The sequence below is a fragment of the Pseudophryne corroboree genome, chromosome 3 (genome assembly GCF_028390025.1).
Source record: "Pseudophryne corroboree isolate aPseCor3 chromosome 3, aPseCor3.hap2, whole genome shotgun sequence".
Classification (NCBI taxonomy): Eukaryota; Metazoa; Chordata; class Amphibia; order Anura; family Myobatrachidae; genus Pseudophryne; species Pseudophryne corroboree.
The window spans coordinates 214234560-214306648 of NC_086446.1; positions in this window are offsets into that span (position 1 = coordinate 214234560).

Below are 72089 nucleotides of genomic sequence, written 5' to 3' on the forward strand. Positions count from 1 at the left end.
TTCAGATTTCAGCAGCAACTAAGAGGCGGAGCCACACGGCTGCATGCTGTGAGTCAGCACAGCCACAGCTCTCCTCTGCCTCCGCTCCATTCGGAAAGCTGCTTATCAGGGAATCCAAAGTAGCCTATTCTGTCACTGATCCAGCTTTCATCAGTGGCAGTCCATGAATCGGGTTGTGGGCGGCTAGGGTAAATATTTACACTGTTCCCCCTGCCCAAGTAACCATTGTCAGAGGTGGCCCAGGGTGATGGTGACATCACCCGCAGCCCACCAGGATGTCACGTGGCGGGGAGTCACTGTGTGTATGTGGCATAGTGAGGAGAGGACTAGGGAGCCTTCCATTGCGCCACCAACTTAAGTAGATGGTATACAGCGCTGGTATTTGATCTCCCAGTACCACGGCTGGGGGAAGGGGTGTTTGTGGTTTTGTTTTTGATGGGGGGGTGGGGTCTTGGCCGGTCACTGGCAAGGTGCTGTAACAGGAAATAAATATCCTGTCTACAGCAGCACAGCAGTATTTAGTTGCCGGGGGCCTATTTTGCTGGTGGGCCTGGAGCTGCAGCTCCATCAGCCCCATTGTTAATCTGGCCCTGGTCCTCGCCCCTGATAACCCCACTATCTTAACTCTTTTTATCACTGGTATAGTGTCGAACTCAAGTAGTTTAATAAAGGTACCTGTATTTTCTTTGCAGTATCTTAGTAGAAAACTTAATATCTATAGTCAAAAAGATTATAGTAAAAGGTACACTATCATTTTTGTAGTGCATGCATTATAATACCATTATAAAATAGGATAGGTTGTGTAGAATTGCTACTAAATGTACTATGTGTTAAATGTATTGTGACACACCTTGGTGATAAAAGTCGATGTGAGGTGATACTCTAACTCTTTCTTGATAAGTCCTGATTCACCACCTGTATTGCTATCTGGTCATTTTTTGAGCAACTAACATGAATAAAATTTGAAATAGGTATTGTGGTGTTAATACAGAGTAGAGAACCAGGTAAGCAAATCCATAGACAGGGAATACCTATCAAAAAATCACATTACATGAGGAAAGTTAGGCTAAATTGCAATTACTTATAACTAGAGATGAGCGCCGGAAATTTTTCGGGTTTTGTGTTTTGGTTTTGGGTTCGGTTCCGCGGCCTTGTTTTGGGTTCGACCGCGTTTTGGCAAAACCTCACCGAATTTTTTTTGTCGGATTCGGGTGTGTTTTGGATTCGGGTGTTTTTTTCAAAAAACCCTAAAAAACAGCTTAAATCATAGAATTTGGGGGTCATTTTGATCCCAAAGTATTATTAACCTCAAAAACCATAATTTACACTCATTTTCAGTCTATTCTGAATACCTCACACCTCACAATATTATTTTTAGTCCTAAAATTTGCACCGAGGTCGCTGTGTGAGTAAGATAAGCGACCCTAGTGGCCGACACAAACACCGGGCCCATCTAGGAGTGGCACTGCAGTGTCACGCAGGATGTCCCTTCCAAAAAACCCTCCCCAAACAGCACATGACGCAAAGAAAAAAAGAGGCGCAATGAGGTAGCTGACTGTGTGAGTAAGATAAGCGACCCTAGTGGCCGACACAAACACCGGGCCCATCTAGGAGTGGCACTGCAGTGTCACGCAGGATGTCCCTTCCAAAAAACCCTCCCCAAACAGCACATGACGCAAAGAAAAAAAGAGGCGCAATGAGGTAGCTGACTGTGTGAGTAAGATAAGCGACCCTAGTGGCCGACACAAACACCGGGCCCATCTAGGAGTGGCACTGCAGTGTCACGCAGGATGGCCCTTCCAAAAAACCCTCCCCAAACAGCACATGACGCAAAGAAAAAAAGAGGCGCAATGAGGTAGCTGACTGTGTGAGTAAGATAAGCGACCCTAGTGGCCGACACAAACACCGGGCCCATCTAGGAGTGGCACTGCAGTGTCACGCAGGATGGCCCTTCCAAAAAACCCTCCCCAAACAGCACATGACGCAAAGAAAAATAAAAGAAAAAAGAGGTGCAAGATGGAATTGTCCTTGGGCCCTCCCACCCACCCTTATGTTGTATAAACAGGACATGCACACTTTAACCAACCTATCATTTCAGTGACATGGTCTGCCACACGACTGTGACTGATATGACGGGTTGGTTTGGACCCCCCCCAAAAAAGAAGCAATTAATCTCTCCTTGCACAAACTGGCTCTACAGAGGCAAGATGTCCACCTCATCATCATCCTCCGATATATCACCGTGTACATCCCCCTCCTCACAGATTATCAATTCGTCCCCACTGGAATCCACCATCTCAGCTCCCTGTGTACTTTGTGGAGGCAATTGCTGCTGGTCAATGTCTCCGCGGAGGAATTGATTATAATTCATTTTAATGAACATCATCTTCTCCACATTTTCTGGATGTAACCTCGTACGCCGATTGCTGACAAGGTGAGCGGCGGCACTAAACACTCTTTCGGAGTACACACTTGTGGGAGGGCAATTTAGGTAGAATAAAGCCAGTTTGTGCAAGGGCCTCCAAATTGCCTCTTTTTCCTGCCAGTATAAGTACGGACTGTGTGACGTGCCTACTTGGATGCGGTCACTCATATAATCCTCCACCATTCTTTCAATGTTGAGAGAATCATATGCAGTGACAGTAGACGACATGTCCGTAATCGTTGTCAGTTCCTTCAGTCCGGACCAGATGTCAGCATCAGCAGTCGCTCCAGACTGCCCTGCATCACCGCCAGCGGGTGGGCTCGGAATTCTGAGCCTTTTCCTCGCACCCCCAGTTGCGGGAGAATGTGAAGGAGGAGATGTTGACAGGTCGCGTTCCGCTTGACTTGACAATTTTCTCACCAGCAGGTCTTTCAACCCCAGCAGACTTGTGTCTGCCGGAAAGAGAGATCCAAGGTAGGTTTTAAATCTAGGATCGAGCACGGTGGCCAAAATGTAGTGCTCTGATTTCAACAGATTGACCACCCGTGAATCCTTGTTAAGCGAATTAAGGGCTCCATCCACAAGTCCCACATGCCTAGCGGAATCGCTCCGTGTTAGCTCCTCCTTCAATGTCTCCAGCTTCTTCTGCAAAAGCCTGATGAGGGGAATGACCTGACTCAGGCTGGCAGTGTCTGAACTGACTTCACGTGTGGCAAGTTCAAAGGGCATCAGAACCTTGCACAACGTTGAAATCATTCTCCACTGCACTTGAGACAGGTGCATTCCACCTCCTATATCGTGCTCAATTGTATAGGCTTGAATGGCCTTTTGCTGCTCCTCCAACCTCTGAAGCATATAGAGGGTTGAATTCCACCTCGTTACCACTTCTTGCTTCAGATGATGGCAGGGCAGGTTCAGTAGTTTTTGGTGGTGCTCCAGTCTTCTGTACGTGGTGCCTGTACGCCGAAAGTGTCCCGCAAATCTTCTGGCAACCGACAGCATCTCTTGCACGCCCCTGTCGTTTTTTAAAAAATTCTGCACCACCAAATTCAAGGTATGTGCAAAACATGGGACGTGCTGGAATTTGCCCATATTTAATGCACACACAATATTGCTGGCGTTGTCCGATGCCACAAATCCACAGGAGAGTCCAATTGGGGTAAGCCATTCTGCGATGATCTTCCTCAGTTGCCGTAAGAGGTTTTTAGCTGTGTGCGTATTCTGGAAAGCGGTGATACAAAGCGTAGCCTGCCTAGGAAAGAGTTGGCGTTTGCGAGATGCTGCTACTGGTGCCGCCGCTGCTGTTCTTGCGGCGGGAGTCCATACATCTACCCAGTGGGCTGTCACAGTCATATAGTCCTGACCCTGCCCTGCTCCACTTGTCCACATGTCCGTGGTTAAGTGGACATTGGGTACAACTGCATTTTTTAGGACACTGGTGAGTCTTTTTCTGACGTCCGTGTACATTCTCGGTATCGCCTGCCTACAGAAGTGGAACCTAGATGGTATTTGGTAACGGGGGCACACTGCCTCAATAAATTGTCTAGTTCCCTGTGAACTAACGGCGGATACCGGACGCACGTATAACTCCAACATAGTTGTCAAGGCCTCGGTTATCCGCTTTGCAGCAGGATGACTGCTGTGATATTTCATCTTCCTCGCAAAGGACTGTTGGACAGTCAATTGCTTACTGGAAGTAGTACAAGTGGGCTTACGACTTCCCCTCTGGGATGACCATCGACTCCCAGCAGCAACAACAGCAGCGCCAGCAGCAGTAGGCGTTACACGCAAGGATGCATCGGAGGAATCCCAGGCAGGAGAGGACTCGTCAGAATTGCCAGTGACATGGCCTGCAGGACTATTGGCATTCCTGGGGAAGGAGGAAATTGACACTGAGGGAGTTGGTGGGGTGGTTTGCGTGAGCTTGGTTACAAGAGGAAGGGATTTACTGGTCAGTGGACTGCTTCCGCTGTCGCCCAAAGTTTTTGAACTTGTCACTGACTTATTATGAATGCGCTGCAGGTGACGTATAAGGGAGGATGTTCCGAGGTGGTTAACGTCCTTACCCCTACTTATTACAGCTTGACAAAGGGAACACACGGCTTGACAAATGTTGTCCGCATTTCTGGTGAAATACTTCCACACCGAAGAGCTGATTTTTTTGGTATTTTCACCAGGCATGTCAACGGCCATATTCCTCCCACGGACAACAGGTGTCTCCCCGGGTGCCTGACTTAAACAAACCACCTCACCATCAGAATCCTCCTGGTCAATTTCCTCCCCAGCGCCAGCAACACCCATATCCTCCTCATCCTGGTGTACTTCAACACTGACATCTTCAATCTGACTATCAGGAACTGGACTGCGGGTGCTCCTTCCAGCACTTGCAGGGGGCGTGCAAATGGTGGAAGGCGCATGCTCTTCACGTCCAGTGTTGGGAAGGTCAGGCATCGCAACCGACACAATTGGACTCTCCTTGTGGATTTGGGATTTCGAAGAACGCACAGTTCTTTGCGGTGCTTTTGCCAGCTTGAGTCTTTTCAGTTTTCTAGCGAGAGGCTGAGTGCTTCCATCCTCATGTGAAGCTGAACCACTAGCCATGAACATAGGCCAGGGCCTCAGCCGTTCCTTGCCACTCCGTGTGGTAAATGGCATATTGGCAAGTTTACGCTTCTCCTCCGACAATTTTATTTTAGGTTTTGGAGTCCTTTTTTTACTGATATTTGGTGTTTTGGATTTGACATGCTCTGTACTATGACATTGGGCATCGGCCTTGGCAGACGACGTTGCTGGCATTTCATCGTCTCGGCCATGACTAGTGGCAGCAGCTTCAGCACGAGGTGGAAGTGGATCTTGATCTTTCCCTAATTTTGGAACCTCAACATTTTTGTTCTCCATATTTTAATAGGCACAACTAAAAGGCACCTCAGGTAAACAATGGAGATGGATGGATACTAGTATACAATTATGGATGGACTGCCGAGTGCCGACACAGAGGTAGCTACAGCCGTGGACTATTGTACTGTACTGTGTCTGCTGCTAATATAGACTGGTTGATAATGAGATGTAGTATGTATAAAGAAGAAAGAAAAAAAAAACCACGGGTAGGTGGTATACAATTATGGACGGACTGCCGAGTGCCGACACAGAGGTAGCTACAGCCGTGGACTACCGTACTGTACTGTGTCTGCGGCTAATATAGACTGGATGATAATGAGATGTAGTATGTATAAAGAAGAAAGAAAAAAAAACCACGGGTAGGTGGTATACAATTATGGACGGACTGCCGAGTGCCGACACAGAGGTAGCTACAGCCGTGGACTACCGTACTGTACTGTGTCTGCTGCTAATATAGACTGGTTGATAAAGAGATGTAGTATGTATGTATAAAGAAGAAAGAAAAAAAAACCACGGGTAGGTGGTATACAATTATGGATGGACTGCCGAGTGCCGACACAGAGGTAGCTACAGCCGTGGACTACTGTACTGTGTCTGCTGCTAATATAGACTGGTTGATAAAGAGATGTAGTATGTATGTATAAAGAAGAAAGAAAAAAAAACTACGGGTAGGTGGTATACAATTATGGACGGACTGCCGAGTGCCGACACAGAGGTAGCTACAGCCGTGGACTACCGTACTGTACTGTGTCTGCTGCTAATATAGATTGGTTGATAAAGAGATGTAGTATGTATGTATAAAGAAGAAAGAAAAAAAAACACGGGTAGGTGGTATACAATTATGGATGGACTGCCGAGTGCCGACACAGAGGTAGCTACAGCCGTGGACTACTGTACTGTGTCTTCTGCTAATATAGACTGGTTGATAAAGAGATGTAGTATGTATGTATAAAGAAGAAAGAAAAAAAAACCACGGGTAGGTGGTATACAATTATGGACGGACTGCCGAGTGCCGACACAGAGGTAGCTACAGCCGTGGACTACCGTACTGTACTGTGTCTGCTGCTAATATAGACTGGTTGATAAAGAGATGTAGTATGTATGTATAAAGAAGAAAGAAAAAAAAAACACGGGTAGGTGGTATACAATTATGGATGGACTGCCGAGTGCCGACACAGAGGTAGCTACAGCCGTGGACTACTGTACTGTGTCTGCTGCTAATATAGACTGTTGATAAAGAGATGTAGTATGTATGTATAAAGAAGAAAGAAAAAAAAACCACGGGTAGGTGGTATACAATTATGGACGGACTGCCGAGTGCCGACACAGAGGTAGCTACAGCCGTGGACTACCGTACTGTACTGTGTCTGCTGCTAATATAGACTGGTTGATAAAGAGATGTAGTATGTATGTATAAAGAAGAAAGAAAAAAAACCACGGGTAGGTGGTATACAATTATGGATGGACTGCCGAGTGCCGACACAGAGGTAGCTACAGCCGTGGACTACTGTACTGTGTCTGCTGCTAATATAGACTGGTTGATAAAGAGATGTAGTATGTATGTATAAAGAAGAAAGAAAAAAAAACCACGGGTAGGTGGTATACAATTATGGATGGACTGCCGAGTGCCGACACAGAGGTAGCTACAGCCGTGAACTACCGTACTGTGTCTGCTGCGACTGGATGATAAATAATGATATAAAAAATATATATATATCACTACTGCAGCCGGACAGGTATATATTATATAATGACGGACCTGCTGGACACTGTCTGTCAGCAGAATGAGTTTTTTATAGAATAAAAAAAAAACACCACACAAGTCACACGACGAGTGTTTAACTTTTTCAGGCAATCACAATATAGTATACTACTAACTATACTGGTGGTCAGTGTGGTCAGGTCACTGGTCAGTCACACTGGCAGTGGCACTCCTGCAGCAAAAGTGTGCACTGTTTAATTTTAATAATATGTACTCCTGGCTCCTGCTATAACCTATAACTGGCACTGCTCCCCAGTCTCCCCCACAATTATAAGCTGTGTGAGCACAGTCAGATATATACATAGATGATGCAGCACACTGGGCTGAGCAGTGCACACAGATATGGTATGTGACTGAGTCACTGTGTATCGTTTTTTTCAGGCAGAGAACGGATTATATTAAATAAAACTGCACTGTCTGGTGGTCACTGTGGTCAGTCACTACTAAACTCTGCACTCTCTACAGTACTCCTAAGCTCCAGTAAATCAAGTGTCTCTGTCTCAAATCAATCTCACTCTCTCTCTTCTAATCTAAATGGAGAGGACGCCAGCCACGTCCTCTCCCTATCAATCTCAATGCACGTGTGAAAATGGCGGCGACGCGCGGCTCCTTATATAGAATCCGAGTCTCGCGAGAATCCGACAGCGTCATGATGACGTTCGGGCGCGCTCGGGTTAACCGAGCAAGGCGGGAAGATCCGAGTCGCTCGGACCCGTGAAAAAAAACATGAAGTTCGGGCGGGTTCGGATTCCGAGGAACCGAACCCGCTCATCTCTACTTATAACCCATACTAAAGTAAGGTTTACCTAGGCAAGTCGGGAAATTAGCTTTGGTGGAGGCACTGTAATCTGACATCTTTGGTAACCTATAACAGGATGACAGGATGATATATATATATATATATATATATTTGCAGCTGTAGATGCGGCACTCCAGACTCCAAGTAATTCAGTACAGACACATGATAAAGTACAACGTTTCAATGCCTTTAATCTGGCATTTTCATCGGTCTTAAACAAGAACAATGTGCAATTTGACCTTATAAAGACATACCGCTGAATGAAAAGGCACCATTCCGGTGGCGGGACCACACACCCGACCCCGTGGCTCCAACTGATTACATCATCACACAACGTGCTCATCGCGTCGCGTCTGGTGACTCATCGTGCTGTTCCCATAACAACTGTACACAAACATAGACAAAAACACATTACGTGTAAAAAACATCAAAAAAAGTTTAAACAAAATATGAATAACCTGGATAAGGCTTTATACAAATACCACATGTGCAAAGGGGGACCATGGTATGTACATCCCACACTTAATGAACTACCTAAAAAGAATACATTAAGGCTAGATAATATACCATATGTGGGATACTAACTTATTTTACATAAAGTTATTAAGACCAACATGATTATTAAGACCTCTGGGTGTCAGAGTACCCATACGATGGATCCAACGGGATTCCGCTTGTAATAAGTTTAACCCTCGGTTGCCCCCACGTATATTTGAGGGTATGTGGTCTATCATCCTATATCGGATAGAGGCAAGGGAATGTCTAGCAGTTACAAAATGTAGGTCTACCGGCTGATCGCTCTTGCCCGTTTGCAATGCGTTTCTAATGGCAGACCAATGTGCAGTCATCCTCTCCTTAAAACTGCACTCTGTCTTCCCGATATAGGATTTCCCACATGGGCATATAATTTGATATACCGTAAATTTGTGTTACAGGTTTGTTGATACCGAATATTGTATTTCTTTCTGGACAAGGGGTGGCAAAATACATCACCTGCAAGCATATATTGGCAGGTGGTACAAGTACACTATATGCACCACTGTTTATGCTGTTCCAACCTTACAGTATCATTACCTTGCCTATTGGAAATATCTGTCTTAACCAATATAGTATGTCACGAAGACATCTACCTCTAGTGTGACAGTACACTCATTCTCTGAAAGTGAGGTGGATAATATCCTTTATGCTGCTGAACTGGCTGACCAGTTTGAACCCCCCCCCCCCCCCCAAGTTGAGGAACTATATCGGGATCTCCCTAAATACAGAAAAAAGGAGATTGACTATTTCTATCTTGGCCTAATATTAAGTGATGTTTGTGGCCACCTCCCTCACTCCCGTCAACTCACTGAGTCCTCCTGCATCACTGCTGCTCAGGTCGGTTTGGTCAAATAACTGTTAGCCATCACAGCCACTCCTGCCTCTTCCTCCAGTGTCTCAGACTGGGACACCGCATGGAGCTCACCAGAGATCTACTTTAGGTTAGTTCCCTCCATTTACTACAGTTCTTAGGGCGCAGAAGGATCGGCCATCTAAACTCAGTCTCTGGATGAGTCACTCCACTCTGCTCCATCCACTCCTCAGGCTCTGTCCTCTAACGGTTTCCATGCCCCCCTCTTTTATAAACTCATCTGTCATAGCTCTCCTTCTGGCTCTCCCCACGTGCTCCTACTCTCCAATGCAGAGCGCTGGGAACCCCCTTGTGCTGGAATAGTGGATCAGTTGCCTGGGCCACATGCCCATTTTACTGCTGGACCATTAACTGTTCTGCCCAAACCATTTACCCTCCATGAGGGTCCATAGACAAGAGTATTTTTCCTCTGTGAGTGTAACATGAATTTTAATAACATTTCCCACTAATGGAATCTCTTTATAATGTAACCCACATGAAATTAGCATTAACTACTAAAACTTTTGTATTACACAACCTATATATATCTATAGCTATATTGCATTATCTAATTAACACCAGGGTACTACAAACTACTTATGAGATCAAACTACTTTTCTGTAATATGGTAGTTAGGAGTTAATTGGTTGGTACTTTATCACGGTTCAGTGTATCACTCTCCAAAGCTTGATAAATCTGGGCCTTAGTTCTTTAATTTGACTACTACATAACATCAGAAATAACCATACATCTCTGAAAGCACTACTAAGATATTTTCACAATTAAACTCTATAATAATAACAAGTGCACCAACATATATGGCTGCCCACATAGACTACCAAGGGTTGTTTGGTATGTAAGTAAATGTGCTGAAACTTTAAAGTTTTAAAGTGAATAATTGCCTAATGCATATTGTTATTAACTAATATAATAATGAGGTCTGTTGTGTCATCCTCAATGTGGTAATCGTATTTGTTTTTGTTTTGAGTTTAGCTAGGATATAAGTTAGGGTAAGCTTCTGAGTGTGACAGCCCTTATAACTTATATATAAGTACAGTATTTACTTATGAAGCTGAACAATAAAACAAAGCTTTAACATACCATAGCTTTAGTAAATCATTGATTTTGTTAATGTCTATAACAGAGATGAGCGGGTTCGGTTCTCAGAGAACCGAACCCCCGAACTCCACGTGTCAAACACGGGTCCGAGCCAGGCTCGATTGTTCCCGCCTGACTCGGAAAACCCGAACGGGGGAAAACGTCATTATCCCGATGTCGGATTCTCGCGAGAATTGGATTCCATATAAAGAGCCGCGCGTCACCGCCATTTTCACTCGGGCATTGTAGAGGTTACAGAGAGGACGTGGCTACATTCTCTCAGTGTCAAATCTCAGTATCAGTGCTCAGTATCAGTGCTTATTGCTGCTCAGTAATACTAGTACAGTGTCTCTCTTGTGCTGCATCTTGCTGCTGTAGGGTGCTGTGGTAGTAGTGTCCTGTGACTGTGCATCGGTCATCAACATTCCAGTCACAGTGGTATCTGGGGGGTGACAATTCCAGAGTGCTTTTGTGCGGCTCAGTAATACTAGTACAGTGTCTCTCTTGTGCTGCATCATGCTTTTCAGTGTCAGTTCTCAGTAGTATCATCAGTGCTCAGTATCACTGCTCATTGTCTTGTGGTGCTCAGTAATACTACATTTCTAATACTAGTACAGTGTATTGTGCTAATTGTGATGCTCAGTGTCAGTTCTCAGTAGAAACATCAGTGTCAGTTCTTAGTAGTATCATCAGTGCTCCGCATCAGTGCTCAGTATCATCAGTGCTCAGTATCAATGCTCATTGTCTTGTGGTGCTCAGTAATACTACATTACTTGTACAGTGTTTTTTGCTAATTGTGCTGTTCAGTGTCAGTTCTCAGTAGTATCATCAGTGCTCAGTATCACTGCTCATTGTCTTGTGGTGCTCAGTAATACTACATTACTAATACTAGTACAGTGTCTTGTGCTAATCGTGCTGCTCAGTGTCAGTTCTCAGTAGTATCATCAGTGCTCAGTATCATCAGTGCTCAGTATCACTGCTCATTGTCTTATGGTGCTCAGTAATACTACATTACTAATACTAGTACAGTGTCTTGTGCTAATCGTGCTGCTCAGTGTCAGTTCTCAGTAGTATCATCAGTGCTCAGTATCATCAGTGCTTAGTATCACTGCTCATTGTCTTATGGTGCTCAGTAATACTACATTACTAATACTAGTACAGTGTCTTGTGCTAATCGTGCTGCTCAGTATCAGTGCTCAGTACCATCAGTGCTCAGTATCACTGCTCATTGTCTTGTGGTGCTCAGTAATACTACATTACTAATACTAGTACAGTGTCTTGTGCTAATCATGCTGCTAAGTGTCAGTGCTCAGTAGTATCATCAGTGCTCATTATCACTGCTCATTGTCTTGTGGTGCTCAGTAATACTACATTACTAATACTAGTACAGTGTCTTGTGCTGCATCTTGCTGCTGTAGGGTGCTGTGGTTGTGTCCTGTCACTGTGCATAGGTCATCATCATTCCAGTCACAGTGGTATCTATCTAGTGGTATCTAAATCCAGACATTACTGCCGTCTAATTCCAGATATATTAATGGCATATAATTCCACACATTAAAAAATGGAGAACAAAAATTTGGAGGGTAAAATAGGGAAAGATAAAGATCCACTTCCACCTAGTGCTGAAGCTGCTGCCACTAGTCATGACAGAAACGATTCAATGCCATCAACGTCGTCTGCCAAGGCCGATGCCCAATGTCATAGTAGAGAGCATGTAAAATTCAAAAAGCAAAAGTTCAGTAAAATGACCCAAAACTCTAAATTAAAATCGTCTGAGGAGAAGCGTAAATTTGCCAATATGCCATTTACGACACTGAGTGGCAAGGAACGGCTAAGGCCCTCTCCTATGTTCCTCATGACTAGTGGTTCAGCTTCACATGATGATGGAAGCACTCATCCTCCCGCTAGAAAAATTAAAAGAGTTAAGCTGGCAAAAGCACAGCAAAGAATTGTGCATTCTAAATCACAAATCCCCAAGGAGAGTCCAAATGTGTCGGTGGGTGCGATGCCTGACCTTCCCAACACTGGACGGGAAGAGGTGGCTCCTTCTACCATTTGCACGCCCCCTGCAAGTGCTGAAAGGAGCATCTACAGTCCAGTTCCTGAAATTCAAATTGAAGATGTCACTGTTAAGTAAACAAGTATGAGGATATGAATGTTGCTGGCGCTGAGGAGGAAGTTGATGATGAGGATTCTGATGGTGATGTGGTTTGTTTAAGTCAGGCACCCGGGGAGACAGTTGTTGTCCTTGGGATGAATAAGGCCATTGACATGCCCGGTCAAAATACAAAAAAAAATCACCTCTTCGGTGTGGAATTATCTCAACAGAAATGCGGACAACAGGTGTCAAGCCGTGTGTTGCCTTTGTCAAGCCGTAATAAGTAGGGGTAAGAACGTTATCCATCTAGGAACATACTCCCTTATACGTCACCTGGAGCGTATTCATCAGAAGTCATTGACAAGTTCAAAAACTTTGGGTAACAGTGTAAGCAAACCACTGACAACTAAATCCCTTTTTCCTCTTGTACCCAAGCTCCTGCAAACAACACCACCAACTCCCTCAATGTCAATTTCCTCCTTAGATAGGAATGCCAATAGTCCTGCAGGCCATGTCACTGGCAAGACTGACGAGTCCACTCCTAACTGGGATTCCTCAGATGGATCCTTGAGTGGAATGCCTACTTCTGCTGTTGCTGCTAACGCTGCTGTTGTTGCTGCTGGGAGTCAATCGTCATCCCAGAGGGCAAGTTGGAAGACCACTTGTGCTACTTCCATTAAGCAATTGACTGTCCAACAGTCATTTGCAAGGAAGATGAAATATCACAGCAGTCATCCTGTTGCAAAGTGGATAACTCAGGCCTTGACAACTATGTTGGTGTTAGACGTGCGTCCGGTATCCACCGTTAGTTCACAGGGACTTAGAGAATTGCTTGAGGTAGTGTGTCCTCAGTACCAAATCACACCTAGGTTCCACTTCTCTAGGCAGGCGATACCGAGAATGTACACAGATGTCAGAAAGAGTGTCCTCAGTGTCCTAAAAAATGCAGTTGTACCCAGTATCCACTTAACCACGGACATGTGGACAAGTGGAGCAGGGCAGACTAAGGACTATATGACTGTGACAGCCCACTGGGTAGATGTATTGCCTCCCACATCAACAACAGCGGCGGCAGCAGTAGCAGCAACTGGCAAACACCAACTTATTCCTAGGCAGGCTACACTTTACATCACCGCTTTCCATAAGAGACACACAACTGACAACCTCTTATGGAAACTGAGGAACATCATTGTAGAAAGGCTTACCCCAATTGGACTCTCCTGGGGATTTGAGATATCGGACAATGCCACCAATATTGTGCGTGCATTACATGTGGGCAAATTCCAGCACGTCCCATGTTTTGCACATACAATAAGTTTGGTGGTGCATATTTTTTTGAAAAACAACAGGGGCGTCCAGGAGATGCTGTCGGTGGCCCAAAAAATTGCGGGCCACTTTTGGCATTCTAGCCACCGCATGCCGAAGACTGGAGCACCAGCAAACACTCCTGAACATGCCCTGCCATCAGCTGAAGCAAGAGCTGGTTACGAGGTGGAATTCAACCCTCTATATGCTTTAGAGGATGGAGGAGCAGCAAAAGGCCATTCAAGCCTATACATCTGCCTATGATATAGGCAAAGGAGGGGGAATGCTACTTACTCAAGCGCAGTGGAGAATGATTTTCATGTTGTGCAAGGTTCTGCAACCCTTTGAACTTGCCACACGTGAAGTCAGTTCAGACACTGCCAGCTTAAGTCAGGTCATTCCCCTCATCAGGCTTTTGCAGAAGCAGCTGGAGAGATTGAAGGAGGAGCTAAAATGGAGCGATTCTGCTAGCCATGTGGGATTTGTGGATGGAGCCTTTTATTCGCTTAACCAGGATTCACGGGTGGTCAATCTGTTGAAATCAGAGCACTAAATTTTGGCCACCGTGCTCGATCCTAGGTTTAAAGCCTATGTTGTATCTCTCTTTCCGGCAGACACAAGTATGCAGATGTTCAAAGACCTGCTGTGAGACAATTGTCAAGTCAAGCGGAACGTGACCTGCCAACAGCTCCTCCTTCATTTTCTACCCCCACTGCAGGTGCCAGGAAAAGGATAAAATTTCCAAAACCACCTGCTGGCGGTGACGCAGGGCAGTCAGGAGCAAGTGCTGACATCTGGTCCGGACTGAAGGACCTGCCAACAATTACTGACATGTCTACTGTCACTGCATATGATTCTGTCACCATTGAAAGAATGGTGGAGGATTATATGAGTGACAGCATCCAAGTAGGCATGTCAGACAGTCCGTACGTATACTTGCAGGAAAAAGAGGCATTTTCGAGGCCCTTGCACAAACTGGCTTTATTGTGCCTAAGTTCCCCCCCCCCCCCCCTCCATTGTGTACTATGAAAGAGTGTTTAGTTCAGCCGGTCACCTTGTCAGCGATCGGCGTAGGAGGTTACTTCCAGAAAATGTGGAGAAGAGGATGTTCATCAAAATGAATTATAAATTCCTCCATTGAGACATTTACCAGCAATTGCCTCCAGAAAGTACACAGGGACCTGTGATGGTGGATTACAGTGGGGACGAATTAATACTCTGTGAGGAGGAGGATGTACACAGTGAAAGAGGTGAGGAATCGGAGGATGATGATGAGGTGGACATCTTGCCTCTGTAGAGTCAGTTTGTGCAAGGAGAGATTGATTGCTTCTTTTTTGGTGAGGGCCCAAACCAACCAGTCATTTCAGCCACAGTTGTGTGGCAGATCCTGTGGCTGAAATGATGGGTTTGTTAAAGTGTGCATGTCCTGTTTATACAACATAAGGGTGAGTGGGAGGGCCCAAGGACAATTCCATCTATCAACTCTTTTTTTATTTAACTTTGCATCATGTGCTGTTTGGGGACTATTTTTTAAGTGCCATCATGTCTGACACTGCAGTGCCACTCCTAGATGGGCCAGGTGTTTGTGCCGCCCACTTGGGTCACTTAGCTTAGTCATCCAGCGACCTTTGTGCAATTTTTAGGACTAAAAATAATATTGTGAGGTGTGAGGTGTTCAGAATAGACTGGAAATGAGTGGAAATTATGGATATTGAGCTTAATAATACTATAGGAACAACATTACCCCCAAATTCTATGATTTTAGCTGTTTTTTAGGTTTTTTTTAAAAAATCACCAGAATCCAAAACGCATCCGAATCCATAACCCGAAAGTCTGGTTTTGCCAAAATGCGTCCGAATCCAAAACGTGACCGTGGACCCGAATCCAAAACCAAATCACAAAACACGAAAAATGCCCGCTGCACATCTCTAGTCTATAATAGTGTAAGGATACGTTAGCAATACTGTGTATATATTGCTAAACTGGCAATACTACATCATCCTACAAAGGATGTTCCTAAGTCCACTCCATAAAGATTAAAGGCTTTTAGAGGCTTGAATGGAGTTACTAGGGAAGATGCTGAAAATAATTAAGTGTAGTCACTACAGGTACCAGGCTACATTAGAAAACAAGGAGATTCTACAGTACAGAAGTGGGGTTTACAAGGCATAGAGAAAGTTACATGAAAAATTAAATGAACTAAATGGTAATAGATAAGTGAAATAGGCTCCAACAGAGGTGATGTTGACCAAAATAATACAGCAATTTAAACATGCTTAAATAATATTGATTTAAAATAAAGGGCCTGATTCAGGTTTGTAAGCCAAGCAAAAAAGCACACACCTTGGCAAAACCATGATGCATTGCAGATGCAACTTGTGCAGAGAGATTTTGATTTAGGCGGGGTATGTTCAAACTGAAATCTAAATTTCAGTGTAAAAAAAAAAAAGTCTAACATTTGTGGGCTACATGCTAAAGGGTATGTGGTCAATAGATATACAGGGTTTAGTTAGACAGTCAGTAGGTCGACACCGTATGGTCAACATGGTCATTAGGTTGATCTATGAAAGGTCGACAATGATTATGGTCGACAGCTACAAAAAGTTGACAGGTTAAAATGGTCAACATGTGAATGGTCAACTTGAGTTTGTTTCTTTTTTCAACTTGTTCATACTCTATCATCCATGTGGACTACGAATGGGAATAGTAACCATGCTCGGAGCATGGTGAGTGAAGTGGTGCACTAATTGGGGATCCACGTGCTCAGATTGTGAAAACTACACCAAAAAATGCAAGAAAGTTGTCGACCTTTTTCTGTCAACCATTTTTTATGTCAATCTTTTGTACCTGTCGACCTTTTCCAGTGTTGACCTTTCATAGGTAGATCTAATTACCATGTCGACCTTTTGTCTGTGTCACCCTTTTCAATGTCGACTATATGGTCTCGACCTATTGATTGCAGACCCTCTCACTGTACACTTATTCATCTGTAGCCATGCAAAAGTAGCCAGCATTTACCCTGCACAGAAACAATATAACCAAACCAAATCTACATCTCTCTGCACATATGATATCTGCCGCAGCTGCATTGCAGTGGTTGGTACTTTATCTCTCACAATTTTAGCTCTCCAAGCTTTGATGAATACCCACCTAAATTAGACACAAAGATAGATATAGCACCACAGACAGGTCCCTCATATATAGATAGGAAATTGTACATGCTTAAATGCACAATACATAGATCACTAGAGGATTAAAACAGCATACAGCAAAAGTTCAGTTTAGTTATAAAAGAACTACAAATTGGTGTATGGGTAACAGCTATTCATCATCTGCTGTAAAAGCATAGAATAATGAATGAGCGATCCCAGACTCCTAGGTACAATTATAATAGTTGTAAAAGGTAGATAAAATAAAGTAAGAAAATAGGAAAATAAAGTAAGAATATAGGGAATAAGTGCCTAATTCAGCATGGATCGTTATTCTGAGAAATTGAAGTTGTCTGTGAGAAGAAAGGCGCTGCCCCAACGGGAAGAGAAAAAAAACGCCCTTTGTAAGTTTGCAAATGCAACGCAGATTCCGTTCGCAGATGCTTACGCAATTCCCAGAACAGTTAAGATTTTTTGCCGTCTGAGCAAATGTAAGCAGGTCTGAGGCTGCAACTAATCTCCAACAGAGATGGCTTGGAAGTGGTATGGGCTGACGTCAGAGACCCTCCCCAGAAACACCAAAGTGTGCCTGCGTTTTTTGAAACACACCGAAAAGCCAACAGGTTTCCACCCAGGAATGCCGGCTTCCTGTCAGTCAAACAGTGGCTACATTGCGATTATGATCTGTATGCATTTTCTGTTGCTATTACCTCTCATTCGTGCACAATGCGAATGATATGCATGCTCAATCATTTGATAATTGCTCAATTTGCAATTTCTATGAATAGCGATCCATGCTGAATTTGGCCCTAAGCCCAGAAAACAGACAGGAAATCAGTTTGACATCTACTTTTCCCCCTCTACTCCAAATATACGTGCAAGGGAGGAAGAATGAGAGTACCGATTATAACCATCTGGCTGAGTTATAACAGCTGCATCTGCTGTTGTCTGTAAGTATCTGACTCCTGCAGCATCTCGCAGATGAGAGTGCAGGAATTAAGTGAGGAAAATGATCTAGGGTCCAAAGACGCTGTCTGTAGTGTATGGTCTGGAGTTTGTGGAACCCACTGTGTGCACAGTAGGAACCAGGGTCCGACAATATTGTTTTGCCCTCAGGCTTGGCCCACAGTCTATAATACATATAATAAACTGTAAGGGTTGTGTCTGTACATAGAATTTTTTTTTAGAAGTATACTTCTAGGAACTGTTTTTGAACTAAGGAGATGGAAAAAATATATACTTAATTTTTGTCTATCTATTCATTCCAACATCATGCAAAAATTTCTGGATGAATTTGGATTTTGTTTGCACTAATGTATATCTTAGTTATCTAGAAAGAAACTGAGGTATGTATGATCTTGATGTAACATTAGGGAGAGTAGCAATAAATGAAAAACTAGATGCTTGATGCTCGGCACATGCAATGTGCAGGCTGCTCAAGTCCAAAATTACTAGGTGACTATAGGGGGGGTTATTCAGAATTGTTAGCAAACCAAAAAAGTTAGCAAAAACCATGTTGCACTGCAGGTGGGACATATGTAACATGTGAGAGAGATTTAGATTTGAGTAGGGTATGTTCAAACTGAAATCTAAATTGCAGTGCAAAAATGAAGCAGCTAATATTTACCATGCACAGAAACAATATAACACAAATCTAAATCTCTCTGCACATGTTACATATGCCCTGCCTACTACACACTGCTTAAGTGCATTATTATAATTATTACTAGTTAAAAGCCTGTCAAAATGATGGACAACAGGTCCAGATTATGGGGGGTGGTCTTCTCATACAGGATCTGCTGGGTTTCTGGTAGTCCTGCTGCTTGGAGACAAGTTTAGTACTAGCATGTCTAAACTCACCAGTCCCCACACAACTCCTGGCCAGTCTGGGATTAGAGTACACCAGTAGCCACCAACAGCTGTCTAGAGGGATGTGTGCATGGTCTGTGTGGAGTGTGGGAAGGTTGAGCACAGGACCTCACCCTGCCACTGTCGCACAGTGTATATATAGAGCAGCTGAGTTAGTCATCTGCCTCCTCATTACCCGCATCATCTGCAGCCCCAGCAGTGACCCCTCCTCATACCACACATTGCATTAGTTACTCTACACAGGGTTTCACCCCTTCCTGTCAGACTGATTCACCTTCTTCCCTGCCAGTATGTGGCCACACATGTCCCTGGTTTACTGCTTTCCCCGGCATCCATTTCCTGGTTACTGCTGCTATAGTACTTGTTGCTGCATCTTGGAATGTTAAGTAACCTGGGGTTGCAGCATAGTATATGGAGGAGGGGGTGAAGAGTATGCAGTATATGGTAGGAGCAGTATACTTAGAACAGGGGTTCCCTGTATATAGGGGGCACTATATGGAGGGGTATGGGGTACAGTGTGTATAAAGGAGGTATGCAGAATATGGAAGAGGATGGGGGTGAAGTATATACTGTATAGGGGCAACATACTGTGGAAGTTGAAGTGTATGTAGGGTGTGTGTATGTCAGTGTCCCAAACAGATCTCCATTCGGTGCCCTCTAGTGGCCACCAGCATCATCACAGAGGTGAGAAGCAGTGTTAGTAGAAATATGTAATGCTCTTGTCCCTATCTGCACCCACTCTCTCCCTAGTCCCTATATACTCCAACCTCTCCCCAAGTCCTTCTTTGTCCATACCCCTCTCTTTCCCCAGTCCCTATCTGCCTCAACCTTCCCACAGTCTCTCTTTCTCCCCCATTTCCTACCTGCCCCTACCCCTACTCTCTCTCTACCCAGTCCCCTTTCTCCATATGCATCAAGTGTATAACAATCAGATCAGTATTATTAATATTAGCAGCTGCAGATTAGGAGGTTGTAGCATCTCCCTTCAGTATCACTTTCACTTTAACCTGTGACAGCTTGCAGCACACAAAGGAGTCATTTGGTCCGCTGGGCACCCTCTAGTGGCTGCCAGTACACATAACAGACATGAGGAGCAGCATTAGCCTATTATTATTATTATTGTTATTATTATCATCATCATCATCATCATCATCATTATCATCATCATCATTATCATTATTACTATAATCATTAATAAAAAGATGAAGAAGAAGTTGTTGTAGATGAGCAGTTTGTAAAAAAAAATGTCTGTGTAGAATATATAGTATGCAATATTTGTGTGATAGACATGGAAATTCTAATCAATGATGAAGACTTACTGTATATATTATATAAACAGTATTAAGTTTTTTCCCCAAACATTCCAAAATAACAAAAGTATGTTATATTACTACACATCTCTTTAATAATATAGCAATAAAGGTTAAGTTATATTTGTTCCTAGCAAGAATACTGCATATGTAAAAAGTACAGTACTACAGATTCTGTTTTATCTTTCTTGCTTCCTTTAAAGTAACAGTTCAGCAGCTGCAATGAAAAAAAATATTTTCAAATTCTGTGAAAACCCACTAGCAAATTAATTATTTTATGGACATGGGTGGAGGCTTAAACACACGCTCGAAGTTGTAGGAGTGGAAAATGTGTTGTCAAGTGAGAAATGAATTTAATAAAAATGATCTGTAGGTGTGAAAAGAGAATGGACAGGATTTCTGGAGGGTGTATCTGTGGAGAGAAGATAACATGTGTGAAGAACTCTAAGGTTCAATCCAGTATTTTTCTCATCTCCTTTTAAAGTTTATTTAGGAAAACAAATCTTTGACAGTACAAAATATCTTGTTCTACTTCATGCTCATAAGTTGTATATCTGCCATGAAGTCACAAGGTAAAATACAAGTATATTGTGTTCTCATGCAGGAAATTACTTCCTTAGTTATAAGAAATATTCTAACAATCAGTAGTATAATATATTGCTTCTTAAGAAGAAAAAAAATCATGTTATAGAGTGTATATGTTTTATGCAAAAACAAAATGCATTCAGTTTAAAATAATCAAAATTGGAAACATACAAATTTTAATGAGAATTTTTTGAGAAAATCTAAGGGACAGGTAATAGAACGGAGTACGATCATTGACTGGGTCCTGTCACTAGTAAGGGGTTGTGAGTGTGACTGTGACCATGTTCTGCAGTTTTTAAAGAAAGCAATCTGAATGGATCTATAATTTGGATACTATTGCACAAAGAGACCTTAGTGAAGAAAATCACTTTTGCATATTTCTGTACTTATATCCCCAATCTTCTATAGTTTGGTTTGAATAGGATATATTTTGATATACTGTATGTAAGAATGGTGGCGGGTTATTTATGTAAAACTAGGAAATAGGTATTCATCAGTGTGCTTTTCCAATTTTTTATTTTTGCAACTACTTTATTTCATATGTAGGTTTGTTAGTTTTGACATTGAATATGGTGTAACATCTCTAAATGCCCAACCCTATTATATAAAATGCCCAACCCTATTATATAATGTGCCACAAAGCCTTGCAACATATACAATAGGTGTCCTACAGCACAATGTGTGCATATGTGACCTACAGCATATACAATGTGTGGTATATAACTGATATTGACACACAGGGTGCTAACTGCACTGCTTTCCCCTGGCAGCCCACACATGTCTCTTTCTACCTCTACATGCTTGTCTGTCATACCGGCAGTCAGTGTCTGCTTCTCCATGACCCCCCCATCCCAGTGTGCCTGTAGTTGTCACCCACTATCTGTCTCTGTGCCTTTGTTTTCATACTCATACACGTATTGTGTGACACTAGGTGAAGGTGGTATCACAGTAATACATTTTCTTACTCATACACACATTGTGTGACACTGTGGGTGAAGTTGGTACCATAGTATTACATTTTCATACTTATACACATATTGGGGGTCATTCCGAGTTAATCGGTAGCTAAAAATGTTCGCTGCACTTCGATTAAGGTAAAAACTGTCATTTCTGCGCATGCGGCGCAGTGCGCACACGCAACGTACTTTCACAATGGCCAATGTATTTTTACACAAGGTCTAGCGAAGCATTTCAGTTGGACTGCTGGCCGCAGAGTGATTGACAGGAAGAGGGCATTTCTGGGTGACAACTGACCGTTTTCAGGAAATGTTCGAAAAAATGCAGGCATGCCAGGAAAAATGCAGGCGTGGCTGGGCGAATGCAGGGCGTGTTTGTGACATCAAATCCAGAACTGAATGGTCTGAAGTGATCGCAAGTGCTGAGTAGGTCTGGAGCTACCCAGAAACTGCACAAAATTTTTTTTTAGCCGTTCTGCGATCCTTTTGTTCGCACATCTGCTAAGCAAAAATACACTCCCAGTGGGAGGCGGCATAGCATTTGCACGACTGCTAAAATCAGCTAGTGAGTGATCAACTTGGAATGACCCCCATTGTGCGACACTGTTGGTGAAAATAAACTAAAGTGTTTGATCACCATTTCTGACTCATACATGTATTCTGTGACACTGTAGATGAAAGTAAACCATAGTGTTAGGTTATTATCTCTGACTTGTATTGTGACACTGTTGGTGGTACTTTTTTTATAAAAAAATTATGGTGTGTGCTGTACCCCACTTGATTTGTTTTTGTGGATAGATATGGAGGATGAACAATTGAGAGGAGAGGCATAGACAGTTTTAGTAGGGTATGTGAAATTAAAGAAAAAGTAAATGTCAGGTAAGTGTAATAATAACCAATATAAATTGTTGTCTATGCAATAAAGACCATAACCAATACCCCCAATGATTAATGTTTATTTTTCAAATGAAACAAATTAAATGAAATTACTAATCAATCCTTCCTTCCACTACATACATATTTTGCCTCCCTTGGGCCCCTGATATATTTAATGATAACGATTTGTTTCAGACCATTTTTGTTGATTTTAGTTTCATAATTTTTTTAATTACAAAAACCACTAAAATCACATGATTTGGCCTTTTATGTTCCTATTATTAATCCCAATAACATTCATTTCCAGGCATTTCCAGGCAATTTTGATCACAATACAAACAATGAAAAATATATATTGTGCAACCCTGATATTTACTGTCCCCCTGGCATTCCGTCTAAATTCCTCGACAACTTTGCCTCCTGGCTGCCTCACCCCTCTCTTCTGACATTCCGTCCATTATCTTATGCAATTTCAACATACTAATCAATATTCGCACAAACCCACCTGCCTCTAAACTTCTATATCTCCCAGTGGATCTCCTTGCCCTCCCATGTGAATGGTAGCTCCCTTGATATGGTCTTCACTCACCATTGTGATACTGCATTTCTGATTTCTCCAACACCCCATTTCCCCTATTTGACTGCCATCGACTCTCTTTTTACTTATCTCTCTATGCTTCTCCATCTCAACCTCTTAAGGCTACCATCATTTAGCATAATAATGAGGCTTTCAACACCACTACCCTATTCTCCCTGTTTGAATCAGTTCTCTCTCCTATTGTCTCTCTCTCTCTCTCGCTCTTATGCCCTGAACAAGCCACTTCCCATGCAATGCAACCCTTAATTCTGCTCTTGACTCTCTCGCTCCTCTTATCACTATTCACCATCGCAGAACAATACCTCAAACCTGGCACATCAAGTGCATTAGATATCTGCAAAAATGTTTATGTACTGCCAATCAACATTAGAGGAAATTACAACTCTAAAGCAGACTTCCTCCATTTCAAACTTATGCTCTCATCCTTCAGAGCTGCTCTTTCCCTTGATAAACAGTCTTATTTCAGGAACCACATTTCTTCCCAGTCTTTTAACCCCTGGTGCCTCTTTGCCACTGTCAGCTCCCTCCTTTGACCACCCCCACCTCATCTCTCCTCCTCCCTCTCTGCTCTTGACTTTGCCACTTACATCACATTCAAAATTGACTCCATATGTTAGGACATCATGTTCCACCAAAATATTGGCTACTTCTGTCCCTTACCACCCCTCCTAATCCTTGTTACCAACTCTGACTCCCATCTTCCTCCCATGCATACAGGGGAAAAAAAGGGGGGAGGGCTGGACTGCACATCCTATTTTTAAACATTTTAAGAGTTGCTCCCATGCAGGAGAGAGAAAGATGCAGATGCACACTCTAAGCACTAAGAAATTATTTTGCACTTATAATTAACAGAGAATATAATTGAAGTTCTAAGCACACATTTACACAAATATGTTAGCTGATCCACAGCATCCAAGTAAACTTCATTAGATGGGTCCCTAACATCTCAAATACTATCACATTATATAAATGTATCTAGGTCCTACCTTCAAGTAGAGCCCATATTAAAACAGATGTGTCCACGATTACCTTTCTGAAAAAAGTGTCATGGCCTGCCATTCATGGCACTAGATAATCTTTCCCAAGACATACATGGCAGGCCATGTGTAAATCATCTGAAATATAGTGCAGTACCACTTTTCAGACAGCAGGTGGCATTTTCAGAAACTGAGTAAGCAGAAAGTCTGAGAGAAAGATTCTAGAGGGGGTAATTCGGACCTGATCGTAGCAGCAATTTTGTTGGCAGATCGGCTAAACCATGGGGGTCATTCTGACCTGATCGCATGCTAGGTTTTTTCGCTGCGGTGCGATCAGGTCAAAACTGCGCATACGTATGCACCGCAATGTACATGCGTGTTGTACAGGTACAAAGCAGATCGTTGCTGAGCGATGGATTTAATGAAGAATCCATTCACACAGCTGACTGCAAGGAGATTGACAGGAAGAAGGCATTTGTGGGTGGCAACTGACCATTTCTGGGAGTGTTTGAAAAATGCAGGTGTGTCCAAGCGTTTGCAGGGTGGGTGTTAGTGATGTGCACCGGAAATTTTTCGGGTTTTGTGTTTTGGTTTTGGGTTCGGTTCCGCGGCCGTGTTTTGGGTTCGGACGCGTTTTGGAAAAACCTCACCGGAATTTTTTTGTCGGATTCGGGTGTGTTTTGGATTCGGGTGTTTTTTTCAAAAAACACTAAAAAACAGCTTAAATCATAGAATTTGGGGGTCATTTTGATCCCATAGTATTATTAACCTCAATAACCATAATTTTCACTCATTTTCAGTCTATTCTGAACACCTCACACCTCACAATATTATTTTTAGTCCTAAAATTTGCACCGAGGTCGCTGGATGGCTAAGCTAAGCGACACAAGTGGCCGACACAAACACCTGGCCCATCTAGGAGTGGCACTGCAGTGTCAGACAGGATGGCACTTGAAAAAAATAGTCCCCAAACAGCACATGATGCAAAGAAAAAAAGAGGCGCAATGAGGTAGCTGTGTGACTAAGCTAAGCGACACAAGTGGCCGACACAAACACCTGGCCCATCTAGGAGTGGCACTGCAGTGTCAGACAGGATGGCACTTGAAAAAAATAGTCCCCAAACAGCACATGATGCAAAGAAAAAAAGAGGCGCAATGAGGTAGCTGTGTGACTAAGCTAAGCGACCCTAGTGGCCGACACAAACACCTGGCCCATCTAGGAGTGGCACTGCAGTTTCAGACAGGATTGCACTTGAAAAAAATAGTCCCCAAACAGCCCATGATGCAAAGAAAAAAAGAGACGCAATGAGGTAGCTGTGTGACTAAGCTAAGCAACCCTAGTGGCCGACACAAACACCTGGCCCATCTAGGAGTGGCACTGCAGTGTCAGACAGGATGGCACTTGAAAAAAATAGTCCCCAAACAGCACACGATGCAAAGAAAAAAAGAGGCGCAATGAGGTAGCTGTGTGACTAAGCTAAGCGACCCTAGTGGCCGACACAAACACCTGGCCCATCTAGGAGTGGCACTGCAGTGTCAGACAGGATGGCACTTGAAAAAAATAGTCCCCAAACAGCACATGATGCAAAGAAAAAAAGAGGCGCAATGAGGTAGCTGTGTGACTAAGCTAAGCGACCCTAGTGGCCGACACAAACACCTGGCCCATCTAGGAGTGGCACTGCAGTGTCAGACAGGATGGCACTTGAAAAAAATAGTCCCCAAACAGCACATGATGCAAAGAAAAAAAGAGGCGCAATGAGGTAGCTGTGTGACTAAGCTAAGCGACCCTAGTGGCCGACACAAACACCTGGCCCATCTAGGAGTGGCACTGCAGTGTCAGACAGGATGGCACTTGAAAAAAATAGTACCCAAACAGCACATGATGCAAAGAAAAAAAGAGGCGCAATGAGGTAGCTGTGTGACTAAGCTAAGCGACCCTAGTGGCCGACACAAACACCTGGCCCATCTAGGAGTGGCACTGCAGTGTCAGACAGGATGGCACTTGAAAAAAATAGTCCCCAAACAGCACATGATGCAAAGAAAAAAAGAGGCGCAATGAGGTAGCTGTGTGACTAAGCTAAGCGACCCTAGTGGCCGACACAAACACCTGGCCCATCTAGGAGTGGCACTGCAGTGTCAGACAGGATGGCACTTGAAAAAAATAGTCCCCAAACAGCACATGATGCAAAGAAAAAAAGAGGCGCAATGAGGTAGCTGTGTGACTAAGCTAAGCGACCCTAGGGGCCGACACAAACACCTGGCCCATCTAGGAGTGGCACTGCAGTGTCAGACAGGATGGCACTTGAAAAAAATAGTCCCCAAACAGCACACGATGCAAAGAAAAAAAGAGGCGCAATGAGGTAGCTGTGTGACTAAGCTAAGCAACCCTAGTGGCCGACACAAACACCTGGCCCATCTAGGAGTGGCACTGCAGTGTCAGACAGGATGGAACTTGAAAAAAATAGTCCCCAAACAGCACATGATGCAAAGAAAAAAAGAGGCGCAATGAGGTAGCTGTGTGACTAAGCTAAGCGACCCTAGTGGCCGACACAAACACCTGGCCCATCTAGGAGTGACACTGCAGTGTCAGGCAGGATGGCCCTTCCAAAAAATACTCCCCAAACAGCACATGATGCAAAGAAAAATGAAAGAAAAAAGAGGTGCAAGATGGAATTGTCCTTGGGCCCTCCCACCCACCCTTATGTTGTATAATCAGGACATGCACACTTTAACGAACCCATCATTTCAGCGACAGGGTCTGCCACACGACTGTGACTGAAATGACTGGTTGGTTTGGGCCCCCACCAAAAAAGAAGCAATCAAACTCTCCTTGCACAAACTGGCTCTACATAGGCAAGATGTCCACCTCATCATCATCGTCCGATTCATCACCCCTTTCACTGTGTACATCCCCCTCCTCACAGATTATTAATTCGTCCCCACTGGAATCCACCATCTCAGGTCCCCGTGTACTTTCTGGAGGCAATTGCTGCTGGTGAATGTCTCCACGGAGGAATTGATTATAATTCATTTTAATGAACATCATCTTCTCCACATTTTCTGGAAGTAACCTCGTACGCCGATTGCTGACAAGGTGAGCGGCTGCACTAAACACTCTTTCGGAGTACACACTGGAGGGAGGGCAACTTAGGTAGAATAAAGCCAGTTTCTGCAAGGGCCTCCAAATTGCCTCTTTTTCCTGGCAGTATACGTACGGACTGTCTGACGTGCCTACTTGGATGCGGTCACTCATATAATCCTCCACCATTCTTTCAATGGTGAGAGAATCATATGCAGTGACAGTAGACAACATGTCAGTAATCGTTGGCAGGTCCTTCAGTCCGGACCAGATGTCAGCACTCGCTCCAGACTGCCCTGCATCACCGCCAGCGGGTGGGCTCGGAATTCTTAGCCTTTTCCTCGCACCCCCTAGTTGCGGGAGAATGTGAAGGAGGAGCTGTTGATGGGTCACGTTCCGCTTGCAATTTTCTCACCAGCAGGTCTTTGAACCCCTGCAGACTTGTGTCCGCCGGAAAGAGAGATACAACGTAGGTTTTAAATCTAGGATCGAGCACGGTGGCCAAAATGTAGTGCTCTGATTTCAACAGATTGACCACCCGTGAATCCTGGTTAAGCGAATGAAGGGCTCCATCCACAAGTCCCACATGCCTAGCGGAATCGCTCTGTTTTAGCTCCTCCTTCAATGTCTCCAGCTTCTTCTGCAAAAGCCTGATGAGGGGTATTACCTGACTCAGGCTGGCAGTGTCTGAAATGACTTCACGTGTGGCAAGTTCAAAGGGTTGCAGAACCGTGCACAACGTTGAAATCATTCTCCACTGCGCTTGAGACAGGTGCATTCCACCTCCTTTGCCTATATCGCAGCCAGATGTATAGGCTTGAATGGCCTTTTGCTGCTCCTCCATCCTCTGAAGCATATAGAGGGTTGAATTCTACCTCGTTACCACCTCTTGCTTCAGATGATGGCAGGGCAGGTTCAGGTATTTTTGGTGGTGCTCCAGTCTTCTGTACGCGGTGCCTGAACGCCGAAAGTGGCCCGCAATTCTTCGGGCCACCGACAGCATCTCTTGCACGCCCCTGTCGTTTTTTAAATAATTCTGCACCACCAAATTCAAGGTATGTGCAAAACATGGGACGTGCTGGAATTTGCCCAGATGTAATGCACGCACAATATTGCTGGCATTGTCCGATGTCACAAATCCCCAGGAGAGTCCAATTGGGGTAAGCCATTCTGCGATGATCTTCCTCAGTTGCCGTAAGAGGTTTTCAGCTGTGTGCGTATTCTGGAAAGCGGTGATACAAAGCGTAGCCTGCCTAGGAACGAGTTGGCGTTTGTGAGATGCTGCTACTGGTGCCGCCGCTGCTGTTCTTGCTGCGGGAGGCAATACATCTACCCAGTGGGCTGTCACAGTCATATAGTCCTGAGTCTGCCCTGCTCCACTTGTCCACATGTCCGTGGTTAAGTGGACATTGGGTACAACTGCATTTTTTAGGACACTGGTGAGTCTTTTTCTGAGGTCTGTGTACATTTTCGGTATCGCCTGCCTAGAGAAATGGAACCTAGATGGTATTTGGTACCGGGGACACAGTACCTCAATCAAGTCTATAGTTGGCTCTGAATTAACGATGGATACCGGAACCACGTTTCTCACCGCCCAGGCTGCCAAGGCCTCAGTTATCCGCTTTGCAGCAGGATGACTGCTGTGATATTTCATCTTCCTCGCAAAGGACTGTTGGACAGTCAATTACTTACTGGAAGTAGTACAAGTGGTCTTCCGACTTCCCCTCTGGGATGACGATCGACTCCCAGCAGCAACAACAGCAGCGCCAGCAGCAGTAGGCGTTACACTCAAGGATGCATCGGAGGAATCCCAGGCAGGAGAGGACTCGTCAGACTTGCCAGTGACATGGCCTGCAGGACTGTTGGCTTTCCTGGGTAAGGAGGAAATTGACACTGAGGGAGTTGGTGGTGTGGTTTGCAGGAGCTTGGTTACAAGAGGAAGGGATTTAGTGGTCAATGGACTGCTTCCGCTGTCACCCAAAGTTTTTGAACTTGTCACTGACTTATGATGAATGCGCTGCAGGTGACGTATAAGGGAGGATGTTCCGAGGTGGTTAACGTCCTTACCCCTACTTATTACAGCTTGACAAAGGCAACACACGGCTTGACACCTGTTGTCCACATTTGTGTTGAAATAATTCCACACCGAAGAGCTGATTTTTTTTGTATTTTGACCAGGCATGTTAAGGGCCATATTCCTCCCACGGACCACAGGTGTCTCCCCGGGTACCTGACTTAAACAAACCACCTCACCATCAGAATCCTCCTTGTCAATTTCCTCCCCAGCGCCAGCAACACCCATATCCTCATCCTGGTGTACTTCAACACTGACATCTTCAATTTGACTATCAGGAACTGGACTGCGGGTGCTCCTTCCAGCACTTGCAGGGGGCGTGCAAATGGTGGAAGGCGCAAGCTCTTCCAGTCCAGTGTCGGGAAGGTCAGGCATCGCAACCGACACAATTGGACTCTCCTTGGGGATTTGCGATTTTGAAGAAAGCACAGTTCTTTGCTGTGCTTTTGCCAGCTTAAGTCTTTTCTTTTTTCTAGCGAGGATGAGTGCTTCCATCCTCATGTGAAGCTGAACCACTAGCCATGAACATAGGCCAGGGCCTCAGCCGTTCCTTGCCACTCCGTGTCGTAAATGGCATATTGGCAAGTTTACGCTTCTCCTCTGATGGTTTTAATTTTGATTTTTGGGTCATTTTACTGAACTTTTGTGTTTTGGATTTTACATGCTCTGTACTATGACATTGGGCATCGGCCTTGGCAGACGACGTTGATGGCATTTCATCGTCTCTGCCATGACTAGTGGCAGCAGCTTCAGCACGAGGTGGAAGTGGATCTTGATCTTTCCCTTTAACCTCCACATTTTTGTTCTCCATTTTTTAATGTGTGGAATTATATGCCAGTATCAATAGCAATGGCCTACTACTATATTTACTGCGCACAACTAAAAGGCACCACAGGTATACAATGTAGATGGATGGATATTAGTATACTTAATGGATGACGAGTGACGACACAGAGGTAGGTACAGCAGTGGCCTACCGTACTGCTACATACAGTATAATGGACCTGGTGGACACTGTCAGCAGACTGCTAAACTGCTAGTATAAAAAAAAAGCCACCACAGGTATACAATGTAGATGGATGGATAGTATACTTAATGGATGACGAGTGACGACATAGAGGTAGGTACAGCAGTGGCCTACCGTACTGCTATATACAGTATAATGGACCTGGTGGACACTGTCAGCAGACTGCTAAACTACTAGTATAAAAAAAGCCACCACAGGTATACAATGTAGATGGATGGATAGTATACTTAATGGATGACGAGTGACGACACAGAGGTAGGTACAGCAGTGGCCTACCGTACTGCTATATACAGTATAATGGACCTGGTGGACACTGTCAGCAGACTGCTAAACTACTAGTATAAAAAAAAAGCCACCACAGGTATACAATGTAGATGGATGGATAGTATACTTAATGGATGGCGAGTGACGACACAGATGTAGGTACAGCAGTGGCCTACCGTACTGCTATATACAGTATAATGGACCTGGTGGACACTCAGCAGACTGCTAAACTACTAGTATAAAAAAAAGCCACCACAGGTATACAATGTAGATGGATGGATAGTATACTTAATGGATGACGAGTGACGACACAGAGGTAGGTACAGCAGTGGCCTACCGTACTGCTATATACAGTATAATGGACCTTGTGGACACTGTCAGCAGACTGCTAAACTACTAGTATAAAAAAAAAGCCACCACAGGTATACAATGTAGATGGATGGATAGTATACTTAATGGATGACGAGTGACAACACAGAGGTAGGTACAGCAGTGGCCTACCGTACTGCTATATACAGTATAATGGACCTGGTGGACACTGTCAGCAAACTGCTAAAAAAAACTACTAGTATAAAAAAAAAGCCACAGGAGTGTTTTTCAGGCAGACAAACGTATACTGGTGGTCACTGTCAGCAAAACTCTGCACTGTACTCCTGCTATAGCTGCTCCCCAGTCCCCACAATTAAGCAGTGTGAGCAGTGCACTCAGCACAGATATATCATGCAGCACACTGAGCACAGATATGGTATGGAGCGTTTTTTTCAGGCAGAGAAGAGAACGGATAAAAAACTGGTGGTCACGATCAGCAAAACTCTGCACTGTAGTGTACTCCTCCTAACAGCTGCTCCCCAATCCTCCCCACAATAGTAAAATAAACAAGCAAAAAAGCAATCAGATCAACTGTCTCCTCTCGTATATAAACGGAGAGGACGCCAGCTACGTCCTCTCCCTATCAATCTCAATGCACGTGTGAAAATGGCGGCGACGCGTGGCTGCTTATATAGAATCCGAATCTCGCGAGAATCCGACAGCGGGATGATGACGTTTGGGCGCGCTCGGGTTAGCCGAGCAAGGCGGGAGGATCCGAGTCTGCTCGGACCCGTGTAAAAAAAGGTAAAGCTTCGGGTGGGTTCGGTTTCTCGGAAACCGAACCCGCTCATCACTAGTGGGTGTCTGACTTTAATTCCAGACATGAACAGGCTAAAAGTGATCGCAACGGCTGAGTAAGTTCTGGGCAACTCAGAAACTGCACAAAACTTTTTTGTACCGCTCGGCTGCACAAGCGTTCACGCACTTGCAAACCGAAAATACACTCCCCTTTAGGCGGCAACTATCCGATCACAGTGCTGCAAAAAGTAGGTAGCAAGCGATCAACTTGGAATGACCCCCTATGTGCAGTGCGGGGAGGCAGATATAACGTGCAGAGAGAGATAGATTTGGGTGTGGTGTGTTCAAACTGAAATCTAAATTGCAGTGTAAATATAAAGCTGCCAGTATTAACCTGCACATTAACAAAATAACCCACAAAATCTAACCCTCTTTGCACATGTTATATCTGCCTCCCCTGCACTGCACATGGTTTTGCCCCTCTGATAACAAAATTGCTGCTACGATCCGTATGTGCAGGGCAATTTATCCATAAAGTACATGGGAATATCAGCAGCGGCAGCTAACTGTGAAGTATTGCGTACTCACGTACTGCTGAGCGACACTGGAGGAAATCACGCTCTAAGGCAGACTTCCTCCATTTCAAATTTATGCTCTCATCCTTCAGTGCTGCCCTTTCTCTTGCTAAACAGTCATACTTCAAGAACCTCATCTCCTCCCAGTCTTCCAACCCCCGGCGCCTCTTTGCCACTCTCAACTCACTCCTCTACCCACCTCGACCTCGTCTCCCTTCCTCACTCTCTGCTCTTGACTTTGCCACTTACTTCACATCCAAAATTGACTCCATACGTAAGGACATCACATCACACCAGACCATCAGTAGCCAGCTTTCCCCCATCCCTTACCACCCCTCCCCATCCCTCCCACCTACTCTGACCTCTTTCTCCCATGCAACTGGAGAGGAAGTCATAGCCCTCATTCGTTCCTGTCCCCTCACCACCTCCCCACTTGACCCTATCCCCTCCCGCCTCCTCCGCTACCTCTCTCCTTCTGCTTGTTCCCACCTTTCCCACCTTCTCAATCTCTCCCTCTCATCAGGCACTGTCCCCTCTGCCTTCAAGCATGCACTCATCTCTCCTATTCTTAAAAAACCTACCCTTGATCCAAACACTCTCTCCAACTACCGACCCATCTCTCTCCTCCCTTTTGCCTCCAAACTCCTTGAGCGTATTGTCTACAACCGCCTTACTGCCTTTCTTTCTTCACACTCACTACTTGACCCATTCCAGTCTGGCTTCCGTCCTCTCCACTCCACTGAAACTGCCCTTACAAAAGTATGCAATGACCTTCATGCTGCTAAATCTAAAGGACACTACTCTCTACTTATTCTACTTGATCTCTCTGCTGCTTTTGACACTGTGGACCATCCTCTCCTACTGCAAATCCTTCACTCCATTGGTCTGCGCGACACTGCCCTCTCTTGGCTGCCTTCCTACCTCTCTGACCATTCATTCTTTGTCTCTTCTCAGGACTCCACCTCCCCATCACTTCCACTAACTGTAGGTGTACCCCAAGGTTCTGTCCTTGGTCCTCTCCTCTTCTCTCTCTATACGTCCTCACTAGGTAAGCTCATTAGTTCTTTTGGTTTCCAATATCATCTCTATGCTGATGACACCCAAATCTATCTTTCCTCTCCAGACCTCTCCCCTGCTCTCCTCACTCGTATCTCCAACTGTCTCTCTGCTACCTCTTCCTGGATGTCCCAGCGCTTTCTTAAACTTAACATGTCTCAGACCGAACTGATCATCTTTCCTCCCTCCCGCATAACCTCACCTCCTACAAGCTCATTATCTATTGATGTCACTACTATCTCCTCTAGCCCCCAAGTGCGCTGTCTTGGAGTAATCCTGGACTCCTCCCTCTCCTTCAAACCACACATTCAGCACCTCTCACAAACCTGCCGTTTTCATCTAAAAAATATTTCCAGGATCAGACCCTTTCTGACCCAGGATGCTACTAAGACTCTTATCCACTCACTGGTCATCTCCAGACTGGATTACTGTAATCTCCTCCTGACTGGCATTCCTGACAAACACTTCTCTTCACTCCAATCTATCCTCAATGCTGCTGCCCGGCTCATTTTCCTCACCAAACGCACTACGTCTACCTCTCCTCTCTTACTAGACCTTCACTGGCTCCCCTTCCCTTTCAGAATCCATTTCAAGCTTCTCACACTCGCTTACAAAGCCCTCACCCACTCCTCTCCCATCTACATCTCTGATCTTATCTCCCTTTACATTCCCACACGTCCTCTTCGCTCTGCTAATGCACGACGACTTTCCTGCCTACGGATCACCTCCTCCCACTCCTACCTCCAAGATTTTTCACGTGCTGCATCACTTCTCTGGAATTCCCTACCTCTCCCCCTCAGACTCTCCACCTCTCTACAAAATTTCAAACGGGCTCTCAAGACCCACTTCTTCACCAAACCCAGCCAAATCTCATCCTAACCCTCTGTTCTACACTCTCCATGTACCCCATCTGTGTCACCCCTGTCTGTCTACCCCTCCCCTTTAGAATGTAATCTCTCACGAGCAGGGCCCTCTTCCCTCATGTGCTTATCCTTTCTTACTTTAATAATCTTCAACTGCATCAACTCCAGCAGTCTTCTGCCACCTGATACTTATTCCAGTGTCATCTGCTGATGTAACTATGTTTATTTACCCTGTACTTGTCCTATACTGTCATCAACTGTAAGTTGCTGTTTTCCTGTTTGATTATTCATGTACTCTGTAATTGGGCGCTGCGGAACCCTTGTGGCGCCATATAAATAAAGGATAATAATAATAATAATAAAGTATTAATATATCTCCAATACATCTCTCATACTATCTTCCATACAGGTTCCTGGCTCTCTCATCCTAGCAGCTGGTTTACTCTGCAATACTCTATAACAACAGAGAGCCACCTGCAGCAACAGGGGAAAGCAGAAGCTGGTGTCTCTACTTTCATCTCTTTCATTATCAGGGTTTGGTAACAGCTCTCTCTCATTAAATATTAAATGTTGATAGCAGATACTGAACAGCATAAGAGTTGTTTCCTTTCAATACCCTGATATATATTTTTCTACCTCTTTAATACTCTATGTGGTAAAATGCTGCCTCAAAAACAATGGGGGTCGTTCCATCCCGATCGCACGCTGCAGTTTTTTGCAGCGATGCGATCGGGTTAGAACTGCGTATGCCAGACGGCTGACTGCTGATGTTGCCTAGCGATTGCCTCTGGGTGGGAGGGGGTGGCATGGTGGCATTTGGCTGCCATTTTTGGGGCGCGGTCCGGCCATCGCAGGCGTGGCCGGACCGTGCGGGGGGAACACCTGCGTTGCCTTGCCCGTGCCCCTAAAATAGCGGACAAACATTGCACGATCCACCCCCTCATGCCCAGCGACCGCCTCTGCCTGTCAATCAGGCAGAGGCAATAGCAGGGCTGAGACAGCCATCGGTTGTCTGGCATTCGCCAGCGCACTGTGGCACCGGTGCATTCACAGTTCGTACCTGATCGGGTGCTGTGCGAAAATGCACAGCAGCGATCAGGTCTGAATTAGGCCCATAGGCTCTTATAAAAGATTCTTATATCTTTGCTTTAATATCCAGACTATTGTGGTTTAATGAATTTTAGTAATTGCTTTAAAGTAGTTTTTCGGATTTTACATGGAGAGAGTTTCATAAAAAGCCATAATAAATCAACTGTGATGTTTAGATCAATGCTGACTATATGTTTGTTAAAATCTTTTCTCTTATGATTGATAATGTGCTGATGGAGAGTCCATACAAACTCCACACAGAGATTCACTATGGAAATGATGACACTATGTAAAAGACACTATTGATACTTGTCATTTTTTGCAATTGTTTGGTGGTTAAGGTGTGAGTATAGAGAGATTTTTTGGTATTTCAATACCGCATATAGGGGGTAATTCTGAGTTGATCGCAGCATCAAATGTGTTAGCAGTTGGGCAATACCATGTGCACTGCAGGGGGGACAGATATAACATGTGCAGAGAGAGTTAGATTTGGGTGGGGTGTGTTCAAACTGAAATCTAAATTGCAGTGTAAATATAAAGCAGCCAGTATTTACCCTGCACAGAAACAAAATAACCCACCCAAATCTAACTCTCTCTGCACGTTATATCTGCCCCCCCTGCAGTGCACATGGTTTTGCCCAACTGCTAAAAAATTTCCTGCTGCGATCAACTTGGAATTGCCCCCATATTTCGCTATGATACATTGGATTACCGTATCAAAAAGTTTGTGATTACAAATTTTGATTACTGTACCAAAAGTTTATGATTACAATTTTTACATATCGCCATGTTGCTTTGTGAGATGATCTATTTTAATTGTGAATAATAAAAGTTATATTTTATGAATAATTTTTTACAAAAGTGTGCCCTAGGGGGTGTAGATCATCAAATCAACAGTATCTAGGTTGACAATGTTTAAGTCGACCACTATTGGTCGACAGTCACTAGGTCGACAGGGATGGAAGGCCGACAGGGTTTCTAGGTTGACATGTGGTAGGTCGACAGGTCAAAAGGTCGACATGAGTTTTTTTTGTGTGTGTCATTTTCTTCGTAGAGTGACCGGGAACCCCAATTAGTGCACCGTGTTCCCTCGCCATGCTTTGGGCAAGGTGCCTCACTCTACTACTGCTTCGTGTGGCACAGATTACCATTCCAATCGTAGTCCATGTGGATCGTTAAGTATAAAAAGGTCAAAAAAAGAAAAATAATTGAAAAACTCATGTCGACCTTTTGACCTGTCGACCTAGCACATGTTGACCTAGAAACCCTGTCGACCTTCCACCCCTGTCGACCTATAGTGGTCGACCTAAACATTGTCAACCTAGACAGTGTCGACCTTCAGACCGGATCCCGCCCCAGGATAGACTTAACGTTTCCTTTTGTCTTTACGTCCTATGTAAAGATTTTCCATTTATACAGTTTATTGAATTTTTTTTCGGGGAGCACCAACAACCAAGTGCCAGGAGTATTTGACCCTTTATTGCCTTTATGTTGTTTTTTTGAATTTCTAACTATTCATAGTGTGAACCAAACACAGGTCCTGTGTGGTTTCAAAACCTCCCTTTTTACCTGTCTAATTAATATGCATGTGACTTGAGCATTGTGCCTCAATAAAGAACACTACAAATACACCATTGTACACTCCTGATAATGTGCGGAGTTTGTATATTCTCCCTGTACTTTAGTGGATTTCCTCCGGGTACTCCTGTTTCCTCCCACAATCCAAAAATATACTGGTAGGTTAATTGGCTCCTAAAAAAATTAACCCTTGCGCAAATGTGTGTGTGTACATGTGGCAGGGAATGTAGATTGTAAGCTCCACTGGGGTAGAGACTAGAGATGTGCACCGGAAATTTTTCGGGTTTTGTGTTTTGGTTTTGGGTTCGGTTCCGCGGCCGTGTTTTGGGTTCGAACGCGTTTTGGCAAAACCTCACCGAATTTTTTTTGTCGGATTCGGGTGTGTTTTGGATTTGGGTGTTTTTTTCAAAAAAACCTAAAAAACAGCTTAAATCATAGAATTTGGGGGTCATTTTGATCCCAAAGTATTATTAACCTCAATAACCATAATTTCCACTCATTTTCAGTCTATTCTGAACACCTCACACCTCACAATATTATTTTTAGACCTAAAATTTGCACCGAGGTCGCTGGATGACTAAGCTCAGCGACCCTAGTGGCCGACACAAACACCTGGCCCATCTAGGAGTGGCACTGCAGTGTCACGCAGGATGGCCCTTCCAAAAAACACTCCCCAAACAGCACATGACGCAAAGAAAAAAAGAGGCGCAATGAGGTAGCTGTGTGACTAAGCTCAGCGACCCAAGTGGCCGACACAAACACCTGGCCCATCTAGGAGTGGCACTGCAGTGTCAGGCAGGATGGCCCTTCCAAAAAATACTCCCCAAACAGCACATGACGCAAAGAAGAAAAAAAAGAGGCGCAATGAGGTAGCTGTGTGAGTAAGCTAAGCGACCCTAGTGGCCGACATAAACACCTGGCCCATCTAGGAGTGGCACTGCAGTGTCACGCAGGATGGCCCTTCCAAAAAACACTCCCCAAACAGCACATGACGCAAAGAAAAAAAGAGGCGCAATGAGGTAGCTGTGTGAGTAAGCTCAGCGACCCTAGTGGCCGACACAAACACCTGGCCCATCTAGGAGTGGCACTGCAGTGTCAGGCAGGATGGCCCTTCCAAAAAATACTACCCAAACAGCACATGACGCAAAGAAAAAAAGAGGCGCAATGAGGTAGCTGTGTGACTAAGCTCAGCGACCCAAGTGGCCGACACAAACACCTGGCCCATCTAGGAGTGGCACTGCAGTGTCACGCAGGATGGCCCTTCCAAAAAACACTCCCCAAACAGCACATGACGCAAAGAAAAAAAGAGGCGCAATGAGGTAGCTGTGTGACTAAGCTCAGCGACCCTAGTGGCCGACACAAACACCTGGCCCATCTAGGAGTGGCACTGCAGTGTCACGCAGGATGGCCCTTCCAAAAAACACTCCCCAAACAGCACATGACGCAAAGAAAAATGAAAGAAAAAAGAGGTGCAAGATGGAATTGTCCTTGGGCCCTCCCACCCACCCTTATGTTGTATAAACAGGACATGCACACTTTAACCAACCCATAATTTCAGTGACAGGGTCTGCCACACGACTGTGACTGAAATGACGGGTTGGTTTGGACCCCCACCAAAAAAGAAGCAATTAATCTCTCCTTGCACAAACTGGCTCTACAGAGGCAAGATGTCCACCTCATCATCATCCTCCGATTCATCACCGTGTACATCCCCCTCCTCACAGATTATCAATTCGTCCCCACTGGAATCCACCATCACAGCTCCCTGTGTACTTTGTGGAGGCAATTGCTGCTGGTGAATGTCTCCATGGAGGAATTGATTATAATTAATTTTAATGAACATCATCTTCTCCACATTTTCTGGAAGTAACCTCGTACGCCGATTGCTGACAAGGTGAGCGGCGGCACTAAACACACTTTCGGAGTACACACTTGTGGGAGGGCAACTTAGGTAGAATAAAGCCAGTTTGTGCAAGGGCCTCCAAATTGCCTCTTTTTCCTGCCAGTATACGTACGGACTGTCTGACGTGCCTACTTGGATGCGGTCACTCATATAATCCTCCACCATTCTTTCAATGGGGAGAGAATCATATGCAGTGACAGTAGACGACATGTCCGTAATCGTTGGCAGGTCCTTCAGTCCGGACCAGATGTCAGCATCAGCAGTCACTCCAGACTGCCCTGCATCACCGCCAGCGGGTGGGCTCGGAATTCTGAGCCTTTTCCTCGCACCCCCAGTTGCGGGAGAATGTGAAGGAGGAGATGTTGACAGGTCGCGTTCCGCTTGACTTGACAATTTTCTCACCAGCAGTTCTTTGAACCGCTGCAGACTTGTGTCTGCCGGAAAGAGAGATACAACGTAGGTTTTAAATCTAGGATCGAGCACGGTGGCCAAAATGTAGTGCTCTGATTTCAACAGATTGACCACCCGTGAATCCTTGTTAAGCGAATTAAGGGCTCCATCCACAAGTCCCACATGCCTAGCGGAATTGCTCTGTGTTAGCTCCTCCTTCAATGTCTCCAGCTTCTTCTGCAAAAGCCTGATGAGGGGAATGACCTGACTCAGGCTGGCAGTGTCTGAACTGACTTCACGTGTGGCAAGTTCAAAAGGTTGCAGAACCTTGCACAACGTTGAAATCATTTTCCACTGCGCTTGAGACAGGTGCATTCCACCTCCTATATCGTGTTCAGTTGTATAGGCTTGAATGGCCTTTTGCTGCTCCTCCAACCTCTGAAGCATATAGAGGGTTGAATTCCACCTCGTTACCACTTCTTGCTTCAGATGATGGCAGGGCAGGTTCAGGCGTTTTTGGTGTTGCTCCAGTCGTGGTGCCTGTACGCCGAAAGTGTCCCGCAATTATTCTGGCCACCGACAGCATCTCTTGCACGCCCCTCTCATTTTTTAAATAATTCTGCACCACCAAATTCAAGGTATGTGCAAAACATGGGACGTGATGGAATTTGCCCATATTTAATGCACACACAATATTGCTGGCGTTGTCCGATGCCACAAATCCACAGGAGAGTCCAATTGGGCTAAGCCATTCTGCGATGATCTTCCTCAGTTGCCGTAAGAGGTTTTTAGCTGTGTGCGTATTCTGGAAAGAGGTGATACAAAGCGTAGCCTGCCTAGGAAAGAGTTGGCGTTTGCGAGATGCTGCTACTGGTGCCGCCACTGCTGTTCTTGCGGCGGGAGTCCATACATCTACCCAGTGGGCTGTCACAGTCATATAGTCCTGAGTCTGCCCTGCTCCACTTGTCCACATGTCCGTGGTTAAGTGGACATTGGGTACAACTGCATTTTTTAGGACACTGGTGAGTCTTTTTCTGAGGTCTGTGTACATTTTCGGTATCGCCTGCCTAGAGAAATGGAACCTAGATGGTATTTGGTACCGGGGACACAGTACCTCAAACAAGTCTATAGTTGGCTCTGCAGTAATGATGGATACCGGAACCACGGTTCTCACCGCCCAGGATGCCAAGGCCTCAGTTATCCGCTTTGCAGCAGGATGACTGCTGTGATATTTCATCTTCCTCGCAAAGGACTGTTGGACAGTCAATTGCTTGGTGGAAGTAGTAAAAGTGGTCTTACGACTTCCCCTCTGGGATGACCATCGACTCCCAGCAGCAACAACAGCAGCGCCAGCAGCAGTAGGCGTTACACGCAAGGATGCATCGGAGGAATCCCAGGCAGGAGAGGACTCGTCAGAATTGCCAGTGACATGGCCTGCAGGACTATTGGCATTCCTGGGGAAGGAGGAAATTGACACTGAGGGAGTTGGTGGGGTGGTTTGCGTGAGCTTGGTTACAAGAGGAAGGGATTTACTGGTCAGTGGACTGCTTCCACTGTCGCCCAAAGTTTTTGAACTTGTCACTGACTTATGATGAATGCGCTGCAGGTGACGTATAAGGGAGGATGTTCCGAGGTGGTTAACGTCCTTACCCCTACTTATTATAGCTTGACAAAGGCAACACACGGCTTGACAAATGTTGTCCGCATTTCTGTTGAAATACTTCCACACCGAAGAGCTGATTTTTTTGGTATTTTCACCAGGCATGTCAATGGCCATATTCCTCCCACGGACAACAGGTGTCTCCCCGGGTGCCTGACTTAAACAAACCACCTCACCATCAGAATCCTCCTGGTCAATTTCCTCCCCAGCGCCAGCAACACCCATATCCTCCTCATCCTGGTGTACTTCAACACTGACATCTTCAATCTGACTATCAGGAACTGGACTGTGGGTGCTCCTTCCAGCACTTGCAGGGGGCGTGCAAATGGTGGAAGGCGCATGCTCTTCACGTCCAGTGTTGGGAAGGTCAGGCATCGCAACCGACACAATTGGACTCTCCTTGTGGATTTGTGATTTCGAAGAACGCACAGTTCTTTGCTGTGCTTTTGCCAGCTTAAGTCTTTTCATTTTTCTAGCGAGAGGCTGAGTGCTTCCATCCTCATGTGAAGCTGAACCACTTGCCATGAACATTGGCCAGGGCCTCAGCCGTTCCTTGCCACTCCGTGTGGTAAATGGCATATTGGCAAGTTTACGCTTCTCCTCCGACGATTTTATTTTAGATTTTTGAGTCCTTTTTTTACTGATATTTGGTGTTTTGGATTTTACATGCTCTGTACTATGACATTGGGCATCGGCCTTGGCAGACGACGTTGATGGCATTTCATCGTCTCGGCCATGACTAGTGGCAGCAGCTTCAGCACGAGGTGGAAGTGGATCTTGATCTTTCCCTATTTTTGGAACCTCAACATTTTTGTTCTCCATATTTTAATAGGCACAACTAAAAGGCACCTCAGGTAAACAATGGAGATGGATGGATACTAGTATACTTATGGATGACGAGCGACTGCCGACACAGAGGTAGCTACAGCCGTGGACTACCGTACTGCGTCTGCTAGTATAGACTGGATGATAATGATATAAAAAATATATATATATATCACTACTGCAGGACAGGTATATATTGTATAATGACGGACCTGCTGGACACTGTCAGCACTGCAGACTCCTAAACTACTAGTATGAAGAAGATAGAAAAAAAAAAAAACCACCACAGGTAGGTATACAATTATGGACGAACGACTGCCGACACAGAGGTAGCTACAGCCGTGGACTACCGTACTGCGTCTGCTAGTATAGACTGGATGATAATGATATAAAAAATATATATATATATATCACTACTGCAGGACAGGTATATATTGTATAATGACGGACCTGCTGGACACTGTCAGCACTGCAGACTCCTAAACTACTAGTATGAAGAAGATAGAAAAAAAAAACCACAGGTAGGTATACAATTATGGACGAGCGACTGCCGACACAGAGGTAGCTACAGCCGTGGACTACCGTACTGCGTCTGCTAGTATAGACTGGATGATAATGATATAAAAATATATATATATATATATATATATCACTACTGCAGGACAGGTATATATTGTATAATGACGGACCTGCTGGACACTGTCAGCACTGCAGACTCCTAAACTACTAGTATGAAGAAGATAGAAAAAAAAAAACCACCACAGGTAGGTATACAATTATGGACGAGCGACTGCCGACACAGAGGTAGCTACAGCCGTGGACTACCGTACTGCGTCTGCTAGTATAGACTGGATGATAATGATATAAAAAATATATATATATCACTACTGCAGGACAGGTATATATTGTATAATGACGGACCTGCTGGACACTGTCAGCACTGCAGACTCCTAAACTACTAGTATGAAGAAGATAGAAAAAAAAAAACCACCACAGGTAGGTATACAATTATGGACGAGCGACTGCCGACACAGAGGTAGCTACAGCCGTGGACTACCGTACTGCGTCTGCTAGTATAGACTGGATGATAATGATATAAAATATATATATATATCACTACTGCAGGACAGGTATATATTGTATAATGACGGACCTGCTGGACACTGTCAGCACTGCAGACTCCTAAACTACTAGTATGAAGAAGATAGAAATATAATGAATGACGGACCTGCTGGACACTGTCAGCAGAATGCGTTTATATATAGAATTAAAAAAAAAACACCACACGAGTGTTTAACTTTTTCAGGCAGACAATATACTGGTGGTCACTGCTGGTCAGTCACACTGGCACTCTGGCAGCAAAAGTGTGCACTGTTAAATATGTACTCCTGCTATAACTGCTCCCCAGTCTCCCCCACAATTAAGCTGTGTGAGCAGTGAGCACTACTCAGCACAGTCAGATATACATAGATGATATTATCATGCAGCACACTGAGGCTGAGCACAGATATGGTATGTGACTGTGTATCGTTTTTTTTCAGGCAGAGAACGGATTATATTAAATAATAAATAAAACTGGTGGTCACAACCAGTATAACTATCAGCAAAACTCTGCACTCTCTGAGTACTCCTAATGCTCCAGTAAATCAAGTGTCTCACTCTCTATCTAAACGGAGAGGACGCCAGCCACGTCCTCTCCCTATCAATCTCAATGCACGTGTGAAAATGGCAGCGACGCGCGGCTCCTTATATAGAATCCGAGTCTCGCGATAGAATACGAGCCTCGCGAGAATCCAACAGTGGGATGATGATGTTCGGGCGCGCTCTGGTTAGCCGAGCAAGGCGGGAAGATCCGAGTCTGCCACGGACCCGTGTAAAAAGCGTGAAGTTGGGGGGGGTTCGGATTCCGAGGAACCGAACCCGCTCATCTCTAGTAGAGACTGATGTGAATGGCTGAATATTCTCTGTACAGTGCTGCGGAATATATGTTTGCTATATAAATAACCGGTAATAATGTAAGACACATACACATAGACATCAGATGAGTGCAGATATCACCACCCCTGAAACTACATAATACTACCATGAGCTTGGACAGCTCATTATATACCGGCTGTTCCCAAATCAGTAAACAACTACTCACAGCATCAAATGGTTGACATGGAAATGGTCAACACACACATATGGTCAACACAAGGTTTTTGGAACTTTTTCATATTTTTTTACTTTTTCAATCCTTCTATATATGTCACATCCTTTCCGTCCGTCTATACATGTCACAAATCACAACCTTTAGTATCCTTGTAGTGAGTGATGTGTTTAATGCAGGTCTGTGCACCAGGCATTATGCAGCTCTGTGTGCTCTCCCCTCCCTGAACAGAATGACAACAATCACTCACAGTGCACACAGCTCAAGCAATTCCCATCCCTCACCCTGCCCGATCACAGTAGTGGCAGCTCTGTGTGATAGCAATCACTCTACACACTCACAGTGCAAACAAAAGAACTAACATTTTTAAATGGACCAATGGGAAAGAATTCTGCTGCGCTATATAAGAAACTGTAAATAAATAATTATGATGCTACAGTATATTTCTTAAACTGGAACCAGATTTCAACAGTGAATATGTGGCTGCATATCCCAAGTAAACAGATGTACAAATGTCTCTATCGCCCGGCGATTATGAGCCTGCATGCAGGATAAATCTAGCCAGATCACCTTTCAGGGCCAGTGTTCACTGGCCCTGACAGATCGCTCAGCACACATTGTTGACACATTGCTGCGCAGCGCTGTGTTCTGAGCGATCTTGCTAGGCCAGCTGCATGTAATTGGAATGGGTCATATTGTCAACAATAAGAAGGTCAACAGTCATTAGCTCAACCAATATTGGTCGACAGGCCATATGTTGACACATCAAAAAGGTTGACATAGTTTAGGTAGACAGTGTTGAAAGATCAATACAAGCAAAAGGTCAATATAGAAAAGGTTGACACAAAAAAGGTCACCATGAGTTTTTCATGCTTTTTGGTGGCTATGTCGACATATATCGTCATGGACACCATAAAAGTGTACGGCGTCCCCTCGCATGGCTTGCTTCGCTCACCATGCTTTGGGCATAGTTCTGAGCTGTGCTCGGCACACTATTGTAACTCTAACTCCACTTGGTTAGTAAAGTATAAAATCCCAACTGTTTTGAAATAAAAAGGGAAAGACTCATGTTGACCTTTATCTTTTTTTCTCGACCTTAGACCATGTTGACCTAAGGTATGTAGACCTTTTTCATGAGTTGACCTATGGCCTGTTGGCCAATAGTGTTAGACCTATTGACTGCCACAACTTCAGTGAATTATCCCCAGTCCACTGCTACAGTACCTCCAGTCTGCTGCACCCAGTACCGTAGCTCCTCCACCATCCACATCAATGCCAGTGTCACCATCAGTTCCAATGCCAGCCTCATTCCTCGGGCTGCCAAATCTCTTCCTGTGGGCTGCATCATCAGATGTGGGTATGCAAATGAATAATGCATAGAATTTGCATAAAATGCCCTGTACCTACTGTACTCATCTTTTCTGCAAATGATTGAAATATCAAAATTAGACTACCTGCTTAAATTAATTCATTTGTTATATTTTATCTGTAACATGTCCTTCACCCTAGTATTACATTTGTTATGGAATCTTGAAAATGGTTTAAAAAAAAGTAACATCAACTCTGCAACACTGTATACTGTAATTGTGTATGTATTGTACAAAGCATCCAAGTGATTGCATTCATTTTCTCCACTTACAGTATGTTTATACTCTTTATTTGGAATTATTTTATCATTGCAAAATCTTATAATATGTTCTGTTACTCTAGCACTCTTAGGTTTTTCTTAACTTATTCTTTAATTTCACTTTAGACTTCATTCACCTCTGTGCTGTGAGCAACCTTAACATCCCTCAGCCAGTATACATGTTGTTATCTGTACCCCCCAAGGAGTCTACTTCAAAGGCCTCTTACTCTAAAGCTGGCCATACATCAGAACAACCTGCATATGATCAGATTACAGTATCTATTCTACAGCAAATGTAGATGGAAAGCTACATTATGTGATGCACTGGCCACCCAGTGGTGAAACTATGAATTGTCATGGCACACCATCATAGCACAACAACACAATGAATTTATGTCCTGCCAAATTTACTGCCATGGCACTGTTTTCAGAAAGGTAATTGTGGACACATCTGTATGTTGACCTCCTCTAGGTCTTACAAGCCCTTCACTGGCTCCCCTTACCATTCAGAATCCAATTCAAGTTTCTTACACTCACTTACAAAGCCTTCACCCATTCCTATCCCATTTATACTGTATCTCTGTGTAAGTCACTGTTTTCTTGTTTTACTTGTTTGTTTATGTACTCTGTAATTGGGGTTGTGGATCCCTTGTGGCACCATATAAATAAAGGTTTAAATTATTATGTATTATTATTAATAATAATAATAATAATAATAATAATAATCATCATCATCATCATCAACTACCAATATTAGGCTCACAAAAATTACTCTTGCTTCTGAGCAATATATTATTGTGCTTACCTATGTTATATGACCCCAGGCTAGTTCTTGATCCAACTTTGTATATTTTTTTGTTTCAAATTCTTGACCTTTCTGTTTACGACCTCTGCTTTCTCCCTGACTCTACTTTTCATAATCCTTGAGGCATATCCAAGAACTATAATGTACCAGGCTCTGATTTGCTGACATCTCTGAGTTTAATCACTATCCATTTATCATGCTAACAACCAGTCCAGAAAGTCATGGCCTGTGTACTAGGTGAAACAAAGTCCAAACCTATGTGCTGGGGTTCAAGATAAACACCACTCTTTATTAGACTCCATGGGGTAGATTTACAGTACTAAAGCTTCTAAAACAGACAATAGAGATGTTGCTTATACCAAAAACTCATATTCAAGTTGTCAGTTCTCTAGTGCATTCTAGGAAATAATAAGCAGAATCTAATTCATTGCTATGGACAACACAACCACTTGTCTCTTTTAGAAGTTTTAGTAAATCTACCCTTACATCTCTGTTACTCTAGCTCTAATACTTGCAGATAGATACAAGAATACAGAATCCCATAGAATAGTGACAATAAGGGAATCTATGTATTGTACTGTACATTATTTAGTAGACTACTGGAACTTCTACGATTCTGGAACTTCTATGGTTCTATACATTATTTAGTAGACTACTGAAACTTCTATGGCTCATTGGAACTTCTATGATTCTGGAACTTCTATGATTCTGTACATTATTTAGCAGACTACTGGAACTTCTATGACTTATTTTTCTTATTGAATTAAGGGCAGTAGGTTATATTTTAAACCTACAACTGTTATATACTTTAGAAATCAAGGACATGTTATGAGATTTTAATGCATCTTACTTTTTAAAGATTGTAAAAGGTTCTCTTCTACAATACATTTTTGGGAATGCCAAGTCATGTTAACATATAATACAATTGTATGTGTATTTACTGTTGTACTTAGTGTTATATATTTGATCTCTTGCCTTGTCACAAAGCTGTGGTATGCTCTATTTTTTATAAATAGTTTTGGAAAATGGCAAACATAACATTGTATTAAAAATGGTGTAGTTCATTATGTTGACATTCAGAATACAAACATTCATTAGGGCCACATTCATTAGGCCCACATTGAATAGGTCAAAACAAAAATGTGGACATGGTTGTATTGTTGACATTAAACAAGTCAACATGTTCATACTGTTGACATTAACCATATTGACATCCATCATGTTGACAAAGCTGTAATGTCAATTTTTTTTTAATGTGAATGTGACAGAGGGAAAATCTCCCACATTTGAGGAAAGGGTTAACCTTCTGTGCCTCAGAAAACAACCACACCCTTTCCTCAATTAAGATGAGCTAAGGTTGAAAAACCTGCTTTACTGTATGTGAGTAAGTCAGGGTGAGAGTGGAGACAGTACACTTTTGGCACCTCACCATGCTTGATACTACAGACCCTGACTTGCCTGTGATTACAATGCTCCTGTGAATGCTGTCCCATGTAAGCTGTACTTTATGTTCCTGAATTGCTTGCAAAATTCCTGTGTAAGAAGCCATTGCACTGGATCTGCCATTGTGCTGAAAAAAGAGTACTTATTTTGAAATACTTCAGTCTCCAGTGGTCGCTTGAAACTTTCTGCTATATTCGACAATGTCTTTATTGAGTAATTCTCCCCCTATCCCTAACATTAGCCAAACCCCAAGTCTAACAGAAATGTCAACATTATGACAGGTTTACTCTACAACATAAATTAAACCATGCATATTTGTTAATAGTTCCAATTAACATATTAATACATATGCTGAAATCTATAACAACAATAATTTTGCAGGCAAAAGTTCTGTCCACACTGCTTTTGTGTAAAACAAGGCTAGTCCACGATTAATCTTAAATTAATTGAAACTCTAAAACAATGTAATTGACAATAGAAGGCAATATGTGTACAAACATTAGCATTTAAACTCTAACTAATTTGTTTCTAACAAGAGCAGAGAGTGTGAACAATGTGTTAACTTTAGCTTCAAAGTTAGAACACAGAAAGGAACATTGTAGAATTACTGAATCCTCACTGTTTGATCCCTTCTGTTCCCAAACCAAAGAAGTGGGATTAAAAATTCACTCTGTAGTTATCGTGCATGTGTCCCGTAGATACAGCTTGGTTTGACAGTGGGATTCTCTCTTTAAGTTTTCTCTGTAGTTATAACAATAAATAAACAATAAGACAGAATATGGAAAAAATAAAGTAAAATGGTCTATTCTGTACTAAGAAATTCTGACTAATATAAATGTAAAACAAATCTACAAAAAACAATCAAATTCATTTGGAAAAGTATTTACAAAAATTATATTTCAAAATAGGACAATTGGTTCACCAAGTCATCTTATTTATACAACGCAGACTTTGCTTTGGTCTGTTATAAAATCATTAGAATGTTATCTGATTTCTAAATCCTGCAAAAGGAAATAACCTAAATGATATAACACAATAAAGGGCCTGATTCTGAGTTACAGATCCTTTGTGGCTTGTGCAGCAACACAATGTTCGTCTTAGTGCCAGCAGGATGATATCACAATCTATAGATCGTGCACTGGCATTAACCACTTCATTGCTAATTGTGGGTTATACCAGGTAGAAGGGGCTGCAAAAATCACCAGGAATGTGTTGACATATATTTTTAATCCTGTGGGAGTGGACACCAAACACAATGGGCAGAACAGATGACAAACTAGAGACACCTAGGGCCTGATTCTAAATCACACATAGCAAAGTCTATTGGCAGTTAACCATCTGAGACTTCAATTGAATGCTGATAAATCTGCCTTTTCTTGTGTAGATCCATGTTGGTAAATTTGCTAGGTATGAGATGCCCACTTTTAGTATCTGTGTATGCTGTAATACAACATCCCTATTTTACTTAAATTCTAATAATAAAAATGACAATAAAAATAATAATATCAAAAAAATCCCACCACTTGCCACCAATCTATTGTGATTGGCAATCTGATTCTCCAGATACGTCAATCTGCGTCTATCGTGCATGTGTCCTGTCCATCTGAAAACAACCACCAGTATGTATGGTTACTTCAGCAGGTGCAGTTAATCAGATACAGTAAATGCCACCAGCAAATGGCATTTCAGTTATATGACATTAGATAGTTTTCAATTCTACCTACATACTCAATTATTAATATTTCAGGAAAACAAGTATCATGAGCCACACAGGTACAATTTCAGTAAGTGTCACAGAGAATATGCTAGATTAAAGATTTTTTATCTAAAATTACATCCAAAACCTATAGTTAATAAAACACTTAATGAGAATGACACACAGATTATGGTTTGTAATTAGTTTTAAAAAAACAAAAGTAGGAATAATTTAAGGAAACAATGTTGTTTATAAACTGTAAGAGGTCTAGTTTTCTGCTGTGGAGGAGATCACATAACATATTGTAGATTGGTGCATCTTTAAATCATAGGTGACTTCAAGTAGTGAACACATTGTACTGCATGCAGCTTATTCTTATCCTCCATGGCAGCTACTCCAAAAAGCCACTACCATTGGAGATTTTAACTCTTTCAATGCCAAAGTTAAACGATTGAGGTATTAGTGTAAAAGCACTGTTTCTCTGACACAGGGAGTCTCTGCCAAGCTTTCAGGATTACTTATCTTGTTTCATTCTGTTTGAAGACTAAAGAACCCTACACATTCGGTGATGTTCCACCGAGGTGCCCGATGGCCGATACGGCCTGCGGGCGACCCGGCAGCAGGGGGGGGAGGGGTGATGGGGGAGTGAAGTTTCTTTACTCCCGCTGTCACCTAGCTCCATAGCACTGCACATTAGTATGGGCGAGATTGTCCATATTGGCTTGCATGTATAAGCAACGGGGTACCAATGATGAACGAGCGCAGGACTGCACATCATTCATTGTTTGTGCCTACACACTGAATGATATGAACGAGTTCTCATTCATTAATGAACGAGAATGTTCATATCATTCAGTGTTATCTTCCAGTGTGTAGGGCCCATAAGACCTGTAATTTATCTTTCCTGGCTAGATGGATTTCTCAAGAAATCTCTGTCACTTTCCTTCAAATGTATTCAACACCTTTATGGACTTCATACCTTTTCATTGGGGATAGTCAGAAAGACAGTACCAGCTACAGTACTTGTGACCTTCTGGTGTGTGTAGTAAACATACACTTCCTTTACAATATAGCAGAGAAGAGATAGGAAATCTAATACAATCTATACATGAAGCACAACTGAACCACTTTATCGTAGCATTGCTTATTCAGATTAAGACTCAGTTGCATACAGATAGCAAATTGTTTCATAATAAATTAATTATGCAATCTCATGAAGTGGTTTTGCCACATTATGAGCAGAACAGGTGTTAAAATGCTCAGGCCAATCTGAGTTGCTCGCAAACTGGTGTACTTAGAAGGGACATTTGTGATGTCTGTAGGAAAAGTGTATGAGGACACATGTTTCATAAGTATCGTTGATCATATCATCCTTATCAACCTATTAAAATATTAAAAATTTCAAACAGAATGTAGGTCATGACAATAAGAAAAACCTATCCAATAATGCAACCCCAAAGTCCCAAATATGGCTTTAGGCCCAACAAACAAAATAGGATGTTGCTGCTCTCATTAATAGTTGTAGGTGTGACTAACTTTCTGTGATCAGCGTGCCTTTGCCTATAGCTGTGATCAGCATGTCCGTAGTTACATAGTTACATAGGAAATACATTATGTGAACACTGGTGTGATTATTCACACTCGCTTGCGTATACTCAATGCTATGATGCATGCGAATGTACCGCAGCAATGATGAGAGCAAATACATCTGTATTTCTGTTCACAATGATCTTCACACTACCCTTTAGAGTTATGTTTGTTTTTAGAGGCACTGCACTGGCAAGTGGCCCAGTTCTATTATGACTGGTTTGAACCCCTTACATTGTGACTGTAAGAACCACTTGATGCTTCCATCGGTGAAGTGAAGAAGTCATATCTTGAAGAATGTTGTCTAATTGAGATGTTTTAGGAGATAATTTTTTTTCACAATATGTAGCATGAATACACATCATATTATTTATTTTAACAGCAGTTGGAATTGTCAGTAATACTAATCCCATTGGTCTGTAAGTGAGTCTGATCTCTAGGTTGTAGATTGTAGCAAGCAACTTCAAAAGGCAATGATTGTGTACCAATCACAACATCATGTATTTTTTCAGCTACTGTAGTTGCTTACTGAGTTGAGACAATTCAGAATTAAGTTGTTATTTATATTACTAATTTCATTTGCAGTTGCAAAATTGACAATGGCAACCATCCAAAAAGTACTTCATAGGTGGAAATTTCATTCTGATCTAGTAATTTTTCTGATAGAATGCAGTACTAATAGCAAACCCTGACCATCTTACCTGCATGGGTTAGTCCAAGGGTGATCTTTACAATGCTGGCAAGAGGTATTTTGGGGCAACAGGCTCATCTTGTTATGATTCCTGTACTCCAGACCGGAGGAGATCTTATGGCAGAGGTCTGAGTACAGGGAAAATAAGCTGGTTGTGGGAGAAGGAGAGCCTAGTAACCCCTGGCACCCTAACTCCGTTGTCTCGCCCGTGTTATCAGAAATCCCCTGCGAGACTATGGTTGCTTGAGCCCATGGCAGCCGCGTTCGAAGGGCGGATTATGTCTGCCCAACCCCGATGCCCCCGCAGGTCTTAAAGGGAGACAAGGGGAAGTCCGAGACAGGGTGATAACAAGGGGCCCTCTGACTAAGCAACCAGGCCAGGGGTTACAAGCTAACTAACTTAAACCAAAGGTATGTGCGGACTAGCCGCCAGGGAAAAGGACAACCAAAGATCCCCTGATCCGTTACTCCAATCCAGCACCGCTGGATACCAGAGTGGATCTGTGGGAGCGGAATCCTCCGCAAAAGCTCCAGAACACAAGTAAACTAAATAATAAACAGTAAGCGGACAAGCCGCAACACACGGCTGAGCCGCGACTCACGAACACCACAAGATGTTAAAGGTGCTCGGTCAGACTCCAGGAACAGATGACAAACTTCCGAGTACAGGATCTCTGAGGACAGGAACAACCGGATTGAGCAGGACTGGAAACTCTCTGTAGCAGACACAGGCAAACAGGAAGCTATCACCGGCGTCTGTAAGGAGTCCCGAGGGTGCCTTTATTCAGGAACCCTCCAATCAAAATCCAGACAGGGTAATCAACTGAAATGCCGTGCAGCTTGCATGCTGCACGGCCAGCACACCATGAGGTAATCAGGACAGACCCAGCAACGGGGAACGCGGCTGAACGTGGCGTCCCCGTTGCTAAGGTCAGAGCGGCTCCGTGCGCCCGGCGTCTAGCGTTGCCAGGGAGCCGGCGGCTGCACGCGCACGGCATCCCTGGTTGCTAGGCGCCGGGCCGCACCGACGAGCGGACCCCGGCGCCTAACAGTACCCCCCCCTTGAGGAGGGGTCAAGGAACCCCTAAAGCCGGGTTTCTGAGGAAATTCTCGAAAAAATGCCCTTTTGAGCCTCGGGGCATGAAGATCCTCATCCAGGACCCAAGACCTTTCCTCTGGCCCATAACCTCTCCAATGTACCAAAAAATAAAGCCGACCCCGGGACAACTTGGAATCGAGAACCTTCTCCACCAAGAACTCCTGCTGACCCTGTACATTTATTGGTGATCTCCCCTGAGATATTTTACGAGGAAATCTACTGGACGAAACATATGGTTTCAGTAATGAGCAATGGAAGGTATTTCCGATCCGTAAAGTTTTTGGTAAACGTAACCGGAAAGCAACTGGATTGACTTTTTTGATAATGAGAAATGGTCCAATAAATCTAGGACCCAATCTGGCTGAGGTTTGTCGAAGTTTAATGTTGCGAGTCGACAACCACACCCTGTCTCCTACTTTAAAAGTGCACGGCCGCCGGAACCTGTCAGAAAATCTTTTTTCCCGGAATGCTGCTTTTCTGAGAGCCAAGTGCACTTTTTTCCAAATAAGTTTAAGATGAGAGGTCAGGGCCAGAGAGGAGACAGAGGAATGTTGAAAAAATGAATTAGCTCTGGGGTGAAAACCAAAAACTGCAAAAAATGGAGACACATTGGTGGAGGAATGACAGGCATTATAATAAGCAAACTCCGCCAAAGGAAGAAACTCAGACCAGTCATTTTGGAGTTTGGCCGAGTACAAACGCAAATATTGTTTTAGAGATTGGTTAACTCGCTCAGTCTGCCCATTGGATTGGGGATGATAACCGGACGTTAAAGATAATTTCATCTTTAACTAAGCACAAAAAGACTTCCAAAATTGTGCAATGAATTGTGGACCCCTATCAGAAACAACATCAGTGGGTAAGCCATGGAGTCTGAAAACATGGCGGAGGAACAAGACTGCCAATCCCTGGGCAGATGGCAATCGGGGAAGAGCAATGAAATGGGCCATTTTGCTAAAACGGTCCACTACCACCCATATGACTCGGCATCCGGCTGACAGAGGGAGGTCCACCACAAAATCCATGGAGATATGCGACCATGGCCTAAGGGGAACATTCAAGGGCATAAGTTGACCTATAGGCAAAGAACGGGGAACTTTATGCTGTGCACAGACCTGACAAGACAAAACAAACTCTTTAATGTCTTTGGAAAGACCAGGCCACCATACTGAGCGGGAGACTAATTCCAAAGTCTTAGCGATTCCCGGATGCCCGGCAACCTTGCTATCATGAAACTCCGCCAAAACAGTAGCTCTCAAAAACTCAGGGACAAAAAGACGACCAGCAGGAGTATTTCCAGGAGCTTGATGTTGAAGCAGCTTTAACTGGGTAAATACATCCTGTGTGAGGCCTGCCCGAATGACTGAAGACGGAAGTATGGGAGTAACAGGACTATTGTCTTGAACTGGAAGAAAACTGCGTGACAGGGCATCTGCCTTAGTATTCTTGGAACCTGGCCTGAAGGTGATAATGAATTTGAAACGAGTAAAAAATAAAGCCCAACGAGCCTGCCGGGCATTCAGTCGTTTAGCAGATTCAATGTATTGAAGATTTTTGTGATCAGTCAAAACTGAAATGGTATGGGTCGCTCCTTCAAGCCAATGCCTCCACTCCTCGAAAGCCCATTTAATAGCCAGCAATTCCCGGTTACCAACATCGTAGTTGGATTCTGCAGATGAGAATTTCCTGGACATAAAGGCACAAGGATGTAATTCAAGGGAATCTGGATCCTTCTGAGAAAGGATAGCCCCAACTCCAACCTCCGAGGCATCAACCTCAACAATGAAAGGCAATTCTGGGTTGGGATGTCTAAGGACAGGGGCTGAGACAAAGGCTTGTTTCAAGGCCTGAAAAGATAACTCAGCTTCACATGACCAATTGGTAGGATCTGCTCCCTTCTTAGTAAGTGCCACAATGGGAGCAACTAGGTCAGAGAAAGAGTGAATAAATCTTCTATAGTAGTTCGCAAACCCTAAAAAGTGCTGAATTGCTTTTAAGTTGGTGGGTTGCGCCCAACTAAGGATGGCTTGGAGCTTCTTTGGTTCCATACGGAATCCCCGAGGGGAAATAATGTACCCTAAAAAGGATACCTCCGTGACATGAAATTCACACTTCTCCAGTTTGGCATATAGGTGATTTTCACATCATTTCTTTAGCACCTGACGCACCTGGGTAACATGTTGTTCTACAGAGTCAGAATATATCAAAATATCGTCTAAGTAGACTACAACGAATCTTCCAAGAAATTCACGGAGCACATCATTAATGAGATCCTGGAAAACTGCCGGAGCGTTTGACAGGCCGAATGGCATAACCAGATACTCATAGTGGCCTGATTGAGTACTGAATGCCGTTTTCCACTCATCCCCTGACTTGATTCTGATGAGGTTATATGCTCCTCTAAGGTCAATCTTAGAAAAAATCACAGCCGAACGTAGCTGATCAAAGAGGACAGAGATCAGCGGCAGAGGGTAAGTATTCTTTACTGAGATTTTATTCAAAGCTCTAAAGTCAATGCAGGGTCTGAGTGAACCATCCTTCTTCTCTACGAAGAAGAAACCTGCACTTAAAGGGGATTTAGATGGCCTGATAAAACCTTTCCCAAGGCTTTCTTTCACATACTCATTCATGGCCACAGTTTCAGGACCAGACAATGCATATAACCTTCCTTTAGGCAACGTGGCACCAGGAATTAGCTCAATGGCACAATCGTAAGGCCTATGGGGAGGCAGAATATCCGCATTGCCCTTGGAAAACACGTCAACAAAATCCTGATATTCCTCAGGAATGGGTGCAGGAACGGCGGCAGCTACTCGGATAGGAAGCGTAATACATTCTTTATTACAGATGGTACCCCATTGTAAGATCTCCCCCGACTGCCAATCAATGATGGGATTATGAAAGGCCAGCCAAGGGTGACCCAGAACCACAGGAACTGCTGGACAATGAGTAAGGAAAAACTCAATCTTTTCAGAATGCAGGGCTCCCACCGAGAGTAAAACAGGAGGTGTACCTAGAGAAATAACCCCATTGGACAAGGGACTCCCATCTAAACCATGCATGGTGACACACCTACCCAAGGTTAACTGAGGAATACCTAAGGCCTTGGCCCATGTTAAATCCATAAAGTTCCCTGCAGCTCCACTGTCCACAAAAGCAGAGACCGAGGAACAGAGGCTGCCAAAGGAAACTTTAGCAGGAACTAACAGTGAGTTATTTGAGGAGATGAGCTGCAGACCAAAGTGAACCCCCTCACAATTCACTTGGTCAGGAAGTTTCCCGATTTGTTCGGACAACTACGGGCAAAATGTCCCTTACCTCCACAGTATAAACAAAGACCAGAATTTTGCCTCCTGGTTCTTTATTCAGGAGACAGTTTGGAGAGACCTATCTGCATAGGCTCCTCCATGTCTACAGGAATGGAAAGCACACAAGGAGTAGACCCGACAGATGCCCCTTTTTCAGCCCTCCGCTCTCTGAGCCGACGATCTATCTTAATAGAAAGCTCCATGAGTTTATCGAGAGTCTCAGGAGCGGGATACTGAAGGAGACTGTCTTTTATAGATTCAGATAAGCCGAGGCGAAACTGACTGCGCAGAGCTGGGTCATTCCATCCACAGTCGTTCGACCAACGGCGAAACTCCGTACAATAATTCTCTGCGGGATTCCTACCCTGTCTAAGAGCACGCAACTGACTCTCAGCGGACGCCTCTCTATCAGGGTCGTCATACAATAGCCCTAAAGATTTTAAAAAGGCGTCTACAGACGATAAGGCCGGATCGTCTGTCTTTAAACCAAAAGCCCAGGTCTGAGGATCCCCCTGAAGCAGAGAAATAATAATTCCAACCCGCTGAGCCTCCGTACCTGAGGAGACTGGTCTTAAACGAAAATAAAGTTTACAAGACTCTTTAAAATTTAAAAAACTGTTTTCTATCCCCAGAAAAACGGTCAGGCAGATGCATTTTTGGTTCAGGGATGACCCTCGGGGAAGTCCGTAACAGATCTTCCTGTGACCTCACCCGGAGGGACAGATCCTGAACCATCTGAGTAAGTTCTTGAATTTGACTAACTAGAAGCTGGCCAGGATTTGGCCCAATACCGGCGGGATTCATGAGGCCGACAAAATCTCCCAACTGAATAAGTGAAAAAAAATTAACTCCTGTTAATTAAATTTTTTTCTTTTGTCTGGCCGGTGATAATGTTATGATTCCTGTACTCCAGACCGGAGGAGATCTTATGGCAGAGGTCTGAGTACAGGGAAAATAAGCTGGTTGTGGGAGCAGGAGAGCCTAGTAACCCCTGGCACCCTAACTCCGTTGTCTCGCCCGTGTTATCAGAAATCCCCTGCGAGACTATGGTTGCTTGAGCCCATGGCAGCCGCGTTCGAAGGGCGGATTATGTCTGCCCAACCCCGATGCCCCCGCAGGTCTTAAAGGGAGACAAGGGGAAGTCCGAGACAGGGTGATAACAAGGGGCCCTCTGACTAAGCAACCAGGCCAGGGGTTACAAGCTAACTAACTTAAACCAAAGGTATGTGCGGACTAGCCGCCAGGGAAAAGGACAACCAAAGATCCCCTGATCCGTTACTCCTATCCAGCACCGCTGGATACCAGAGTGGATCTGTGGGAGCGGAATCCTCCGCAAAAGCTCCAGAACACAAGTAAACTAAATAATAAACAGTAAGCGGACAAGCCGCAACACACGGCTGAGCCGCGACTCACGAACACCACAAGATGTTAAAGGTGCTCGGTCAGACTCCAGGAACAGATGACAAACTTCCGAGTACAGGATCTCTGAGGACAGGAACAACCGGATTGAGCAGGACTGGAAACTCTCTGTAGCAGACACAGGCAAACAGGAAGCTATCACCGGCGTCTGTAAGGAGTCCCGAGGGTGCCTTTATTCAGGAACCCTCCAATCAAAATCCAGACAGGGTAATCAACTGAAATGCCGTGCAGCTTGCATGCTGCACGGCCAGCACACCATGAGGTAATCAGGACAGACCCAGCAACGGGGAACGCGGCTGAACGTGGCGTCCCCGTTGCTAAGGTCAGAGCGGCTCCGTGCGCCCGGCGTCTAGCGTTGCCAGGGAGCCGGCGGCTGCACGCGCACGGCGTCCCTGGTTGCTAGGCGCCGGGCCGCACCGACGAGCGGACCCCGGCGCCTAACAATCTTCAGAGCATTGCCATAACAATTCATTGCCTTGTGTACACTGTGCATTCTTCTACTTAGTCCCTTCCTGCAAATGACATTCGGTTTGCATGTTTATTAATGTTTGTTCATTTGGTATATATATATATATATATATATATATATATACACTGCTCAAAAAAATAAAGGGAACACTACAATAACACGTCCTAGATCTGAATGAATTAAATATTCTTATTAAATACTTTGTTCTTTACATAGTTGAATGTGCTGACAACAAAATCACACAAAAATTATCAATGGAAATCAAATTTATTAACCCATGGAGGTCTGGATTTGGAGTCACACTCAATATTAAAGTGGAAAAACACACTACAGGCTGATCCAACTTTGATGTAATGTCCTTAAAACAAGTCAAAATGAGGCTCAGTAGTGTGTGTGGCCTCCACATGCCTGTATGACCTCCCTACAACCCACACAAGTGGCTCAGGTAGTGCAGCTCATCCAGGATGGCACATCAATGCGAGCTGTGGCAAGAAGGTTTGCTGTGTCTGTCAGCGTAGTGTCCAGAGCATGGAGGCGCTACCCGGAGACAGGCCAGTACATCAGGAGATGTGGAGGAGGCCGAAGGAGGGCAATAACCCAGCAGCAGGACTGCTACCTCCGCTTTTGTGCAAGGAGGAACAGGAGGAGCACTGCCAGAGCCCTGCAAAATGACCTCCAGCAAGCCACAAATGTGAATGTGTCTACTCAAATGATCAGAAACAACCTCCATGAGGGTGGTATGAGGGCCCGACATCCACAGGTGAGGGTTGTGCTTACAGCCCAACACCATGCAGGACGTTTGGCATTTGCCAGAGAACACCAAGATTGGCAAATTCGCCACTGGTGCCCTGTGCTCTTCACAGATGAAAGCAGGTTCTCACTGAGCACATGTGACAGATGTGACAGAGTCTGGAGATGCCAAGGAGAACGTTCTGCTGCCTGCAACATCCTCCAGCATGACCGGTTTGGCAGTGAGTCAGTAATGGTGTGGGGTGGCATTTCTTTGGGGGGGGGGCGCACAGCCCTCCATATGCTCGCCAGAGGTAGCCTGACTGCCATTAGGTACTGAGATGAGATCCTCAGACCCCTTGTGAGACCATATGATGGTGCGGTTGGCCCTGGGTTCCTCCTAATGCAAGACAATGCTAGACCTCATGTGGCTGGAGTGTGTCAGCAGTTCCTGCAAGACGAAGGCATTGATGCTATGGACTGGCCTGCCCGTTCCCCAGACCTGAATCCAATTGAGCACATCTGGGACATCATGTCTCGCTCCATCCACCAATGCCATGTTGCACCACAGACTGTCCAGGAGTTGGCGGATGCTTTAGTCCAGGTCTGGGAGGAGATCCCTCAGGTTACCATCTGCCACCTCATCAGGAGCATGCCCAGGCATTGTAGGGAGGTCATACAGGCACGTGGAGGCCACACACACTACTGAGCCTCATTTTGTCTTGTTTTAAGGACATTACATCAAAGTTGGATCAGCCTGTAGTGTGTTTTTCCACTTTAATTTTGAGTGAGACTCCAAATCCAGACCTCCATGGGTTAATAAATTTGATTTCCATTGATAATTTGTGTGTGATTTTGTTTTCAGCACATTCAACTATGTAAAGAACAAAGTATTTAATAAAAATATTTCATTCATTCAGATCTAGGATGTGTTATTTTAGTGTTCCCTTTATTTTTTTGAGCAGTATATATATATATATATATATATATATATATATATATATATGTATAATATATATATGGACTGTAGTGGCGGCACTCACTGGGGACTTGTTCAGCATAAGAAGAGGAGACACAGCTCAAGTCTGCAGTTTATATATGTATGTATATATATATATATATATATGTATATATATAATTTGTAAACATTTAAACACTTATTCTTTAAAAAAAATGAGTTTTATGGTAAGAACTTACCTTTGTTAAAACTCTTTCTGCGAGGTAGACTGGGCTCCACAAGGAATGGACAATGGGGTGTAGAGTAGGATCTTGATCCGAGGCACCAACAGGCTCAAAGCTTTGAATGTTCCCAGAATGCATAGCGCCGCCTCCTATATCACCCCGCCTCCCTGCACAGGATCTCAGTTTTTAGTTAACCAGTCCAATGCAGTTGCAGGAAAAGAGACGACAACGGTTAGTAGCCACAACACCGCATTCTCACGACAGGAGACGTGTCAGCGGCTAATGCCATACCAACCCAAAGAAGCTAAGTGCATCAGGTTGAGCGCCTTGTGGAGCCCAGTGTACCTTGCAGAAAGAGTTTTAACAAAGGTAAGTTATTACCATAAAACTCATTTTCTGCTGCGGGGTACACTGGGCTCCACAATGAATGGACAATGGGGATGTCCTAAAAGCAGTTCATTATGGGAGGGGACGCACTATAGCGGGCACAAGAACCCAGTGTCCAAAGGAAGCATCCTGGGAAGCGGCAGTATCGAAGGCATAGAACCTTATGAACGTGTTCACAGAGGACCATGTAGCCACCTTGCACAATTGTTCAAGGGTTGCACCACGTTGGGCCTCCCAAGAAGGTCCAACATCCGAGTAAAATGGGCCTTAATGTGATAAGGAGCAGAGGGACCAGCCGTCACATAAGAATGTGCAATCATCATTCTAAACCATCTGGCCAGAGTTTGCTTGTGAGCAGGCCAGCCACGTTTGTGAAACCCAAACACAACAAAAAGAGAATCAGATTTCCTAATAGGAGCAGTTCTCTTCACATAGAAACGGAGAGCCCGTACCACAGCCAAAGACCGCTCTTTGGGAGACAGATCAGGAGAAACAAGTGCCGGAACTACAATCTCCTGATTAAGGTGGAACGAAGAAACCACCTTAGGTAGATAGCCGGGACGAGTCCAAAGAACCACCCGGTCATGGTGAAATATCAGATATGGGGAACTACAGGACAAGGCACCCAAATCCGACACTCTTCTAGCTGAAGCAATAGCCAGCAGAAACACCACCTTAAGGGAAAGCCACTTAAGGTCAGCTGAACCAAGAGGTTCAAACGGAGACTCTTGTAACGCATCCAAAACCACAGACAAGTCCCAAGGAGCCACAGGCGGGACTTAGGGAGGTTGGATACGCAACACACCCTGAGTAAAGGTATGCACATCATGTAAGGTCGCAATTTTTCTCTGAAACCACACCGACAAGGCAGATATTTGAACCTTGAGGGAGGCCAGACACAGGCCTAAGTCCAGGCCCTGCTAAAGAAAAGCCAACAACTTAGCTATACTAAACTTGGAAGTGTCATAATCGTTAGATGCGCACCAAATAAAGTAAGAATGCCAGACCCTATAGTAAATCTGAGCCGAAGCCGGTTTCCGGGCCCGCAACATAGTTTGAATGACCGCCTCAGAAAACCCTTTAGCCCTTAAGACAGAAGCTTCAAGAGCCACGCCGTCAAAGACAGCCAGGCTAGGTCCTGGTAGACACAGGGGCCCTGAACGAGGAGGTCTGGGCATTGTGGAAGTAGAATTGGACGCTCTGACGATAGGCCTTGCAGGTCTGAGAACCAGTGCCGTCTGGGCCACGCTGGAGCTATGAGAAGCAGAATTACTTTTTCTTGCTTGAACTTCCGAATTACCGTGGGCAGGAGTGACACCGGTGGGAACACGTACGGCAGCCGAAACCTCCATGGTACCGCCAACGCATCCACGAATGCTGCTTGGGGATCCCTTGTCCTTGCTGCGAAGACCGGAACCTTGTGATTGTGTCGAGACGCCATCAGATCTACGTCTGGAAGGCCCCACCTTTCCACTAGGAGTTGTAAGACTTTTGGATGGAGGTCCCACTCGCCGGCATGCACGTCCTGACGACTGAGAAAGTCTGCTACCCAATTCAGGACTCCCGGAATGAATATTGCCGATATGGCCGGTAGATGGCATTCTGCCCACTGTAGAATCCGAGAGACTTCCTTCATTGCTAGGTGGCTTCGAGTGCCGCCTTGATGATTTATGTAAGCCACTGTGGTGGCATTGTCCGACTGTACTTGAACAGGACAGTTCTGAATGAAATGTTTGGCTAGGTTCAAGGCATTGAAGACCGCCCGCAACGCCAGAATATTGATTGAGAGGAGGGACTCCTCCTTGGTCCACCGCCCCTGAAGGGAGTGTTGCTCCAGCACCGTGCCCCAACCTCTTAGACTGGCATCTGTCGTCAACAGGACCCAGTCGGATATCCAGAACGGACGGCCCCTGCACAGTTGTTGGTCCCGGAGCCACCAGAGCAGTGACAGATGGACCTCCGGAGTCAATGAGATAATTTGAGACCTGATCCGGTGAGGCAGGCCATCCCATTTGGCTAGTATCAGCCTCTGGAGAGGGCGAGAGTGAAATTGAGCGTACTCCACCATGTCGAATGCTGACACCATGAGTCCCAGCACCTGCATCGCCGAATGTATCGACGCTTGTGGATGAGATAGGAAGCAACGAATCCTGTCCTGAAGTTTCAGGATTTTCTCCTGAGACAGGTACAACTGCTGGTTGTGAGTGTCCAATAGTGTTCCCAGATGCACCATGCTCTGAGCAGGGATCAGGGATGACTTCTTCCAGTTGATGAGCCACCCGTGGGCTTGCAGAAACCGGGCTGTCACATCTAGATGATGCAGGAGAAGTTCTGGGGAATTTGCCAGGATTAACAAGTCGACCAAATACGGCAGTATCCTGACCCCTTGACGGCGGAGTACCACCGTCATCACCGCCATGACTTTTATAAAGACTCGCGGAGCCGTTGTTAAAACAAAAGGTAATGCCCGAAACTGGTAATGGCAGTTGCCAATCGCAAATCTCAGGTATTGCTGATGAGACACTGCAATAGGAATATGCAGGTAAGCATTCTGTATATCCAGGGAGACCATGAAGTCCCCAGGTTCCAAGGCCAGAACTATAGAGCGAAGGGTTTCCATCCGGAACTTGGAAACTTTCACAAACCTGTTCAATGCCTTGAGGTTGAGAATGGGCCAGGAGGACCCATTCGGTTTTGGGACTAGTAACAGCGGAGAATAGTACCCCCGACCCCTCTGCGCAAGAGGCACCTGTACTATGACTCCTGTATCCAGGAGGGTCTGTACCACCGAATGTAGAGTGTTTGCCTTTGTTTTGTCCAACGGTGAGGGGGTCGGTTATTGAAGGCTATGGCGTAACCTCAAGCGACGACTTCCCGTACCCAGGCATCTGAAGTGGTCTACAACCATTCCTGGGTATACCCTAGAAGCCGGCCCCCCACCCTGGGATCCCACAGAGGGAGGCCCGCCCCATCATGCGGCAGGCTTATCTGTCTTGGAAGCTGGCTGACAGGCCGCCCAGGATATTTTGGGCTTAGGCTTACCAGGTTTAGAAGTGCGGGCCTGCTTGTTGTACACCTGACCTTTTTGCTTTACCTGAAGGACGAAAGGGGCGAAAGAAAGTACTTTTAGCTTTAGACACAAAAGGACCAGTACTTGGCAGACAGGCAGTTTTGGCAGTAGCCAAGTCAGCCACAATCTTATTTAAATCCTCCCCAAACAGAATATCTCCCTTAAAAGGGAGTACCTCCAGGTTTTTTCTAGAGTCCAGATCCACAGACCAGGATCTCAGCCACAATATCCGGCGAGCCAGGACTGACGTAGTAGAGGCCTTGGCTGCCAGGATACCAGCATCAGAAGCAGCCTCTTTAATATAACGAGAAGCTGTGACAATATAAGACAAGCATTGTCTAGCATGGTCATAGGAGATTTCAGCATCTTACTCCAAGGCCCATGCTTCAATGGCCTCTGCAGCCCAAGTAGATGCAATAGTGGGCTTTTGTGCAGCACCCGTGAGGGTGTAATTCGCTTTCAGACAACCCTCCACACGTTTGTCCATAGGCTCTTTTAGAGACGTGACGGTGGTGACTGGTAGAGCTGAGGAAACCACCATCCTAGCCACATGTGAGTCCACTGGAGGAGGCGTTTCCCAATTCTTAGACAGCTCCGGAGCGAGGGGATAGCAAGCCAGCATCTTCTTCTGAGGCACAAACTTCGTACCTGGGTTTTCCCAGGGTTCCTGACGTATATCAATTAGGTGGTCAGAGTGAGGTAAAACTTGTTTAATCACCTTCTGATGCTTGAACCTATCTGGTTTCTTAGGAGGAACAGATGGCTCGGGATCATCCGTAATCTGTAAAATTAACTTAATCGCCTCCAAAAGATCAGGAACATCCACATGTGAACCACCCTCCCCATCAGCCGTATCTGAGTCAGAACCTGTGGGGTCAGTGTAAGTGCCGTCTTCATCCGACGAGGTGTCAGTGACAGCAGTGGATTGTGAGGAAACAAGCGCTCGCGTAGAGAACCCCTTGGATGTAGGCGAGCGACGGTCAGACTTTTTAGAAGTCAGGGACTGGTTCAACTTCTTTATTTGAGCAGATAAATCGTCCGCCCATGGCGGGTTAGCTGCAGGGACCACAAACGGTTAAACCAGCATTGGGGTTTCCATAGGGGGTGTTAGTTTATGAACTAGCGTATGCAGAAGCGTGGAAAAAGCGGCTCACGGTGGGTCATTATTTGCCCCCATTGCCACCGTCCCACTGGGGGGTAAGGAGCCCCCAGAACCAGAGCCCAAGGCTGCTATATCCTCCTCATAGGTATCTGTGTCTTCAGCAACACCGGCAGTGTGTTCAGCCCCAGAACCGTTACCCTCAGAAGCAGACTAGAGATGAGCGCCGGAAATTTTTCGGGTTTTGTGTTTTGGTTTTGGGTTCGGTTCCGCGGCCGTGTTTTGGGTTCGACCGCGTTTTGGCAAAACCTCACCGAATTTTTTTTGTCGGATTCGGGTGTGTTTTGGATTCGGGTGTTTTTTTCAAAAAACCCTAAAAAACAGCTTAAATCATAGAATTTGGGGGTAATTTTGATCCCAAAGTATTATTAACCTCAAAAAACATAATTTACACTCATTTTCAGCCTATTCTGAACACATCACACCTCACAATATTATTTTTAGTCCTAAAATTTGCACCGAGGTCGCTGTGTGAGTAAGATAAGCGACCCTAGTGGCCGACACAAACACCGGGCCCATCTAGGAGTGGCACTGCAGTGTCACGCAGGATGGCCCTTCCAAAAAACCCTCCCCAAACAGCACATGACGCAAAGAAAAAAAGAGGCGCAATGAGGTAGCTGACTGTGTGAGTAAGATTAGCGACCCTAGTGGCCGACACAAACACCGGGCACATCTAGGAGTGGCACTGCAGTGTCACGCAGGATGTCCCTTCCAAAAAACCCTCCCCAAACAGCACATGATGCAAAGAAAAAAAGAGGCGCAATGAGGTAGCTGACTGTGTGAGTAAGATTAGCGACCCTAGTGGCCGACACAAACACCGGGCCCATCTAGGAGTGGCACTGCAGTGTCACGCAGGATGTCCCTTCCAAAAAACCCTCCCCAATCAGCACATGATGCAAAGAAAAAGAAAAGAAAAAAGAGGTGCAAGATGGAATTATCCTTGGGCCCTCCCACCCACCCTTATGTTGTATAAACAAAACAGGACATGCACACTTTAACCAACCCATCATTTCAGTGACAGGGTCTGCCACACGACTGTGACTGATATGACGGGTTGGTTTGGACCCCCCCCAAAAAAGAAGCAATTAATCTCTCCTTGCACAAACTGGCTCTACAGAGGCAAGATGTCCACCTCATCTTCACCCTCCGATATATCACCGTGTACATCCCCCTCCTCACAGATTATCAATTCGTCCCCACTGGAATCCACCATCTCAGCTCCCTGTGTACTTTGTGGAGGCAATTGCTGCTGGTCAATGTCTCCGCGGAGGAATTGATTATAATTCATTTTAATGAACATCATCTTCTCCACATTTTCTGGATGTAACCTCGTACGCCGATTGCTGACAAGGTGAGCGGCGGCACTAAACACTCTTTCGGAGTACACACTTGTGGGAGGGCAACTTAGGTAGAATAAAGCCAGTTTGTGCAAGGGCCTCCAAATTGCCTCTTTTTCCTGCCAGTATAAGTACGGACTGTGTGACGTGCCTACTTGGATGCGGTCACTCATATAATCCTCCACCATTCTATCAATGTTGAGAGAATCATATGCAGTGACAGTAGACGACATGTCCGTAATCGTTGTCAGGTCCTTCAGTCCGGACCAGATGTCAGCATCAGCAGTCGCTCCAGACTGCCCTGCATCACCGCCAGCGGGTGGGCTCGGAATTCTGAGCCTTTTCCTCGCACCCCCAGTTGCGGGAGAATGTGAAGGAGGAGATGTTGACAGGTCGCGTTCCGCTTGACTTGACAATTTTGTCACCAGCAGGTCTTTCAACCCCAGCAGACCTGTGTCTGCCGGAAAGAGAGATCCAAGGTAGGCTTTAAATCTAGGATCGAGCACGGTGGCCAAAATGTAGTGCTCTGATTTCAACAGATTGACCACCCGTGAATCCTTGTTAAGCGAATTAAGGGCTGCATCCACAAGTCCCACATGCCTAGCGGAATCGCTCCGTGTTAGCTCCTTCTTCAATGCCTCCAGCTTCTTCTGCAAAAGCCTGATGAGGGGAATGACCTGACTCAGGCTGGCAGTGTCTGAACTGACTTCACGTGTGGCAAGTTCAAAGGGCATCAGAACCTTGCACAACGTTGAAATCATTCTCCACTGCACTTGAGACAGGTGCATTCCATCTCCTATATCGTGCTCAATTGTATAGGCTTGAATGGCCTTTTGCTGCTCCTCCAACCTCTGAAGCATATAGAGGGTTGAATTCCACCTCGTTACCACTTCTTGCTTCAGATGATGGCAGGGCAGGTTCAGTAGTTTTTGGTGGTGCTCCAGTCTTCTGTACGTGGTGCCTGTACGCCGAAAGTGTCCCGCAATTTTTCTGGCCACCGACAGCATCTCTTGCACGCCCCTGTCGTTTTTTAAAAAATTCTGCACCACCAAATTCAAGGTATGTGCAAAACATGGGACGTGCTGGAATTTGCCCATATTTAATGCACACACAATATTGCTGGCGTTGTCCGATGCCACAAATCCACAGGAGAGTCCAATTGGGGTAAGCCATTCCGCGATGATCTTCCTCAGTTGCCGTAAGAGGTTTTCAGCTGTGTGCGTATTCTGGAAAGCGGTGATACAAAGCGTAGCCTGCCTAGGAAAGAGTTGGCGTTTGCGAGATGCTGCTACTGGTGCCGCCGCTGCTGTTCTTGCGGCGGGAGTCCATACATCTACCCAGTGGGCTGTCACAGTCATATAGTCCTGACCCTGCCCTGCTCCACTTGTCCACATGTCCGTGGTTAAGTGGACATTGGGTACAACTGCATTTTTTAGGACACTGGTGAGTCTTTTTCTGACGTCCGTGTACATTCTCGGTATCGCCTGCCTAGAGAAGTGGAACCTAGATGGTATTTGGTAACGGGGGCACACTGCCTCAATAAATTGTCTAGTTCCCTGTGAACTAACGGCGGATACCGGACGCACGTCTAACACCAACATAGTTGTCAAGGACTCAGTTATCCGCTTTGCAGTAGGATGACTGCTGTGATATTTCATCTTCCTCGCAAAGGACTGTTGAACAGTCAATTGCTTACTGGAAGTAGTACAAGTGGGCTTACGACTTCCCCTCTGGGATGACCATCGACTCCCAGCGGCAACAACAGCAGCGCCAGCAGCAGTAGGCGTTACACGCAAGGATGCATCGGAGGAATCCCAGGCAGGAAAGGACTCGTCAGACTTGCCAGTGACATGGCCTGCAGGACTATTGGCATTCCTGGGGAAGGAGGAAATTGACACTGAGGGAGTTGGTGGGGTGGTTTGCGTGAGCTTGGTTACAAGAGGAAGGGATTTACTGGTCAGTGGACTGCTTCCGCTGTCACCCAAAGTTTTTGAACTTGTCACTGACTTATTATGAATGCGCTGCAGGTGACGTATAAGGGAGGATGTTCCGAGGTGGTTAACGTCCTTACCCCTACTTATTACAGCTTGACAAAGGGAACACACGGCTTGACACCTGTTGTCCGCATTTCTGGTGAAATACCTCCACACCGAAGAGCTGATTTTTTTGGTATTTTCACCTGGCATGTCAACGGCCATATTCCTCCCACGGACAACAGGTGTCTCCCCGGGTGCCTGACTTAAACAAACCACCTCACCATCAGAATCCTCCTGGTCAATTTCCTCCCCAGCGCCAGCAACACCCATATCCTCCTCATCCTGGTGTACTTCAACACTGACATCTTCAATCTGACTATCAGGAACTGGACTGCGGGTGCTCCTTCCAGCACTTGCAGGGGGCATGCAAATAGTGGAAGGCGCATGCTCTTCACGTCCAGTGTTGGGAAGGTCAGGCATCGCAAACGACACAATTGGACTCTCCTTGTGGATTTGGGATTTCAAAGAACGCACAGTTCTTTGCGGTGCTTTTGCCAGCTTGAGTCTTTTCAGTTTTCTAGCGAGAGGCTGAGTGCTTCCATCCTCATGTGAAGCTGAACCACTAGCCATGAACATAGGCCAGGGCCTCAGCCGTTCCTTGCCACTCCGTGTGGTAAATGGCATATTGGCAAGTTTACGCTTCTCCTCCGACAATTTTATTTTAGGTTTTGGAGTCCTTTTTTTTCTGATATTTGGTGTTTTGGATTTGACATGCTCTGTACTATGACATTGGGCATCGGCCTTGGCAGACGACGTTGCTGGCATTTCATCGTCTCGGCCATGACTAGTGGCAGCAGCTTCAGCACGAGGTGGAAGTGGATCTTGATCTTTCCCTAATTTTGGAACCTCAACTTTTTTGTTCTCCATATTTTATAGGCAGAACTAAAAGGCACCTCAGGTAAACAATGGAGATGGATGGATTGGATACTAGTATACAATTATGGACGGACTGCCACGGTTAGGTGGTATAAAAAAACCACGGTTAGGTGGTATATATTATAATAATAATACAATTATGGATGGACGGACTGCCTGCCGACTGCCGACACAGAGGTAGCCACAGCCGTGAACTACCGCACTGTACACTGGTTGATAAAGAGATAGTAGTATACTCGTAACAACTAGTATGACACTATGACGACGGTATAAAGAATGGAAAAAAAACCACGGTTAGGTGGTATATATTATAATAATAATACAATTATGGATGGACGGACTGCCTGCCGACTGCCGACACAGAGGTAGCCACAGCCGTGAACTACCGCACTGTACACTGGTTGATAAAGAGATAGTAGTATACTCGTAACAACTAGTATGACACTATGACGACGGTATAAAGAATGGAAAAAAAACCACGGTTAGGTGGTATATATTATAATAATAATACAATTATGGATGGACGGACTGCCTGCCGACTGCCGACACAGAGGTAGCCACAGCCGTGAACTACCGCACTGTACACTGGTTGATAAAGAGATAGTAGTATACTCGTAACAACTAGTATGACACTATGACGACGGTATAAAGAATGAAAAAAAAACCACGGTTAGGTGGTATATATTATAATAATAATACAATTATGGATGGACGGACTGCCTGCCGACTGCCGACACAGAGGTAGCCACAGCCGTGAACTACCGCACTGTACACTGGTTGATAAAGAGATAGTAGTATACTCGTAACAATTAGGATGACACTATGACGGTATAAAGAATGAAAAAAAAACCACGGTTAGGTGGTAGGTATATAATAATAAATAATACAATTCTGGTCGGACGGACTGCCTGCCGTGTGCCGACACAGAGGTAGCCACAGCCGTGAACTACCGCACTGTACACTGGTTGATAAAGAGATAGTAGTATACTCGTAACAATTAGGATGACACTATGACGGTATAAAGAATGAAAAAAAAAACCACGGTTAGGTGGTAGGTATATAATAATAAATAATACAATTCTGGTCGGACGGACTGCCTGCCGTGTGCCGACACAGAGGTAGCCACAGCCGTGAACTACCGCACTGTACACTGGTTGATAAAGAGATAGTAGTATACTCGTAACAATTAGGATGACACTATGACGGTATAAAGAATGAAAAAAAAAACCACGGTTAGGTGGTAGGTATATAATAATAAATAATACAATTCTGGTCGGACGGACTGCCTGCCGTGTGCCGACACAGAGGTAGCCACAGCCGTGAACTACCGCACTGTACACTGGTTGATAAAGAGATAGTAGTATACTCGTAACAATTAGGATGACACTATGACGGTATAAAGAATGAAAAAAAAACCACGGTTAGGTGGTAGGTATATAATAATAAATAATACAATTCTGGTCGGACGGACTGCCTGCCGTGTGCCGACACAGAGGTAGCCACAGCCGTGAACTACCGCACTGTACACTGGTTGATAAAGAGATAGTAGTATACTCGTAACAATTAGGATGACACTATGACGGTATAAAGAATGAAAAAAAAACCACGGTTAGGTGGTAGGTATATAATAATAAATAATACAATTCTGGTCGGACGGACTGCCTGCCGTGTGCCGACACAGAGGTAGCCACAGCCGTGAACTACCGCACTGTACACTGGTTGATAAAGAGATAGTAGTATACTCGTAACAATTAGGATGACACTATGACGGTATAAAGAATGAAAAAAAAAACCACGGTTAGGTGGTAGGTATATAATAATAAATAATACAATTCTGGTCGGACGGACTGCCTGCCGTGTGCCGACACAGAGGTAGCCACAGCCGTGAACTACCGCACTGTACACTGGTTGATAAAGAGATAGTAGTATACTCGTAACAATTAGGATGACACTATGACGGTATAAAGAATGAAAAAAAAAACCACGGTTAGGTGGTAGGTATATAATAATAAATAATACAATTCTGGTCGGACGGACTGCCTGCCGTGTGCCGACACAGAGGTAGCCAGAGCCGTGAACTACCGCACTGTACACTGGTTGATAAAGAGATAGTAGTATACTCGTAACAATTAGGATGACACTATGACGGTATAAAGAATGAAAAAAAAACCACGGTTAGGTGGTAGGTATATAATAATAAATAATACAATTCTGGTCGGACGGACTGCCTGCCGTGTGCCGACACAGAGGTAGCCACAGCCGTGAACTACCGCACTGTACTGTGTCTGCTGCTAATATAGACTGGTTGATATTTAAAGAGATATTAGTAGTATACAACAATACTATACTGGTGGTCAGGCACTGGTCACCACTCCTGCAGCAAAAGTGTGCACTGTTAATTAATATAATTGTACTCCTGGCTCCTGCTAACAACCTGCAGTGCTCCCCAGTCTCCCCCACAATTAATTATAAGCTTTTAATTTATACATTGATGACTGTGCAGCACACTGGGCTGAGCTGAGTGCACACAGACTGAGTCACACTGTGTGACTGACTGTGCTGTGTATCGTTTTTTTTTTCAGGCAGAGAACGGATATAGCAGAGAGAAGTGAACGGATATATTATATTAAATAAAAGTTAACTAGCAACTGCACTGGTCACTGACTGTGGTAAACTAACTCTGTCTGCGACTCTGCACAATCTCTCTCTCTCTATCTAATCTATCTCTATTCTAATGGAGAGGACGCCAGACACGTCCTCTCCCTATCAATCTCAATGCACGAGTGAAAATGGCGGCGACGCGCGGCTCCTTATATAGAATCCGAGTCTCGCGATAGAATCCGAGCCTCGCGAGAATCCGACAGCGTCATGATGACGTTCGGGCGCGCTCGGGTTAACCGAGCAAGGCGGGAAGATCCGAGTCGCTCGGACCCGTGAAAAAAAACATGAAGTTCGGGCGGGTTCGGATTCCGAGGAACCGAACCCGCTCATCTCTAAAGCAGACATGATATAACTTGCAGTATCAGGTAACACAGTACAATTTGTCAGCAGCACAATACCTCTAGCTCAAACCCCTGTGCAGTGTAGTCAGCACCAGCAGAGATAAAGGAGAGATATGGTGACTAAATCACAGAGACGCACCAAGCCCCCTCAGGTTATAGAATATAGGGATAGCAGGTTGAGTGAAAGACACGAAATGGACACCACACAGCTATCAAATGCACACACAAATAGTCACAGTCTGTACAATGCAGAAGTTATTACTAACAATAATACTGCACTGGACTAGCTTACACAGCTGTATAACAATAGATATAACAGTACACAGTAAGAACTGGATGTATATCACAGGGTAATTGTACTAGGAAACCCTGACTAAGTGCACTCTTTCTTAACTAACACTGACTAAAAGAGGCAGGTAGAATACTTAAGTGTCTTG